Source organism: Schistocerca americana, chromosome 2 (genome assembly GCF_021461395.2).
Source record: "Schistocerca americana isolate TAMUIC-IGC-003095 chromosome 2, iqSchAmer2.1, whole genome shotgun sequence".
NCBI lineage: Eukaryota > Metazoa > Arthropoda > Insecta > Orthoptera > Acrididae > Schistocerca > Schistocerca americana.
The window spans coordinates 956,071,807-956,143,895 of NC_060120.1; the positions used below are offsets into that span (position 1 = coordinate 956,071,807).

Sequence of the window (72,089 nt, forward strand, 5' to 3'; positions counted from 1 at the left end):
TACATCCCTAGCTCTGGCCAGAACACATTCGACTTTTTTGTGCTATGATAGGAACATTTACATTCGGGTTGTAATATGAAAGATCATTTCTTATATAAATGGATATGACTCCGCTTAGTGAAACTATTTGAAAGTATTCTGTTTTTCATAAACTTCTTGTAATGCATGTATAAAGCCTCAACAAATTCCGGAAATGATTGCATTTTCCATTTCTGGCTCTGGTTTTCATTATTTTGCCTTAGTATGTTGCTATATATGCCAACAGCCTTGACGCAGTGGTAACACCAGTTACCATCAGATCACCGAAGTTAAGCACTGTTGTGCTTGGCTAGCACTTGGATGGGTCACTGTCTAGGTCTGCCGAGTGGTGTTGGCAAGTGGGGTGTACTCAGCCCTGTGAGGCCAGTTGAGGAGCTTCTTGGCTGAGAAGTAGCGGCACAGGTCATGAAAACTGACAACGGTGGGAGAGCAGTATGCTGATCACTTGCCCCTCTGTATCCACTTCCTGTGACGCCGAAGGTCTGAGGATGACACGGCGGTAGGTCGGTAGAGTTTTGCCTTCATAGCCTGTTCGGGCAGTGTTTGTTGTTTGTTTTATTTTTATGTTGATATATCAGATAGAATAGCCCTTGATTTTTATAAACATAATGTACAATTCGGCTTCCACATGGACAACAAGATGACAAAAGTAGTCTGCACACCACCCACAAAATAGAACCATTTTCGCAATCCGGAATTTATGAAAACAAATATGATGACTGTGGAAGTTTCTGCATGGGGAAAAAAGGTTGTTGTTTCTGCACCTGATTAAGAGAGCACACAAATATAGGCCAGAATTGTGTGCATCTGCAAAATTACAGTCGTAATACCAGCTGCACTGAGAATTCTTTGAAGGTGCTACATATGTGAAGAAGGGTAACTTAATGACTGCTCTGGAGATGCTTTGATATATATAACGCCTTCAGTGACCAACTGAACCCTATACTGTGTGCCAAATAGACCTCAGAAGTCTAGATTGTTTTGTTCTTCTACTGTACTGCGGTGTAAGTACATATCTTTATCTATACAAACATGCTTCGTCATGTAAATAGTTCACTCAAGATTATTCTAAATAACCTTGCGTACAGAAATCGATTGCATATGGATCAGTTACTCTTTGCTCTAGATGTATCTCACATTACTGTCTCTCCCCAGTGTTGATTGACTTCAACCAGCATTTATGTAACAAAAATCTACATATCACATTACCCCTGTTAATGGTCCCAGCTGTCGACTATATTACCATGCAGGGAGACATGTGAGGTAATGGGCGAACTGTGGCGCCCTGAAAATATATTCCAAGTTCGGAGTTGGAGTGGGCGCATGGGCCGCTCGGCAGGCCGACCACATGGTGCCGCACGTTGGCCGATGCAAGAAGGGTCCAGCCGGATGGCTGGGAATTCCATGGTGATGCTGTGTCGATGAAGGAGACACGCCGGGAGTGCCAAAGATGTGAAACGTTATGGCAGACATTTCACAGTTTGCGTTGGAAATTAATAGTAGCCAGATGAATCACGATATCTTAAAAAGAAACATGTGCATTACTATTATTTGCATTAAGATTCTGATTGTGTAATCAGATTTTCAATATGAAACTTCCTGGCAGATTAAAACTGTGTGCCCGACCGAGACTCGAACTCGGGACCTTTGCCTTTCGCGGGCAAGTGTTCTACCAACCGAGCTACCGATGCACGACTCACGCCCGGTCCTCAAAGCTGTACTTCTGCAAGTATCTCGTTTCCTACCTTCCAACCTTTACAGAAGCTCTCCTGCGAACCCTGCAGAACTAGCACTCCTGAAAGAAAGGATACTGTCGAGACATGGCTTAGCCACAGCCTAGGGGATGTTTCCAGAATGAGATTTTCACTCTGCAGCGGAGTGTGCGCTGATATGAAACTTCCTGGCAGATTAAAACTGTGTGTCCGACCGAGACTCGAACTCGGGACCTTTGCCTTTCGCGGGCAGGTGCTAGTTCTGCAAGGTTCGCAGGAGATCTTCTGTAAAGTCTGGAAGGTAGGAGACGAGATACTGGCAGAAGTACAGCTGTGAGGACCGGGCGTGAGTCATGCTTCGGTAGCTCAGATGGTAGAGCACTTGCCCGCGAAAGGCAAAGATCCCGAGTTCGAGTCTCGGTCGGGCACACAGTTTTAATCTGCCAGGAAGTTTCATATCAGCGCACACTCCGCTGCAGAGTGAAAATCTCATTCTGGAGATTTTCAATATCTTTATTAGCTTAAAGTTTAGTATCTGACAGTAAATTATACAAGTAACACCCAGCAAAGAATTTCCAAAATCTAGCGTCGATCGACGCATCTTTAGAAAGCTATTAGCGTAAACCTAAATTGTTATAAATTACATGCATGTAACTTGAATAGTACATGAGCTATTGGAGGTCAAAATGGCCGATTACTATCGATCGCGTCAGGCCATAAGCACTCCAAAGTTGCACGAAAAAACGGCAGCACCATGCTAGTTTGTATCTGATATATACTTTTCATGAAGAAATTGGTTAAATATTTACTGTGTTTGGAAAGCACAGAAACATTAGGCTACTGGCTTACATATTCCTTTGATATATGTTTCTTTAATTTGTTTATGTATCTAATAATGTGTGTTAGAGCGTGTTTATGGTCTAGCCATGGGAATATTTATTCAATTTCAAGTTATTTAACTGTAAAACCAGTATTTCGAATGTGTTTCATTATGTTTGTGTGGGTGCGATGGCTTGAAGACATGGCGCGAGCCCTCTAGCCAATCACAACACTCATGAAAGGGAAGACTGGATGGAAGCGGGGTAAGAGTTCTTCTTGGACAGTATCGGACAGGACACGGAAAGTGTTGGACGTGAAGGCGCGACGTACAGTCTCGGGAAAGACTTGGAGTAGAGCAGTTCGCGCGTGATCGCGAGAGATAGAAATACTACGGAGTGCCGACTTGTGAACTTGTGAGATTTCCGTGGTTTCTACAGTGAAGACATAGTATGCGTTTAGAAGTGAATATCTCGCGAGCTATGTTGTCGTTCATAACTAATAAGTGCAGTAGGAATCTATTGTTTCCCAACTTATATTTTATTTAATTGCTGGACCATCGACACCAATAAGTGTTTTTCAGAAATATACTGCATTCTCAAAAGTACTTCTACTATTGTACTCATAATTTAAAGACGTTAAGATAGTACCTGCAGATTTTATTTAATTGCAATCTTTCATTTACAATTGTCTATCTTACATTCAAAACTCGCAATCGCCGAGTGATAGGAATCTTCGACTATTCGATTCATGTGTATATTCATATTGTAAACTGTAGACTCAGCAGTATTTGGCTTGTAATGCGGCAACTACGTATCCCAACCCCTAAACAACGAAACATGCCAAAACTTTTAATATTACAATTCTGAGTCGGAGGGTATGTGGTTGGGAGCCCGCAGACACAGCTATAAAAGGACATCATTATTTCTGTGCTGCACTAGGACGTCGAATCTTGTAAGTATGTGATTGTTAACACACTTCAAATTTCTTGTACCTGCAATTGTTGTCTTATTATTTCTTTAGTACGTTGTATTATAGCTTTGTAGATGGTTGATAATGAAAGACAAGCTGAAACTGAAATAAAAAGCACAATAAAAGCGGTTAAAATAAAAACCAGATAACGATGTCAGCTGACGAATGGTTATTTCCGTTATTTATTAAAAGAAGCTAAAGTTTTCGTCTACTGTGTAACATCAGATCCGAAAATTTAATATAAAAAAGGTATTCCATTAGATAAGAAATTCGATTGCAAGACACCACCATTACATGTTCAGTTAAAACAAATTTATAAGGACACAAATTTGTAAAATCTAAATCTGATGAGGTAACATTAATTAATTGGGAAGTTATTTGTTATTAAATTATATTATATTAATAGACCGTAAAGTTCATGAATCAACATTATAAATAAACGTCCAGTTGTGTCAGTGTTTGTTTTGGTTCCACCACTGCCAAGAGTGAACACGAGGTTATAGTGAGTAGCTGTGAGAGGAGTACAGACACAAGTACAGCAAGATGTGAAGGATAGTTACTCGCGTTTTGTAACCACGGTGCACCCAGTATAAACGAAGACAATAAAAGAAATTATAGTGAAAAATTCACAAATGAAGTAACTGTTTTGAACGCCTGTAATCGAAATCTAGAGCTTAAAATCTCTTAGTTAAGGAACTTTGAAAAACGAAGAAGAAGCTCATACAATAAAGTTTGATCTCAATCGAGAAATTAAAATAAAAACAGGGTGTCTCAAACTTTTTTGTCAATCTGGAAGAGACGACAGTGGGTTCGCAACAAATTACGTTGAGACGGGGAACCAATGGTCGGAAACGCATATTTATCGCGTTGCGGAGATACACAACGTATACCGCATAACAACAACATAGCTCATATCAGTCGTTCAATGCGACAACCGCCAACTGATGCATGTATTGCAACAGCGTATGTAGTATTACCGCACCCTCGGAAAGATCCCAGGCGTCTGTTGTACACTGGAACTGATGGAGTACACTCCTGACCACCAAACACACTGTTTGACTGGTCCACGTCACCTGGCGTTCCTGTGAATGCTGTTACAGTCCTTGGAGACTGCACACCACGTTGTCCGCGAAAGGATGTGGTTTCAGGACAACCCAACACACTTCAGTGTTAATGTTGACAACCACCTGAGCAACATTTACCGTCGTCGTTGGGTTGGAGGTGGTGGTCCTGTCCCATGGACAGCACGATTGGCGAATTTCACAGCTCTGGACTTTCTCCTTTGGGATTACATCAAGATATTATTGTATGAAACCCCAGTAGTAATTGATGAAGACCTGATTAGTAGTGTCCAAATTGCCTGTCTCCTTGCACAACACATACCAGAGATATTTAAGAGAATGTAGCAGTACTTCATGCGCCGTTGCCATGCATGCACTGAGGCTGGCGGTCGTCACTTTGAACAATTACTATCAACTACGTTGGTATTATGTGGTGTATGCTGTGTATGTCCGTAACACAATAAATATGTGATTCCAACCACTGGTTCCCTATCTCAGCATAATCGGTTATGGACTCGCCATCACCTCTTTCAATTTGACCCAGAAGGTTTGTGATTCTTTTGCTTCCAGTTCTCAAGTAAATTTTTATGTACAGGTTGAACAAATATATGTAAAAACCGGAAGAAATGCGGGCTTGAACATAGATGAGGATGGTAGATAAAAGCCTGCAGATGGTGTTTTATCTGACCGTGAACGGCACCTGTACAATGTCCTTAATATGTTGCATGGGTCAGTACTGGTCAGAACAGTGTTCTGCGTTGTTGTGAGTGCATTATGTGAGCAATTTGCTGGTACTCATATGGTGGGAGCTTCCGTTACCAAGGTAGCCGAAGCGTTTCGTGTAACAACAGGCACCGTATCGAAGCTTTATACCTCATACACAGAAAACGAAAAAACACCATCCGCAAGCTCACAGCTGAGACGGAAGTGATCGTGGCAGACCATCACTGAAGAGGATTGTGACAAGAGGTAAGGGGACTGAAGCCGGATACGTCACTGCAGAACTGAATGTCACACTCGCGAACCCTGTCACCACATAAAAGTACACGAAGGAATCTCCGTGAAGCGTTGTTGTTGTTGTTGTGGTCTTCAGTTCAGAGACTGGTTAGATGCAGCTCTCCATACTACTCTATCCTGTGCAAGCTCCTTCATCTCCAAGTAACTGCTGCAACCTACATCCTTCTGAATGTGCTTAGTGTATTCACCTCTTGGTCTCCCTCTACGATTGTTTCCCTCCACGCTTCCCTCCTATACTAAATTGGTGATCCCTTGATGTCTCACAACATGTCCTATTCAATTTATGCCACAAAGTCCTCTTCTCTCCAATTCTACTCAGAACCTCCTTATTAGTTACGTGATCTACCCGTTTAATCTTCAGCATTCTTCTGTAGCACCACATTTCGAAAGCTTCTATTCTCTTCTTGTCTAAACTATTTATCGTCCATGTTTCACTTCCATACATGGCTACATTCCATACAAATACTTTCAGAAGGGTTTCCACACACCTAAATCTATACTCGATGTTAACAAACTTCTCTTCTTCAGAAACGCTTTCCTTGCCATCGCCAGTCTACATTTTATATCCTCTCTACTTCGACCATCATCAGTTATTTTGCTCCCCCATTTACTACTTTAAGTGTCTCATTTCCTAATCTAATTCCCTAAGCGTCACCTGATTTAATTCGACTACATTTCATTATCCTCGATTTGATTTTGTTGATGTTCATCTTATATCCTCCTTTCAAGACACTGTCCATTCCGTTCATCTGCTCTTCCAAGTCCTTTGTTGTCTCTCACAGAATTACAATGTCACCGGGAGACCTCAAAGTTTTAATTTCTTCTCCATGGTTTTTAATTCCTACTCCAAATTTTTCTTTTGTTTCCTTTACTGCTTGCTCAGTATACAGATTGAATAACATCGAGGATAGGCTACAACCCTGTCTCACTCCCTTCGCAGACCCTTTGAACAATTATACATGACTGTGCTTAAACTGACACACAATATTTTTAGCGCAACGCAATCTGACTTTCAATAGTCCCTACAAAAGAATGGCCCTGACTAACATTAACCTATACCTTTCAAAAAACCACTTACCTCACAAAAATCTTCGTTACTCGAACTACTGCAATACAGCGAGCGCCACTACTGCCAGCTAAATAAAAGATTCAAACTACGGAAGGCACTAACTACTGATTGGCATAGTTTGCAAATGAAAGATTTTAATAGAGAACAAACAATGTATTTACCTTAATAGTGTTGAAAAATCATAATATACATAGCAGTTCATGACATCCAGTCTTACAAATTTCAAAACTCCGCCATTTCTCTCCCCACATCCACCACTGCTGGCGGCTCACCTCCAATTGCGCAACGCTATGCGCTGTTCACATCCAGCTGCCGCTGCCCAACACTACAATGGCAGACAACAATGCAAACCAGCCACAGACTACACACAGCACAGACAGGGATTTTCATACAGAGCGCTACGTGGCGTTACCAATACAAAAATCTAAACAGCCTACTTACAACACTGCTTCCCTTTCATGCCCCTCTACTCTTTTAATTGCCATCTGGTTTCTGTACAAATTGTAAATAACCTTTCGCTCCCTGTATTTTACCCCTGCCACCTTCAGGATTTGAAAGAAAGTATTCCAGTCAACATTGTCGAAAGCTCCATGAACTAGGAACTGGAATGCCACAACCATTCATAGTGACGCAAATGCCAGTAATAGGAAACCGTGGTGCCAAAGAAATAAAACCTGAACTATGGAGCAATGGAAGAACGTCATTTGGTCCATGCTCCTTCTTTCACACACTCTACCACTTCTGGCGCAGTGTACATGGCAAGAGTGAAACTTGGAGGGGTTTCGGTAATGATTTGGGCAGCTATATCGTGGTAGGCCAATAGTTACTTCGCTAGGTCGTATTACTGTCAGTCATTATGTGACGATTTTGGGTGATCAGATCCATCTCAGATAACGGTATTTGTTCCCCAACGGTAACGCTGTGTTCCAGGCATACAGGGCCCCTGTTCACAAAGCGCACAACGTCTAAGACTGGTTTTGTGAGGTCGAAGAGGAATTGTCGCACGTCTCCTGACCACCGTCACAGTCACCAGGTCTCAGTGTTATTGGAGCGAAGGGTACATGATCGCTATCCACCTGCATGAGCGTTACGTGGACTTGCCACTATTTTGCAGGAAAAATGGTGTAACATTTGTAATATACCCTTTCTGTTGTAAATTTTGAAGGTTACTGGTATGAGGTAAAGTAAATTGACTGAGAAATGGCAGATTACAATTAACTGATGTGTGGGGCGGAAAAATCAGCGTAAATAGCGTTAATCTGTCCGTCATTAATAAGCTGATACATGGCAATGGGAAGACAATTAAAAATTTGAATGCCAGTATTGAAATTATACAAAAACAACCCTCCAAAATAATGTCGGACTTCGCAGTAAAAAGTGAAGGCAGGATCTAGCACTGATCTTGCGATATGCAATTGAAGCTGCTACAATGGCATCACCAAATTAAGACGTCCTACTTGATTCGCACTCTTTAATAACTTTTCTTCTTTATTGTATTTCGGTCCCCCCCCCCCCCCCCGCCCCGCCCCCCTCCCCCGTCCGAGGGAAGACGTCTGGCAGCAGCGTAACACCCCACTCTGCAGCCTACAGATAAAGTTAAAACCATAATGAGGAGATATAACAATAAAATACGTGGTAAAAAGGTGACTGGTTAAAACTGGTACATGGCGAAAAAGTTGTGAAGAAAACATAAAAAAACAGAGAGGTTAGTGATGCTGATTAAAAACGCTTAGGAAATAGACAGGCACAATTGAAAAACATGGCGACAGTCTGGTTTTTGTTGGCAACACTTTAAAAAGGGGACGTACAACACTGAACACTCATGGAAAACACTGCGCTATAGAGTACGAAGGCATAAGGGAATGGGGGGTGGGGAGGACCCGGACAGATGAGGGGGGAAAGGGGAGGAGCCAATGGAAGGAGAGGGCCCAGAAAAAGGGGGGAGCAGGGCGGATGCGAGAAAGTAGGGGTGAAGGCAGCAGAGGGGAAGTAAAAGGATTCCGGGGGAGAGAATAGAGTCAAGGAATGAGTAGGTGGAGAAAAAACAGGATGGAATGGGGGGAGAGAGAGCCCAGGAAAATGGCAGAGGGAGGGAGGGGGAGGTGAGGACCGTAGTTGATAGGAGGGATAAATGGAGAGAGAGAGAGAGAGAGAGAGAGAGAGAGAGAGAGAGAGAGCATCATCCGGTAGGGGTACTTCATGGGAGCTACCTCAGGAAAGGAGATGAAGAGTGTAGAGGTGGAGGGTAGGGGGGTGGGGGACCCAATGGTGAGGACATGGCAGTGGGCGAGGGTTGGAGAGGAGAGGAGCAACCAGAGAATGAGGTGGATCAAGTCAGTGGGAGGTGTAGAGGACGTGGACATGTTCGAGGAAAAGGAGAAGATGGGGGAAAGGAATCAGGTCATACATGATCCGCGTGGGGAGGGGGGGGGTGGATATCCAGGCGGGACTGCTATAACAGAGGATTTTATGGATTAAGGATTTGTAGGTGTGGAGGATGGTAGAGGGGTTAAACCCTCATGTCTGGCCTGTTAGGAGTTTAATGAGAAGGAGGCAGTTGTGGGTTTTGGATTGGATAGAGTGGAGATGAGGGATCCAGGTGAGGTGACGGTCAATGGTGAGTCCAACGTATGTCAGACAATTTTTGCTTCAAAAATACTTATGAAACAAGTTAGGACAAGGAAATGTTTAAGAGCATTATTAATTAGTAGTTGCACCTCAGTAAGTTTATAATGATCATAAAATATACAACAAAGAATGAAACGATCTAGTGCCTAACGTGCAATCAGGAGGAGCTCCAAAAAAGGAAAGACAGCAGCAGATTCTGCGGCTCCAGCGGTTGTTTTTAAAACTAAATACGAATGAAAAGCTAAAAAATGTAGCAGTAGATGGCGCTCTAAGCAGCATAATGCAGAGAGAATACCAAAGGCCCTCTAGACAGCAAAGAATGTGTTCAATTACCGAACTCGATGCACGGCTCACTTCTGTTTCAAACAGTTTTTGGTTTGCAACTTGTTTTTGATAGTATTTCTTAATATGATTTCACTTAATGATTATTGGTGTGTAATAATGTAATACATAAACTATTAAATACACTATTGATAAAATTTTCTCGATTCAAACGTTTTTCAAATGGCTCTGAGCACAATGGGACTTAACATCTGTGGTCATCAGTCCCCTAGAACTTAGAACTACTTAAACCTAACTAACCTACGGACATCACACACATCCATGCCCGAGGCAGGATTCGAACCTGCGACCGTAGCAGTCGCGCGGTTCCGGGCTGAGCGCCTAGAGCCGCTAGACCACCGTGGGCGGCGAAACGTTTTTGAACATGAGTATAATAAACTATTACTCCAGGGTACCTGACCATACAGCACCTTTGGAGAGTTATTTCTCATTTGGAAAAAAACCGTCAAATCTCTGGAGTCACTTTTGTAGTGTCAGAAAGATACTTCTGCATATGTAAAGCAAATGCCATAATTTCATACTGGGATAAGAAAATGTATTAAACTTATTCTTAAAATAGGTCTTAGTCTGCCATCTACCTTTTGTACGAACAGGTTCATATGATTGTTGACCTTTAAACCACTCCACACGCATATTCCGATATATTTAATGGACATGTCTGGCTCCAATGCTTGTTTAACAATCGTGCAATCATAAAATGATGGGTCTCTAGAGCTATTTATATACAATACGTTACACTTGTTTATGTCGAGGGTCAACTATCAGATGCTACGCCATGTTGTAACGATTATTCCTTTTTATAACGTAAGGCACACATGCTGTGCTGTGGGGTGAGCGGTATGGTTGAAAATGGACACACTTCATACGCCGTGATCGCAGTGTAGGCTCTTTTATTGCTCCAAGATGACCGGTTTCGATAGTCTTAAGCTATCATCACCTGATCTACTGGGAATCAAAAACAATAAGGAGGGTGGAGGGAGACCACAATTTATACGATGGACACACAAAAATAAGCAATGTTCCATGTGCCCTCTGGCACGTGCTATAAAATTTCCATGTTACATCACATGAAGTCAAAGCATGAAAGGCACTCTTCAATTATACATGCCTTGATAAAAGTCCAGTCGATAAAATGCACACAATTGGTGAAATGCATTGCTGGCAACCACCGTATGTGATCGCTTAGCATGTACCACACACGCCATGCAGCGGCTAGACAGGTAACTTCGCGGCGGGTCTGCCTCCTCAATGTCAACACTAAGCCGGCAGCGGCGTGCAGGGCGGCAAGCTTGTGAGAATCATGTTCGCCGCCAGTTCGCATGGCCGATGCGAGAATTTTAACTGTGTGTTCTTTTTATGATTTGTGTGCGTACCAAATGCGCGTATTTTATCGACTGGACTTATTTATCAAGGTTTGTGTATGCGAAGAGTGCCTTTTATGCTTTGACTTCATGTGATGTAACATGGAAATTTTATAGCTAGCGCCAGAAGGTACGTGGAATATTGTATATTTTTATATGTCCATCATATGAATTGCAGCCTTCCTTATTATCTTTATATCCCCTTAGATCAAATGATGGCATATTAATATTATCGAAATCTGTCGTTTTGGAGCAATAAAAGTGTCTACTCTGTGATCGCGGCGTATGAAGTGTGTTCATTTGCCTTTTTAGTCAGTCCCATGACGAGTGACTGCGATGGTCTGCAAGCCAGTTGAGGTGAGTTAGGTAGTAGAAGCAAAAGTTTCACTGTGGAGTCTTCGTTTTCACGCTGACTACACCATAGCCGAATTTCGCAGCCCGACCGCAAATATTAACGAACTGAAAAGTTTGCACATTAAATGAACCGATACTAAATCTCAGTATGTTTGTGTTACCACTTGTTGCAGCTTAGAAGTTTATTCAGAACTTTGCCAGTGTAAACATCTCACCACTCTGGAAACATCAGCGATACACAGTCTCTGGTTTCCAGAGGTTGCCGTATTGATTAGGGTGTCGGCAGGGAAGTAGCTAAGAGTCGAGTTGCAGTCGTCTAGTAGTAGTTGCTGAGTTGCGGAAAGAGGGTGTTGTATCAGCTTAGAGAGCTGAGGTGCCGCACTGAGGTTTCTATTTAAAATGTTCCTTGATGTGTAGCCTTAGGATGAACGATTATTTTTAGGATGATTCTATGAAGAGACGACTCTTGAGACATGGGTAACTTATTTTGAGTTCGTTAGCAGCAAGCGTGACTTCAGTAATCACTGCCATGCAAAGAATTCTTTGTGCCCAATAATATCTACATGTTTAATCACGGAGAACTATCAGTCATGTCAGATGAATTCGCAATTTCGAATAATGGCTGCCATCGACTGTAGAATGGACTGACGACAATGAAAATTTGTGCCGGACCGGGACTCTAACACGAATTTCCCACCTTTTCCTTGCCATTTGGCTATCCGTGCACGACTCAAATTTTGCACGGATAGCCAAATGGTAAGACGACCGCTCGCGATAAGTGGGAAATTCGATCCGGCACAAATTTTCATTGTCGTAATTCCATTCTACAGCCGATGGCAGCCATTATTCGAAATTGCGAATTCATCTCATGTGTTTCGTAACGGCTGTGGTCGCCACATTGCATCGTCATCTGGATAACACAGGCACTGCAATATTGTATCAGTCATGTGTTCAGTATTCTAATTAACATTCCCCATTTCGGTTGGTTAAATAGTACTTCATTCGGAATCCAAGAAAACAAATTTTTGTAATAGAAATGTTTTATGGAAGCAGAAATTATGACGTATGACAATGGGGAGAAGAAAGATACAGATTGTTCGTATTAGTTTGAGTTTCTTTATGTGTCATTAAAATGAATGAATATAATTTTAAAGTAGTTCATTTTGTCATGTATAAATGTTTTAGAATTTTTTATGAAAATTTGCTCGCTCACTCCGTGCGTTTTGGCATGGGTAGTAATTAATAATTTTGACAAGATAAATTAGCAATGTAAATAAATAAGAATAAAAAGGCAAACTACCATGCAGTTATTTACTTTAGCTGATCATTCTCTCCGTGCAGCCACAACAAAATCAAGTTATCCGCTGCAAGGTGAGAACGTATTGTAGGACCGAGATGAACGTTTTTCACAGAATATTGGTAACAATCTTCAGTTAGTGAAATTTCATGTAAATTTAACATATACGTTTTTGTAATAGGGCACATTTAAATTGCTAATCTGAGTATTCTCATGAATCATTTTTATGCAATCTAATGTACATACAGTGAGACACAATTCAGATTTTTCAGAATCGTATTCCTGAAAAGTAATTTGCATATATAACTTCATGTTCAAAAGTAGCGTACCTACGCCTATTCTAGATCTTAACCTGTAATCAGAATTTAGAAACCAGAGTTTTCAGATTGTTAGCGAGAAGTTGAGTTACAGGCAGTTCCAGCATACCATCAACAACGTACAGTCAACTTTCACGACTACCACAGCGTTCGGTACAATGTAACAGCTCCTGGACATCATTCGGGCGCTGCCATTAGGAAATAAGCGAATAATTTCCGTATATAAAAGGCAATGCACTGACTGGCTGACTGACTGATCATCGCCCAGCCCAAACAGCTAACAATAGAAACTTGAAATTTCGAGAAGGTGTGGATCCTATACTGTAGGTATCGTTTAAGAAGGGACTGTCCGAAATAAAGGGGTTATATAGGGGATGAAAGGATTTCTGAATGTATGTCGCTATTAACGGAATTTTCAAGCTAGAATTAGGAAAACTGGTATTTCGTTTCTCTGCCAGAAAATCAAAAATACGTGTGTCAGCATTTTTGGAAATTCAGTCACTTAGTGGGTAAAATAGTGGGTGAAAGTTTTTTTGATAATTAAAATTACTAAATAATTTTTAAGGCTACATGGGTGACTACTGGTAGTTGACTTCTGAGTTAAAAATAAAAAAAATGCGTATTTCAGTTTTTCTGGAAATTCAACCTCTAAGGGAGTGCAAAATATGATAAAAGTTTTTTAGAAAATATTTCTTTACATTAAAAAAAATTAATGCTAAATTTATGAAAATTGGTAATACACTTCTTGGTTAGTTACAAAGATGTATTTGTTAGGTGACGGAATTTGCTATGGAAATATCTCCACAAGAACGCAAAAGTCATGATTAAAGATAACTCCGAACTTCAGCTACCAGAATCTCTTTTTGGTTAGAGGTACATTCGGAAAAGAACATGCTTATATGACCTTAATTAGCGTGAAAAACGTAGAAGGTGTTGTAATTTATGAACAACATAAAAATTCAGTTAAATAAAAACAAAAAAGTCTCTGCAGGCCATACACTCTACGTGAGCGAAGCAGAGGCTCTAAGCTCGTTTCAAAATGGCTCTGAGTACTATGGAACTTAACATCAGAGGTCATCAATCCCCTAGAACTTAGAACTACTTGAACCTAACTAACCTAAGAACATCACACACATCCGTGCCCGAGGCAGGATTCGAACCTGCGACCGTAGCAGTCGCGCGGTTCCGGACTGAAGCGCCTAGAACCGCTCGGCCACCGCAGCCGGCTAAGCTAGTTTAATATAAAGTTTCTGTATAATCACGGGAGGCGTTAAACGCACTCGCAGAGTCATTTTTAGTCCCGCAGACACAGCTAGAAGTGATGGTTACGCAGTCGAGAAAATAACAACGCCAGTTTTCCAAGATCCAGTTATCGCCAAATGAACAGCGCCACTCTAGGCCAAATGGTATCTGTACTTCCTCGTTGTGATTCGAGGAACTGTTACGCCCCAAACAAAAAATCGCTCGAAGATAGACATGTTTTAATGCCGTCGATATAGGCACTCTCCTCGTTAAAGGCCAAGGTCCTTTAAAACTGAACGTCGAGGTCATCAGCTCATGTCCATAACAACCAGGAAAGAAATCGACTCTAAATTAGCGGAATTGACAGCAAGAAAATCGTAGAAATCATGTCAGTGAGATTAGTGCTGTTGCATTCGCTCAATTATGAAACTTGTTTGTAACTCTGCATAATACCGGTTTACAGCTCGGAAAATCTCTGCAGTGGACGAAAATTTATTTCCTGTAAGGAGGTTAGGAAATCTCCTTAAAAACACATGGCTATTTCCACAGCTGTGGTAAAATCCCATGCACTTTCGCCATAGCAGTCACTCATAAATGGGCTGGGGCATTCTTCGGTTGAAGAGCCAGATAAAACAAGCGATCAGTGATTCCTATTTTCCACTCTGCAAATGTTCTAATAACCTCACCCAAAGAATCTGTCATTCCTTCACCCTATTCCAAGCAGTAAATAATGATAACGTCTTGCGATGAAAAATCAAAGGTTGTAATCCATTTTTCCATCGATCGGAAGTTTATTTGCTTTTCTTGGTGCACTAACAGATTGACGATTTTGTAATTTTTTTATACTGCTGATTAGTCTCCAGGTTGTAATAGTAGATCCATATTTCTTTCTCGGCCACTAAACAGGTTTAAGACGCAGGATTTCAGTTATTATTAGCGAAAATATGGATCTAGTACAACTTACATCCGTAATGTGTCGACGCCAGAACAAGAAAAAGAAAATCTAGTGACACATATTTCTCAGACACAACAGTTATCGGAGAACAAAGATTGGTATAACGTAAGCCTGTTAAAAATATTGATTTTAGCAATACTTTCCTTGTATGTAGATGCAATTAAAAGAAACAGTTCTTTTCTTTGAATGAAGTTGACGTAAACTCGCGAATATTTTAGATGAAATAATCTTAATAGCTGTCATGTGGCACTTCTCAAGAAGGAATGTCATCTGACATTGTATTGTATTGTATGATAACCGGGGACGTAGAAACGACGGACAGGTTCAGTCCCCGCCGCAGCCGCAGTGGTCCACAACCCTATGACGACTACCGCAGTCCACTTCACCCCTCCGCCCAACCACTCGTTCAGGGTTATTGTGCGGCGCGGCGCCCAGTGGATCCCCCCCCCCCCCCCAAGGAACGTCTCATTATGCCAGACGAGTGTAACCCCTATGTTTGTGTGGTAGAGTAATGGTGGGGTACGCGTACGTGGAGAACTTGCTTGCGCAGCAATCGCCGACATAGTGTAGCTGCGTTAGGCAGCACAGCTAACCAGGCGAGCTTTGATATTGTTACTATTATGTCCCTTCAGCGTAACTTAACTAGGCACAAGAGAACATCCTTCTGTCCTTTTCAAAGGATAAGTTATGAGGCCCGTGCGACGCTGAGAGGTCATTCCAGAATTTCAGGAATCACTGCCACCTTTATTTTTAAGTGGGAGAAATGCATATTTCTTTTTCTATGGCTGTGAGTAATATTAGACAGTAAACGAAACTGGGCTGAACACTCAACTTGCAAGAAGTCAGCATTATGTTTCCAGGAAATACAAAACATTTAATATTTTCTTTCGACGTGAAGTAGAAATCTGCGCAAACACTTGTGTTTCCAAATCTCGACTACAGCAGAAATTTACACACACTGTCCTGCTTAACAATCTGATCGACGTATTTAGTCCATTATATATGTTTGGAACGTTAGCCCTGTAAGGTGTCAAGCAAATCCAACACCTTCCATGAAAACCCTGACATGATAAGCAAATCCAGTAGTATGTCACATAGCTCCGAATAAATCGTGACATTAAATTAACCAAAGTAATACGAGTAACGAGTGAGCAAATGGAATACCACAGACTAACACAAGAATGCCTGAATGCATTTCATACCTTCCCACCGTGGGACAGACGCAGTTCCGAGGGGAGAAACGAGAACAGAAGCCGAGAGCAGAACCGTGTTAAGCTGGAAGGCCCTACGATAAGGGACGGACGGACACCCACGTCGCCAGCTAACCGCTAGGACCACACCACCCGCAAGTTTTAGTGTGAGAATTTTTCGCGTCTCTGTTACGTTAGGACCACCCCCCCCAGCCCATGTTAAAAGATAGAGCCCTCCAAAAGAACAGTAGAGATCTTAAGATAACACTAAAGGACCACACCAGCTGCAAGTTTTAGCGTGAGACTTTTTCGCGTCTCTGTTACGTTGTAAAGTTTAAAAACATTGCCCCACCACGAAAAGTATAACGTTTCTCATTGGATAGACAGAATTTTTGTAGGCGGAGCTTAAGGTTAACATTAAGACCCTGATTGGTCAGATGAAAACACAGCCAGACAGTTTTTTAAACCAACTTCAGTAAATTGTAGTAAGGAGAAGTTAGAGGAGAATTGCTTCCGAGACGGCGAGGTGAGCGGAGCTGTGCTGCCCGCCACACCCTGACGAACACCGACAAGGTAATGAACGCACGTGATGCCGCATTTTTGAGCGCATAAGGCTTCACTCAGAACTGCAGAAGTCTCATCTGTTACATCCCCTTTTTGCGTAATACTAGTGTCGATCGTCAATTAAAGCTCATGGTGTTCACATTTGCCACTTGAAGTAAAAATCTGAAACGCGATGATTTTTCTGTTATATAGTTATTGAGAAGCCACATCAGCCACTGTAATTTACGACAAGTTAGATAAGTAATTAAAGATAATTGAGGGTCACTGTAAACCATTTTGATAGTTTTCTTTTTTGTGAAACTTAATTTAAACCTAGATTATAGATGTGATATGGCATAGGTCATCCTTCGATCCATTGTAGAACTTGGAAACCCATTCAGGGAATATTCGTCAACATTTTTGTTGAACGCAGTCGGTTTTTACCATCCTGTATTGAAACATTTCCTTTTATCAATAGTGCAATTTATAAACAATGTTTTGTGAGTAGAATAAAATTTCCAATGGTAAACTTAAGTGCTTTTTCGACGTTATTTTACCAGCTAACTAAAAATAGGAAAGCCTTGAACCCCTTCCACTAAATTTAGTTAGCATTAAGATTCTTTTACAGGGAGTGCAGTGGAGCTGACGCTGAAATCATTAAGTATTTGGTTATATCATCGCTAGTCTCACTGACCTCTTCTGAATTCTACATGTCATGTGTGGTCTGGCGTCTCCTTACCAGCAACAGGTCCCAGGTTCAAACTAGTCAATTCCCTAAAAACATGCTCAGAGCGTCATTGCGCGAAAGTGGTAGGGAGACACGACTTAGAACAAAGAGACACCACGCAGAATGTTTAGAGCCCTTTCATCTGACAGCATAGCGAAACAGACCTTTCACTCAAAGTAAAATCATTTCTTACTCGCGCCCCCTATCAGCGACCATTATCTGCAGCTTGAACCCGATAAAGAAATTTTCTCCTTCACAGTATCAGAGAACTTACTCATTTCTTTTCTTACAAAAGGTAAATGATCACCTATTTCCTACAACAACTTGTTTCCCGTTGAGTTTGGATACAACCACGGTTCAATATAATTTATCCTTTAACATAAGTTCTCTATGTGCACTAGGCCTTTCCGATATCTCAAAGCCAAAGCAGCCAAATTCATATGTCTTTATCACTTCACATTATCACTCTTGTGCCTTGCCTTGCATGTTCACTAGTTTTTTTATATTACCACTATTTCATTATTATAATTGCAAACACCAAATCACCACGTAGACTAGAGATAGAAGATGGAGAAATCAAACGGACGGAGAAGTTTGATATCTAAGAGGGTGGATAGAGCCAAACTCCTCTGAGAAAGATCCCTTTGGACGATGGACTGACATATCAATTAATCAAAAATTAAAGAACCAACTCGTAAAGGTAACGTCGTAGACCTCCTAACAACAAACAGACCTGAATTACTCCAATCAGTTAACATCCAGGGGGGTACCAGTGATTGTAAGGCTGTAATAGTATGTATGACTACGGTTATTACAGGAAATGTTAGGAAAATATTTTTGTTTACCAAGATTGATAGCATACAAACTGCAGAGTATCTGAGTAGTCAACACCAAATATTCAGTGCTGGGGACGGAGATGTGGAGTACAAATGGAAAAAATTCAAAAGCATCGTTCAGAGAACTTTAGACATGTTCCGAGCAAGGTCTTAAAGGATGGGAAAGATCCACCTTGGTTTTATAGCCGTGTTAGAAAACTGCTACGTAAGCAAAGCGACCTCCATGACAGGTTCTAGAGAAGTCAATTTCAAGCTGACAAAAGCTGAACGAAGCGAAAATGAGGGTAAGGATACCAATGAGAGAGGCGTTCAATAAGTTTGAAAGTAAAACTTTGTCAGCCGATTTGATTAAAAACCCTACGAAGGTTCGAGCTCATCTATTCAGTCACTCCGCAACCATAATGACAACCAAACGGAACATGACAGAGAGAAGGCCGAGATACTTAATTCGGTCTTCTGAATCAGTTTCTCCGCATAAGATCGCAACACTACTCCTACTTTCGCGTGAACCTTGCAGGTGTTGTGATAACTGGTAGTGGAATAGAGAAAGAATTACAATCATTTCTTACTGCAACGCTATCAGGACCATATGAGATACATGTAAGATTTTACAGAGATTATGCGAAAGAAGTGGCTGCCCTTCCAGCAGCAGTTTATCGTACGTCGTTAGGACAACGAGGGGTACTTAGCGACTTGAAAAAAAGAGTAGGTCATTCCCGTTATCAACAACGTTCGTTGGACGGATGCACATATTTATCGTTGACGTCAGCTTGTTGTAAAATTTTGGAACATGTTTTATGCTCAAGTATTAGGATGTTGTTGCAGAGCGAAATCCCCTCTATAAATATCAACTACAATTTCGTAAACCGAGCGAGGTGGCGCAGTGGTTAGGCACTGGACTCGCATTCGGGAGGACGACGGTTCAATCCCGCGTCCGGCCATCCTGATTTAGGTTTTCCGTGATTTCCCTAAATTACTCCAGGCAAATGCCGGGATGGTTCCTCTGAAAGGGCACGGCCAACTTCCTTCCCCATCCTTCCCTAATCTGATGAGACCGATGACCACGCTGTCTGGTCTCCTTCCCCAAACCAACCAACCAACCAACCAACCAATTCCGTAAATGAGAGATCTAGCTAAACTCAGCTCTCTCTGTTCCTCCATGAGATGTGCAGCACTGTAGACATTGGCGCTTAAGTTGAGACCGTGTTCCTCGACTTCAGGAAGGCACGTGACACTGTCTCGCACTGCCGTTTAGTGAAAAAAAAAATAGCTTACCGCCTATCGGACCAATTCTACGACTGGATTCAAGACTTGCTTGCTGATAGAACTGAGAGGGTCGCTCTTAAAGCACAAAAATCGACGGAAGTAAAGGTATTTTCGTAGGTACGCCAGGGAACGTGAGAGGACGAAAAATGGCTCTCAGCACTATGCGACTTAACTTCTGAGGTCATCAGTCGCCTAGAACTTAGAACTAATTGAACCTAACTAACCTAAGGACATCACACACATCCATGCCCGAGGCAGGATTCGAACCTGCGACCGTTTCAGACTGTGTGAGAGGAGCGTCACTGTATATAAATGACCTAGCAGAAGCTCTTTAAGGCTGTTCGCAGATGATGTGGTTATTTGCACGAAGATTGCAACGTGGTAAGACAGTATCGATTTGCACAATGACCGGCAGAGGATTGATGAATGGTGGAGAGTCTAGCAGTTGACCCTGAACGTAAATAAATGTAACATATTGCACATACATACGGAGAGAAATCCAATACTGTTTAACTGCACTATTGATGAAAAATTGCTGGAAACAGTAACCATGGTAAAATGTCTAGTAGCAACTATGCACGCCGACCTTACGTGGAATGACTACATTAAACAAATCCGAAGATGAAGGAACCACTTCGTGGCATTCGCTTCAGAACTATTCCAGAGATTCGACAGGCAGTAGACCGCTCCATTCGCACTATAAACAGAACAGGCTCTAGAATGAGATTTTCACTCTGCAGCGGAGTGTGCGCTGATATGAAACTTCCTGGCAGATTAAAACTGTGTGCCCGACCGAGACTCGAACTCGGGACCTTTGCCTTTCGCGGGCAAGTGCTCTACCAACTGAGCTGCCGAAGCACGACTCACGCCCGGTACTCACAGCTTTACTTCTGCCAGTACCTCGTCTCCTACCTTCCAAACTTTACAGAAGCTCTCCTGCGAACCTTGCAGAACTAGCACTCCTGAAAGAAAGGATATTGCGGAGACATGGCTTAGCCACAGCCTGGGGGATGTTTCCAGATTGAGATTTTCACTCTACAGCGGAGTGTGCGCTGAGAGAGCTTCTGTAAAGTTTGGAAGGTAGGAGACGAGGTACTGGCAGAAGTAAAGCTTTGAGTACCGGGCGTGAGTCGTGCTTCGGTAGCTCAGTTGGTAGAGCACTTGCCCGCGAAAGGCAAAGGTCCCGAGTTCGAGTCTCGGTCGGGCACACAGTTTTAATCTGTCAGGAAGTTTCAGAACAGGCTCTGCTAACGGTATACTACGCCTTCTACATCGGTGGCAACGGGATCTACACAATACTGGAAGAGCAGTAACAGGTGCAAACATATATCACTTTTTTACCTGTTGTGAATAAGTAGTTGCCACTATTTAAGTTCGAACCCTCGTATTTGGCCTTGATTCGTTAGATTTCTTTGGCTTTAAAATTCAGGGCAATGTGTTGTCAGTGACTGCATTCAATGCCAATGGCAGTATAGCTCGCTTGCTGAAGGAATTCCCTGAACTCTTTTCTGAAGGTTTAGGCAAGGCTAACAATTTTGTTGCGTATATTACTCTGAAAGGAAATGCTCAGCCGAAATTTTGCCGGACAAGAACTGTTTCCATTGCATCACGGGACAAAGTCGCTTCTGAACTTAAAGGATTGCAATATAGAGAAGCTATTGCTCCCACACAAGCTAGTCAATGGGCAAGTCCACTGATTTTGCTCCCCAAACCTTCAGGTCGCATTCGCCTCTGTGTTGACTAAGTCTACAGTCAAACCGAAAACTGTGATTGATACTTACCCCTTGCCACGCCCAGAGGATCTCATGAATAGATTAGGCGCTGGTCGCTACTTTTCAAAGATTGATTTGCGGGACACCTATCTCCAAATAGAGCTCGATGGATAATCTCAAAAAATGTGTATGGTGAATACTCATTTGGGCTTGTTTAAGTATTTGCATTTGCCTTTTGTCAGTGCTTCCGCACCCGCCATTTTCCGATGGCATTTGGAACAGCTGACTGTACAAGTGCCAAACTGTTCAAACTATTTGGACGATATTGTCGTAGCAGATCGTACACCTGAAGAACATATTGCAAATTTACATGCTTTGTTTCGTGTGTTATCTGATGCAGGACTAAAACGGTCGTCCAGCGGTCATCCCGCTCCAAGCTCCCTCCGTCGGACAGTTCGTGTGGGTCATCAGCGGTCGGCGAGCACTGGCTGTCGGCGCCTCACCGGCGCTCCGTCCCCGACTTCACTGCTGCTGCGTCCCGACTGCACTGCTGTTCCGTCTCCAACTGACTGCCAGACACACGACGGCCCGGAAATACTATCGGTCGTTCCAGAGATGGTGCGACAGTGCACTTATCGATACGCGCTGCTGCTGCCGCTCACGGGAAAGTAAGGCAGAAAGTTAGTGACGCTAGTAAATGGAATAAGAAAACGAGCGACAGTACCGTAACAGAAGATGAGAAACAATAAATGGCATGAAAATGAGCCGTGCACAACTCAGTCGTTTTTAGCACCCTGGTGTCAGACAATTGTTGCCAGTTTGTGTTGGAGGATTTTGAAGCGCTTGCCACCAAAATGGAAATCAGCAATTACCCACTGCAGTGTTCCATCCCACATCAAGAGCAGAGGTCGAGCAGTTGGTCAGGACATTCAAGTCACAACTAAAGAAAACAGTCCTGGCCGTACCTAGAGTAGCTGTTCAGTCCAGTTTTTTGGCATTTGATTAACTCCAATCAATGTACACAGTCCTGCTGATGTCTTGCACAAGGATCAGACACACGATCTCTTCGATTATAGTTCCCTGTGCCACGCACGTCTCACCCACAGTATCTGCCACAGTATCAGCAAGGTTCCACCTTCTTGGCCCACACCTGGCTGTATATAAAGCCTCATGGTGCGACATAAGGGGTGACAACATGATATAGTTGAGATAGGTCAGCAGACCTGACATGCCCAGGGAATCAACTACGTCTGCGTCAAACCAGACAGCGGGCACCATACACAAGGCACAGTTACATAGAAGCTGTTAACACAGGTGGGAGATAAGAATCAACCCACGCTCTCTGTGCACAAGTGACACATGTGGACTGTTCCACCAATTGTTCGCCACTAGAAATTATACCCTTGCCTGGAGGAACACAACAGAGGGAGGTAATGGTTGTGATAAAGATGGAGTATCATCTTCCATCTTCACTGCAGCTAGCAGAAGGTGCCGCTGGCCCCCAACCCTCAACATTCCATGACTTTCAGTCTTTCGTGGAGTGTAGCACATCACCACACCAAGCGTCCCTCTGACTTCTTGCCACAGAGCACCCATGAAGAAACCCTGGTAGACATACCAGTCGTCCCTCATCCCTTGACACAGTGAATCCGGCACAAGCTATTTTCGGTCCTATGTGCCTGTTCAAGGGGAGAGGGATTTCATATCCCAACCAGACTTCTGAATGTCGGATAAGGGGGTGTCGAGAGTCGAACTGATCCGTTACTCGAACGTAAGTGACGCGAGTGTCGCGTACACTGGAGATATAGCTTTCCTGGGGCATCCACGCGAACTCGGAAGTCTGTCGCGTGTTGACACTAGCCTGGTTCAAATGGCTCTGAGCACTGTGGGACTTAACTTCTAAGGTCATCAGTCCCCTAGAACTTAGAACTACTTAAACCTAACTAACCTAAGGACATCACACACATCCATGCCCGAGGCAGAAATTAAACCTGCGACCGTAGCGGTCGCGCGGTTCCAGACTGTAGCGCCTAGAACCGCTCGGCCACTCCGGCCGGCGACGCTATCGCGAGTGCCACAGGTCGTGGAAGCTCGCGAGCATTCCAGAGAGTTGTCGCGGACGCTACCATCTTGCCACACGAGATATAACAGTGTGATATTCCACACGTCTAGCAAACATCGAGCACTTCCTACAGCAAAAGTTTTGGAGTTACTGTTCAGCTTGTTCGACATCTCCAAGTCTACACGTCGGTAGATTTGAATCTCTTATAATATCTACAAGCAAAGTTACTAGAAAGTTGGAGTGCCTGATTCCTTTCACTACACAGTGTTGTCGTTCACCGGTATCACTGACCTGACAGCACTGTACAGTAACTTACTTTCTCGGCACTCAGTACTATTATACTAGCATCTGAGTATTTGTTTACTTTTTCACGAAAGTAATACAGTCGTGGCAACAACACTGACATCAATGGACAGTAAATGTTAACTGGGCGCTGCAAGGAGCAGTAGAGGGGAAAACTGGAGCGATGAACGAAGATTACAGTATGCATAAGTGTCGCAGACAGAAATGGAAGTAGTGGTTATCTAGGGATGAAAAGTTTAAAAAATACTGTAAGGTATGGAGTTCATCTAGCTAGGTGAAAGTGTACTGACTTAAAAAAAATAGGTACTTATGAGACCAGACAGAAGAGTAATACTGGTCCCAAAGTTGGTGACCTTGTCCTTCAATCGTTGATAGCCAGGAGGAAAAGTAGCTGCTATAGGTCGGACGAAGGTGGCTTCTGCGTTTTATATGGCACAAGGCTATCAGCTATCGGTGTGAAGGTTCAAAGGTGATCGCCACTTCTCCTCGCCGCAGTATACAGCAAGTGTCTGCCGGTGGTGAGGACCAGTCTCACACGATGCGCCTACTGTTGCTGCTGGCCTTTCTCTCTGTCGCTGTGGCAGACGTGTCCGGTGAGTTGTAGTTTTCACTGGCGTATTTGACGGCTTCCTATACTTCGCAATGATGCCTGAGAGGGTCCGCGAACACACTGGGTGTGGTGACAAGGCAGTATATTCCACGTTCTATTCTCTATGTCCCAGTGGACAGTGGAATGGGACCAGAAAAACAAAGAGAAAGCTCAACGGGTAAGATTTCTGCCAAAAAGCCTTCTTCTGAATTAGGCGTCATACACACACACACACATTCACGCAAACGCAACCCAGTCATAGACAATGGTCTTGTGTGTGTGTGTGTGTGTGTGCGTGTGTGTGTGTGAGAGAGAGAGAGAGAGAGAGAGAGAGAGAGCTACATTGAGGTGAAAGTGTTTGTGTGTGTGTGTGTATTGTCTACTGCAGGAGAGACTTTTTGGTCGAAAGCTTACCTTTCTATCAGCCTTCTTGTTGTGGCTGTCTGAATAAACTCCTCATTAGTAATTTTGTCTCATCACATTGGTTTTTGTGCTCTCCTAACCCTCTGTCCTACCCTATCTTTCAGTATGTACCATACTAGGTCACGTGAACAGTGTACGCTTCAGTCAAAATACTGCAGCACAGGACAGCGTAGCATCTACTCTCCAGTGGTTCAATCATACCATTGTTTTTCAGCGTGAAAATATCGCGCCTTCGCCTAACAATCATGCTGTTTATTTAGATCAGTCATTAAAAAATGCGAAACGCATGAGTACGGAATGGTGGACGTACTCTCACCAAACATAATCCAATCTAAGATCACCTTCCGCAGCCGGCATCATTAAGGCTTCCTCGAGTGTGTAACACACGCATTAAGAAATACACATTTATATAGGGTGTATCACAATCATATTATAGTTCTAAGCCCGGTTCCTGGGCTTGCAGAAAAGAATAAAGAACATTAAGGATGGTTCTGCCTTTTTACAAGCAGAGAATTTACTGTCTTGCTTTAACACGTAAACATATTTCACCACGGTTGTGGCATCCTCAGTGGGTTATTTTCTTTAATTCGTCCGAAATACGTATATACAGATGATGTTGCTCCGTATTTTTTGTTATTTAACTTATATATACGTATTTAACCTCCTATTTTATATATTTGTGTACTGTGGTTGTCAACCGAAATCACAGGTCTAAATTAGTACACCAAGTCATCTGGGAATATGTTAGTATATCGTCTACATTGAATTTATTTTAATAATCTGATCTTTCAAATGTATGTTCGGGTAGAAATCGTGGCATACATACCGTTTTTAACCATACCCTTGTAGTATATGGCTAGTCCTGAGTTGTGACAGATTTATATTGTGTGCCACGCGTGCTACTGTGTAGTTGCACTGACCTGTAGACATAGTTAAAAGGTTTGTGAAGCTTAGGTGTGGAGAACTGTTTGAGGTAGTTATTCATGTATCACGTTTCGTATTATGAAAGCATTTCCTCGTGCTCGTTTATGAATACTGTGTTTTGTTATGAATACTGTGTTTCACTACACAAATTTACTTTTCTGATGCGCTTCCAGTTGACGGTTATTTATTGCTTTACTTTGTCGACGTCAAACCAAAACCGTGGCTATAGTTTACACTCCCAAAAAATTCCGCACCTAACTATATACTCTCAAGTTCCAAGTCTTAAAAGGCCACAAAACCAAACTGTTGTGAAACGTGCTTGAGTGTCAAAGGAAAACAGTAATTTTTATACATGCAAGAGGGGCGAACCCATGCGTAGTTCATCATTATTGTACCATATTTCTTATTACAGACTTCTACAGATTGTAGAAGGGACTTCGAAGATAGTTTTCACAAGGATGCTATGTTCGAAAATGTACAATTAGGGTATAAACTGAGTTTGAAGATCAGATCACTTTCAAACAATCCTCGTCTCGGTACTCATACAACGGAGACGATAAGCCTCTGTCCAGTGTGTTGTACAGGAGCCCATTGTGTGAGAAATGTTTCGAGTACTCACCGTTGGGTTCTCTTCTACGTGACGCATGGTGTTCTCCTCAAAACTGAAAGTATGGCATTTCCGTGCAGTACCACAGTACACATTTCTATTTGTGAACGTACCATTTTCTCGTAGCTTCTGTTTTAGTAGAGTAAAATGTTGTGTGACGTCATAATCACAACAGGAACAGATGACAGCGCCGTCCTCACAATTTATGTTTGTATTGTAATACATCAGACCTTAAAGTTATCCGATCTTCTTCTGAACGTGGGTTCCTTATCTAACCCCTATCACCTAAATCCCCTTTACAACCTGCAGACGCCCATGATCTGAATTGTGGAACACCCTGCATGCATATAACTCCCAAATTCCACACATAAATTAAAATGAAATAACATCTGTAGGCTTTAGAACAATAATAAAGAGAAGGTAGCTGCAGTGTAACTAACAATGTAAACAGCGCAACAATAGGTAGATAAAACGGTTGCCATATTTCTTTGGTTAAATTCCAAACCCTTCCCACAACAGCATATCGAAAACGCTTCTCTTCACAAATGCTCGTCACAGTCGTTCATACGTTATAGACGTTTCTTAGGTTATCAGTCTTCTTAAGAGCTTCTTCTGTGTCGACCTTTGGCTCTCAGAGTAGTAGTTGCTGCAAACACTATCAATTGTTTCATTTATTTATTTACACGTCTAGTTCAGTAGGACCAAGTTGACGAGCAAATCTCGAAGGTCATGGAACGTGTCAGTACATGAAATTACAGCAAAAAAGTAATGATAGATAAAACAAAATGTTTATGAACCCACAAAAAGTCAAGCCATAGGCTTAAGTAAACGCAGTCAACAATATAACATACGAATTTGCTTAATTTTTCAAGGAACTTCTGAACAGAATAGAAGGAGTGACTCATGAGGAAACTCTTCAGTTTCGATTTGGAAGCGCGTGGACTACTGTTAAGATTTTTGAATTCTTGTGGTAGCTTATTGAAAATGCACGCAGCAGTATACTGTACACCTTTCTGTGCAAGAGTCAAGGAAGTGCGATCCAAATGCGGATTGGATTCTTGCCTAGTATTAACTGAGTGAAAGCTGATAGTTCTTTGGAATAAGCTGATATTGTTAGCAAGAAACGGCAGTTAAGAAAATATATATTGAGAGGGCAATGTCAAAATACTTAGACTAGTGAACAGGGGCCGACAAGAGGTTCGCGAACTTACACCAACCATTGCGCAACCTGCCCGTTTCTGAACCAAAAATATCCTTTTAGAATAGGAAGAGTTACCCCAAAATAAAATACCATACGACATAAGCGAATGAAAAAAAGTAAAATAGACTAATTTTCTTGTCGATCGATTACTTTCTTCAGATACCGTTCGCATAGTAAAACTGACAGGAATAACTCTTTGAACAAGATCCTGAACGTGGGCTTTCCACGACACTTTACTATCTACCTGAACACCTAGAAATTTGAGCTGTTCATTTTCGCTAATCATATGCCCATTCTGTGAAATTGAAACGTAGAGTTTTGTTGAACTGTGAGTTAGAAACTGTAAAAACTGAGTCTTACTGTGATTTAGTATTAGTTTATTTTATATAAACCATGAACTTATGTCATAAAGTGCACTATTTTAAACAGAGCCAATGTTTCACACAACATCCTTTACTACCAAGCTAGTGTCATCAGCAAACAGAAATATTTCAGAAGTACTCGTAATACTAGAGGGAATATCATTTGCATAAATAAGGAACAGGAGTGGCCTCAACATTGATCCGTGGGGCACCCGCTATTTGACTGTACCCTACTCAGACCCCACATCACAGCCATTCTCAACACTGTGAATAATGACCTTTTGCTGTCTGTTGCTAAAGTAGAGGGGAACCAATTGTGAGCTACTCCCCATATTCCATAATGATCCAACTTCTGGAGCAATATTTTGTGATCAACACAATAGAACGCCTTAGTAAAATCAAAAAAGTTTAGCGTTCGAAACTTTTTGTTTAATCCATCAAATACCTTACAGAGAAAAGTGAATATAGCATTTTCAGTTGTTAAACGACTTATAATGCAGAAATGTACATTTGATAGCAATTTATGTGATATAAAATGATCAATTATTCTTACATATGCAGGCTTTTCAATAACTTCAGCAAACACTGATGGCATAGAAATAGGTCTAAAATTATCTACATTATCCCTTTTCTCATTTTATAAATCGGCTTTACTACTGAGTACTTCAGCTGTTCAGGAAACTGAACATTCCTAAAGGAAAAATTAAAAATATGGCTAAATACAGGGCTAAGAAGTGCAGCACAGTACTTTAATATTCTGTTAGACAATTCATCATATCTATGAGAGTCCTTAGTCTTCAGTGATTTAATTATTGACTCAATCTCCCCCTTGTCTGTTCTGTATCACAGAATAGTATTTCAGGCATCAGTCTCATAAAGGCATTTTCCAAGAGAGTTATATGATTCCCTGTAGAAACTCAATTTTTATTTAATTCACCAGCAATGCTCAGAAAATGATTGTTAAATAGTGTGCATATGTCTGATTTATCAGTAACAGAAATATTGTTACTGCAAACTGACTTTATATTGTCGACATTGTGCTGCTGACCAGACACTTCCTTCACAAATGACCATATCATTTTAATTTTATCCTGTGAATTAGCTATTCTGTTTCCGTACCAAACACTCTTTGCCTTCCTAGTAACATTTTTAAGCACCTTACAATACTGTTTGTATTGGGCTACTGTAGCTTGATTGTCATTGTTTCCAACATTTTGGTATAATGCCCGCTTTGTTCTACATGATATTCTTATTCCATTAGTCAGCCACCCAATTCGCCTTTTATTACTAGTACACCGTTTAAAACGCTCCGTGGAAAGCAACTCTCAAAGAGAATGAGAAGTGTGTTAAGGAAACATTATATTTGTCATCTATGTCATCGGCGGTGTAAACACCCTGCCACTCTTGTTCCTTAACTAGGTTTAAAAAACTCTCTACTGCCATTGGATTAGCCTTCCTACACAGTTTGTAATTATTTGTGGCATTTGTTTGAGTACAAAGGCCTTTTAGTGTTAAAATTTGTGCATCATGGTCTGAAAGGCCATTCACGCTTTTACTAACAGAATACTCACCTAGTAATGAAGAACGAATGAAAATATTGTTCTTGGCTGTGCTACTGTTTCCCTGAAACCTAGTTGGAAAAACGGAGTCTGCAGTAGATAATATGAGTTTAGGAGATCTACCAACATCCTTTTTCTTGCACAATCATATACAAAATTAATTTTGAAGTCACATATATAACTAATTTCTGGTACTTCCTATAAAGTGAGCCAAGAATCCTCTCTAGTTTGAGCAGAAAAGCTCTGAAGTCAGAGTTAGGGGGCCTACAAACAACAACAATTAGAAGTTTAGTTTCACTAAATTTAACTGCAATTCTTGGGGATATTACAGTTGTGATCTGATGAAAGTACAATCATCCGACCACAAGTGTGGGTTCTACAAGTGGTCAGGGAGATGATTCATTGCAACTGTAACAGATGATATGAGTTCGCTTTATTACATAAATTACTTGACTTTGCAACAGGAGTACTGGATAATTTACAACCACCATGGACTAGCAAAGCATTACCTAATGAACTAATTGACAAACTGTCCTCTTGAAGTACAATGTTTAAGCAACGGTGCAAGTTCATGTGACCCTTGACAAGCCATGTTTCTTAACGATGTTGTTTACTGCTATATCTAAGGTCTCGAAATGGGGAAAAGCCGTTGCATGCTCTACAGTACGTCGACCTCGGCGTAAGGATGGTGCTAAAATGACAGGGAAAGCGCGGTCTCCAGGAGCACCTCACATACGTCGTTGCCGATTGCAGCAAACTCTCACTAATACCTGTGGGAGCGATTCGCACTGCCGACTGTAGTGTGGTATCGCGACATGTGTACAATACCGCAATTACAAACTCTATCGTCCCCTACAGCTTTTCTCCTCTACTGCTCCGACTAATACCATGGAATTTATTCCATGGTCTCTCATTTCCTATCATCTAGTCGCTTGCCAGTGGTCTCCACACGTTCCGTTTCACTCCGATTCTACGAAGAATCTTCTCACTTCGTATCTTATCAGTTTATAGAATTTTCAATATTCTTTTATAGCACGATACCTCAAATCCCATGGGTATTTTCGATAGATATCCCACAATTTGGTTCACTACCATACAATGATGTGCTCAAAACGTACACACTAAGAAATTTCTTTCTCAGGTTAGGTCCTACTTTCGGTACTAATAGACTTCTTGGCAGTAAATGCACTCTTTGCATGTGATCTTCAGCATTTTGTCTTCTCTTTGATTTGTCAAGCATATATTATTTTGTTTCCGAGGTAGAAGGATATCTTAACTTCCTCTGCATCATGGACACCAATGGAGATGTTGCGTTTATCACTAATTTCATTTCAGCTCCTCTTCATTACTTTCGTATCAACATGTTTTGGTCTCAGTCCGTATTCTGTACTGAGTAGATTTGCCATTCTATTCAACAGGTCCTGCAAAACCTTCTTCACTTACACTGACGATAGCAATGCATTCAGCGGGTATTAGCACTAACAGCCCTTCACCACGAATTTTAAGCCCAGTCTTGAATCTTTGTTACTTCCGTCGCTGCTGCTTGAACAGTAGTTTTGAAAGACTGCACCACTGTCTTACTATCTTTTTGATGTGACTGCTACGTTCTTGGTCTTCCATTCTTACTGTTTGCTCTTGGTTGTTGTACGTACATATATGTTTCATAGTAAACAAAAAGTCAGAAAAATTCAACGACTAACCACTTCCATTAGGACCCAGGAGAGAAGAGCTGTGAAACATTTATGCGTGGTCTCAAACGCTGACTATTTGAGTACGAGATACTTGAAATATTAAATCAAACATTCAGAAATTTTTTCAAATGTTTCAGACGATGACAATATACCCATCAAGTGCTACGTCTGCGATTCCACAAAGGATTCTCGCTGTGCAGATCCATTCAACCGTCCGGCGGACCTGCTGGTGACCTGTCCGGGAGAGTACAGCTGCGTCAAGAAAAAATTCAGATGTGAGATTCTCACTAATCTCTTTCACTGACACAGTCACAGCAGCAGGTTACATGTTTTATAGCTTAAGGGACCACAAAAAGCTCATTTTTTAGTACTTCGTGTAATTATTGACTGAATTTCAGAATTTATATTGTGTCAAATGTATTCATTAAATGTTATAATCTTACTATGAAGGTGTAACACTGAGACGGACCTGGTTGTTCCGCCCCATTACGTCATTTCAAGGTATCCCGAATTCCTGTATTAGTAATGACAGAATGGTATTTGTAACTATTTGCTCTGGTACTGAGAAGCTCTGGTGAAGAGGTGGACCCCACTAAGTTTATCTGATTATGTATTAATGCACATCCTCTTTCCAGCCATGTTATGTTGCTCATAAACGTCAGAATGAATGTTGGTTTTGGGTGTGATTTGAGAGTACAACAGCTGTAATGCAAAGATGCGTGTTTTGTTTGGTTTGGTGCCAACAAAAGTCTCATAGGTAGACTGGCAAAGATGCACCAAAAGTGCGAAAGTATATGGAGGATGGTAGCAAGTCTTCCCCTCTGCTTCACGGATGAGCAAAGAAACCGGTAGGGGTGCTCCACCATTTGCCGTCAGTCCGGTTCCCGATGGCAGAGAGTATGGACGGAATATGAGCCGGTCTCCGTCAAACTGTTACCTAATACACTACTGGCCATTAAAATTGCTACACCAAGAAGAAATGCAGATGATAAACGGGTATTCATTGGACAAATATATTATACTAGAACTGACATGTGGCTACATTTTCATGCAATTTAGGTGCATAGATCCTGAGTAATCAGTACCCAGAACAAGCACATCTGGCCGTAATAACGGCCTAGATGAGCCTGGGCATTGAGTCAAACAGAACTTGGATAGCGTGTACAGGTACAGCTGCCCATGCAGATTCAACACGATACCACAATTCGTCAAGAGTAGTGACTGGCGTATTGTGACGAGCCAGTTGTTCGGCCACCATTGACCAGGAGTTTTCAATTGGTGAGAGACCTAGAGAATGTGCTGGCCAGGGCAGCAGTCGAACATTTTCTGTATCCAGAAAGGCCCGTACAGGACCTGCAACATGCGGTCGTGCATTATTCTGCTGAAATGTAGGGTTTCGCAGGGATCGAATGAAGGGTAGAGCCACGGGTCGTAACACATCTGAAATGTAACGTCCACTGTTCAAAGTGCCGTCAATGCGAACAAGAGGTGACCGAGACGTATAACCAATGGCACCCCATACCATGACGCTGGGTGATACGCCAGTATGGCGATGACGGATACACGCTTCCAATGTGCGTTCTCCGCGATGTCGCCAAACACGGATGGGACCATCATGATGCTGTAAACCGAACCTGGATTCATCCGAAAAAATGACGTTTTGCCATTCGTGAACCCAGGTTCGTCGTTGAGTACACCATCGCAGGCGCTCCTGTCTGTGATGCAGCGTCAAGGGTAACTGCAGCCATGGTCTCCGAGCTGATAGTCCATGCTGCTGGAAACGTCTTCGAACTGTTCGTGCAGATGGTTGTTGTCTTGCAAACGTCCCCATCTGTTAACTCAGGGATCGTGACGTGGCTGCATGATCCGTTACAGCCATGCGGATAAGATGCCTGTCATGTCGACTGCTAGTGATACGAGGCCGTTGGGGTCCAGCACGGCGTTCCGTATTACCCTCCTGAACCCACCGATTCCATATTCTGCTAACAGTCATTGGATATCGACCAACGCGAGCAGCAGTGTGGCGATACGAAAAACCTCAATCGCGAAAGGCTACAATCCGACCTTTCTCAAAGTCGGAAGCGTGATGGTACGCTTTTCTCCTCCTTACACGAGTCATCACAACAAAGTTTCACCAGGCAACGCCGGTCAACTGCTGTTTCCGTATGAGAAATCGGTTGGAAACTTTCGTCATGTCAGCGCCAAACTCTTTGTGAATGCTCTGAAAAGCTAATCATTTGCATATCACAGCATCTTCTTCCTGTCGGTTAAATTTCGCGTCTGTAGCACGTCATCTTCGTGATGTAGCAGTTTTAATGGTCAGTAGTGTATAACAGAAGTATGACGTATTTCTTAGATTCTGTCAGTAATCCGCTCTTTTCAGCATCATCACAGCTAGGCTCACGTTGTGACCGCTTTTTTAATTGTTTTCCGAGTGTATTGGATGGTTAGAGTTCACAATTCAAACGTGAGCGTGGAGATCTTTGCAATCCAGTTTTAAGTTGATATTTCATTTTATTAAATTCCAGAATTCATATGATTTTTATTGGTAGCGAGAGTTTCTCCCTTTGTGCACCCTTCAACCATATGGCAGTAGTCATGTGACAAAGAGTAATCATCTTCAGTTTAGCTATTGGGCGTGTGGATAGTGTGAAATATTTAAAGAATTTTGGCGCGTCACGTTAGTTTCCCTGATTTATTTATTTCTTTTTGGCCTTTGTCTCCACGGTGCCAAGCGTGCAATACTGTACGGAGAAACGGCCACCAGCTTACTAAATGAAAATCAGTAAGATTTTGCGTGTGAGACTGTAATATAAAATCCAAGAATCATCATAGATGGTGACTGATTTAGAGCCACTGATTTCCAAGATCCCACGTGGGCTTGGCTGCTCAGTCGATGAGCTAACGGACGTTCTTGTGGGAACACAGAACAGACTGGTTGGTTGAACTGGGGAGGGGACCAAACAAAGACGTCATGGGTCCCATCGGATTTGGGACGGATGGGGAAGGAAGTCGGCCTTGCCCTTTCAAAGGAACCATTCCGCCAATTGCCTCAAGCCATAAAGGGAAATCACGAAAAACCTAAATCAGGATGGCCGAACGTGGGTTTGAACCGTTGTCCTCCAGAATGCTAGGTCAGTGTGCTAACCACTGCGCCGCCTCGCTCGGTATGTAGAGTAGGAATTGCGTGTGTTTCATGTGAAGGACTGATACTATCCAACAACGATCAAAGATGGTGAGTAAATTTATTGGCAATGACAAGATGTTAATGAAATGTTGTGGGTGGTTCGTCATTGCATACGAGCATTCTTGTAGAAATTGATTGTAGGTTTTGCGAGTGTTCCTGCCACGGATTTAATAGAATGAATTTCATTTCTGTGTATGAACAATTAATAAATGTGTCTGCTTGCTTATCACGCGAACCTCTGCTATAATGTCGCGTCCTAGCATGCGATGTTGTTCCGCCAAAATCAGAGGGGAACACCGAAATCCGTTTTGAGTAGATTGTATTAAGATAGCAGTTGTTACTCAGTCCACGTGTGGCATGAGTATGAGAGTGTCGTGTGAGAACGGTAATCCCAAGAGTAACGGAACATTTTGCTCTATCACGTGCGTATCATTGAACTAAGAGACCATTTAGATTACACGGAGAACGCATCATGTACTTGTAACTTAGTGAATGTTAGTTTGTGCAGAACTGAGAGTAGAGGCGTGCGGCCCAAGGAAAGTGTATTTAAATGATAATCTTACGTGTACGCAACAAAAATTCCACCCCATATACAGTGCCCAGTAAATGCAATCGTGAAGTGAGCCACCGTGATAACGTGAAATCAGAAATTATTGAAAGTGAAGATTCCATGTAAGAGTATATCGTGTCTGAAAGCGGTGCAGATGCTCTCGGTTAGCTGCGTTCTTTGGTTGGTTGAGCCCCCCCCCCCCTCCCCCTACCTCACCGATTAATTTGCGTTATCCGCAGCGAAATAGATTCATTGAATCATCATTAAATTAATAACCAATTAGAAAATCTGTGCTATCCCTTTAATGACTATTTGCCAAGCACTGAATCAAGAAATGCAGGGAGAGTTATCAGTATCAACGCAAACTTAAATCAACAGAGTCAAGCAATGACCCCTTGACAGACTCGACACAGAGCAAAATTTAGTCACTCAAATTGTGCACAAGTAGGAAAGATATGCAGTACCAACGGTAATCATGCAACACAATGAGTCAAGCATTGAAGTTAGAAACTGTGTATATGTCTCGAGGCGTCGTACCTAATGGCGTGAAGATGATGTTTGCTTTGTGAGGCGCTCAACTGCTCGGTTATCAGCGCCTGTACAAATTCCCAGTCTTTACTCAGTCCAATCTTGGCACTTTCAATGAATGATAATGAAGCGATGAGGACAGCACAAACATCCAGTCCCCGGACGGAGAAAATCCCCAACCCGGCCGGGAATCGAACCCGGGACCCTGAGATACAGAGGCAGCAACGATAGCCACTTTTTTCAAAAATTTTGTGCGGTATTGTTAGGTTAGTTTGGTCTGGGCGGACGTCACATGACGTACGTTCAAGTTGATCGTCGGTTCTTTTACTCAGTTTTTTTATTACAGAGGCCAATCGGCCCTCTTTTTTTAACCTTATTTTGTTAGCTTTCGTTCGTTGCATCTGCTCGGGGCGGACGTTGTAAGTCACCCGTTTAAATTCGTCGTTCATCGATTAACTCAGTTTTTTTATTACAAAGGGCAACTGACCCTCCGACCGAACACGTTGAGCTACTATGCCGGCTCCACTAGAGCACGAGCTGCGGACGGCTAATGTTGTGGAAATCACCCATACTATACTGCGCTCCAGAATTAAAAGATGACTTTTCCGAAACCACGTAAAGTTTCAAATTTATCTCAAAGGTACCTATAACCATGCTACATCTACATCTACATCCATACTCCGCAAGCCACCTGACGGTGTGTGGCGGAGGGTACCTTGAGTAACTCTATCGGTTCTCCCTTCTATTCCATTCTCGTATTGTTCGTGGAAAGAAGGATTGTCGGTATACCTCTGTGTGGGCTCTAATCTCTCTGATTTTATCCTCATGGTCTCTTCGCGAGATATACGTAGGAGGGAGCAATATACTGCTTGACTCTTCGGTGAAGGTATGTTCTCGAAACTTTGACAAAAGCTCGTACCGAGCTACTGAGCGTCTCTCCTGCAGAGTCTTCCACTGGAGTTTATCTATTACTAAATGATCCTGTAACGAAGCGCGCTGCTCTCCGTTGGATCTTCTCTATATCTTCTATCAACCCTATCTGGTACGGATCCCACACTGCTGAGCAGTATTCAAGCAGTGGGCGAACAAGCGTACTGTAACCTACTTCCTTTGTTTTCGGATTGCATTTCCTTAGGATTCTTCCAATGAATCTCAGTCTGGCATCTGCTTTACCGACGATCAACATTATATGATCATTCCATTTTAAATCACTCCTAATGCGTACTCCTAGATAATTTATGGTATTAACTGCTTCCAGTTGCTGACCTGCTATTTTGTAGCTAAATGATAAAGGATCTATCTTTCTGTGTATTCGCAGCACATTACACTTGTCTACATTGAGATTCAATTGCCAATTGCTCTGTAACACTACAAAATCATGGCGCCATGAAACGTCACCTTTGGGCTGGACGACGCTTCAAGCATCAGTGTGTCGACATACGTGAATAAAAAAATGGTTCAAATGGCTCTGAGCACTATGCGACTTAACTTCTGAGGTCATCAGTCGCCTAGAACTTAGAACTAATTAAACCTAACTAACCTAAGGACATCACACACATCCATGCCCGAGGCAGGATTCGAACCTGCGACCGTAGCGGTCACGCGGTTCCAGACTGAAGCGCCTTTAACCGCAAGGCCACACCGGCCGGCCGCGAATAAAAGACCACAGCTCAGAAGTTCAGATGAGCTTTTAGATGGATAATGATGTCACATTGGCACCAAATTTCTACACAATTCTGCCCAACGCCACCACGAAAATGTCACACAATGAGAAGGTCGTCAAAGCCTCTCTTACTCAGCTTTCACCCCTTCTGTTGTCGTGTCTGCGTCTGCGCTGGAGATCAGGACAGCGACACCCAGCGTTGAAGTTACGCAGTTTTGTTATGGTTGTCGGAGGAAAACATTTAAGACACACCACCGCTCAGAATCCACACGAGAACACCTCAGGAGGTGTCATAAATGGTGTCAATGAAACCACCCCTGTCGCCGGAGCGTTGATTCCATTTCGCGGTTGAAAACGACAGTTTGCGGTGCAGTGAGAAACAGGAAGACATTCTTGACAACCTTGGATACTGATGACAACCTCGGACGTTTCTGCCCTTCCATAATGACATTGTGGGACTGCATTCTCTTGACTTGTTCGCAGCCCTTTGGAGCGCAACGCGACCGCTATTTTCGCTTTCGTATAGATGTTAGAAAATCTAGGGACCATTAAAAACAATTCAACGAAATCTGAACGTTATCCGAAGCAACAAAGGGTACTTGCACCTTTTCAGCGCTCCTGTTTTCCGCCTTCCTGTGCCGTGATTACGTGGAAGTGCAACATTAACATGTACGGTGTAACGGGACTTGCTCCTCTAGCATTACTTTCCTCAACTATATTGTCGATACCAGTACTATTTTTCGATTTTTGGACAGGTCAGTATATCAGTTGTTTTTCTGAAAACTTTCATTTAATTTTATAAATAGTATGTTATATTTCAAGCTAAATTTTATAAAAAAGAATTATTTTATAAAATATTTTACTTTCGATGTTATAATCGATAAATACTAGTTCGGAATGTACAGTTAGTCATTTTTTAGACACGTTTGAAATTACGAATTATTTGCACACTTAAAATTTATATTATTAATTACGCAATCCTGTACTGTTTACCATCTTTATTTCTAAATTCATTTACGAAATAATAATCGAAATTAATAATGCAACTAAAACTAGTAGGAATTAATTTGTTAAGAAAAATTTTAAACCCTTAGGAATAGTGTTATTTCCACGTGGAGTGTGAGAGTCGTAAGGTTGCCTCTGACGCGATCAGACATATTTTTGTATACTAGGCGCGAATAATGTAATTTCGGCTTTCAGAATGTAAACAATCAAAATACTGTATGATATACTAAAATGAGAGAAAATCAGTCAAAAATATATTTACGTAACAAATTCTGAACAACAATCTTACAGTCTACTTAATTCAAACCAACCGTGAGGGCCTGATGTCAGATTTTCAGCTTCAAGAATCAGACCCCTGGACTTGAAGTAGTGAAGCCATCTCGACAAGACAAGCTAAGTAAACTTGAACGTTTGATATAATCTCGCTCCTCTCAAATCTTCATAAAAGACTTTGTTTATATATTACTTGGACTGGGCATTGTTTAATGTGGACAATTTATATATTACTTGGACTGGGCATTGTTTAATGTGGACAATAGATGGAAGAACGATGGAGGGGGCAGACTACAACGAGAATAAAACGTCACAGAGTCCCTCTAAGATTCCCCCCATCCAAGTTCGGCAACAACCACACTATCATCCACGCACCTTTGCTGAATGCTTTAGAATTGTACCTTCAGAAATTTCAACATCATATCAACTAGGCCTCTGCTCTAGCGCCTTTGGGTAAGGTAACCTCTTCGACACTCCGTGGGTGCGGTTTGTCTACCTTGAGACGTTACAGCAGCCTCGAGACTGAATTGGTGTCCAAGTTTCTGACAGGTGCATGTGTAACGTGCTCAACGAAGCTGAGCGGAAGGCACGGAGAGATCTGCCGAACTGGGGGGTCTTATAACAACGATTTGCCGTTTTATTCACGCACATGTTATAAGTGCACTTTGGTGCTTCGTGTTAGCGTTTATCCTTTTTATTTGGGTGGGGGGCGGGGGGAGGTTCATACGTTTTGTGACCTGTTTAATATAGCCCACCACGAATTCCTCTCATGTGCTAATCTTTTCATCTCAGAGCAGCGCTTGCATCCATTGTCCTCAACTACATGCCGAATGTATTCCAAAATCTGTCTCCCTCTACAGTTTTTACACTCTGGAGCTCCCTCTAGTACCATGGAAGATACTCCATGATGTCTTAACACATGGTCTATCATCTAGTACCTCCCTCTTGTCAGTTTTTCCCTATATTCCTTTCCTCGCCGATTCTACAGAGAACCTCCTCATTCTTTACCTCATTAGTTCACCTAATTTTCAACATTCTTCTGTACCACCACATCTAAAATCGTTCAATTCTTTTCTCTTCCAGCTTTTACACAGTCCGTATTTCGCAACATACAGTGCTTTGTTCCAAACGTACATTCTCAGAAATTTCTTCTTCAAAGCAGGGCCTACGTCTGACATTATTAGACTTCTCTTGGTCAAGAAGAATGCTCTTTTTTCCAGAGCTAGTCAGCTTCTTATATCCTCCTTGCTCTATCCGTGATGGGTTACTTTGTTGCCGAGAGAGCGAAATTTTGTATCTTCGTCTCATCATGATCCCCAATTCTGATGTTAAGCTTCTGGTTCTGCTCATTTCTGCTACTTCTCATTTCTTTCGCCTTTCTGCGATTTAGCCTCAATGCAGTCCTAAGTGACTTTTTGTACTTCCTTCTTTCGTCGATCAGCTGAAGTATTTATTCTGATATCCATTGTTTCTTCTCGTAGTTACATTCCTGGTACATGTGATTTTCTCTGTAACTTCTGTTACTGCTTATTTCAGTTCTGCTTCTGGTGAACTGCCTACTGAGATTCGTTGCCACAGTTTCTGTAGCTTCAGACAACTTGATTCCTTAGTATTCCTTTGTCTGACTTCATTGCCTGTTGGTTTTCCCTGTCTAGTCTTTTAAATTTAAGCCTGCCTTACATAGCTGCTAAATTATGATCGGAATCTGTGTCTGCTCCTGGGTATACCATACAATCCAATATCTGATTACGGAAACTCCGCCTGATCATGACGCAATTCAACCGAAATCTTCTCATACATCCCGACCTTCACCGAGTTCAACTCCTCCTCTTGTGATTCTTCATCAGAAAATTCGCTATTATGAGCTGAAATTTATTGCAGAACTCAAGTACTCTTTCTCCTCTCTCATTCCCGGTACCCAGCCCATTTTCTCCTGTAAGCCTTTCTTCTACTCCTTTCTCTATAATCAAATCCCAGTCCCCCAGGGCTATTAGATTTTCATCTCCGTTTAGGTGTTGAATTACCCGTTCGTTATCCTCATATACTTTCTCCGTCTCTTTATCTTCAGCTTGCGACGTCGGCATGTGTACCTGAAATGTTATCAGAGTTGGCCTACTGTCGATTCCAATGAGAACCACCCTATCAGTGGACTGTTCACAGTAACTCACTCTCCGCCATACCTTCCTATCCATAAAGTATCCTGCTCCCGTTGTACCATTTTCTGCTGTTGTTGATGTTACCCTGTATTTGTCTGACCAGAAATCCTTGTCTTCTTTCCATTTCACTTCACTGACGCCCACTATATCCAGACTGAGCCTCAGCATTTCCCTTTTCTGATATTTTAGCTTCCTTACCACGTTCAAACTTCTGACATTCCACACCCCGATTGGTAAAATGTTACCATTTCGTTGGTTATTCATTCTTGTTCTTATGGTCACCTCCCCCTTGCAGCCCCGTCCTGGTGACCCGAATGGGAGACTAGTCCGGAATCTTTTGCAAATGGAGAGATGATGACGACACTTTTTCAACAACAGGCCACATGTCCTTTGGATGCTCACTACGTATCTTTAATGCAGCAATCTGCATTGCCTTCTGCATCCTCATGTTGCTGATAATCACTGATTATTCCTGCCTGTAGGGCAGTTTCTCATCCCAAGAGCAAGAGAATACCCTGAACCTATGTCCACTCTTGTGCGCTGCTGGGGTTGATGATGGTCTGTACAGGAAAAAGATTACACCAGATGAGAACGGCATGACCACCATACCTTCAACAGCTGCTTCCAGATTTGGGGAATCCGCTTTGTAGGGAACCTTTCGTACGACTTAACCAAACTTCTTCAGAAATATGATATAAATATTATACATTTGTCCGCTAACAGGGTGGAAAATGAGTGGCTATACATCTGACTTGTCATCACTTTTGCCATGGAGACTGCAGATAATGGCAATTCATTAACACAGTGAATCATAGCCTTGAAGGAAGCGAGTAAGTAACGGAGCGGATGACAGGAGGAAGTATGTATCATGGAATGACTTGTAGTTGGTTTGCGTAAATATGAAACGTGATACTAAGTACAGTAAGTTGTAGCTGAAAATCTACATAATTAAGTACGAAATGTTCATTCATCAATACCTGGACGAATTCCATTTTTGGATTAAGTGTACTAAAGTTTTCTACTAACCCTTTGACCTTTGATGTTTGTCTGTTGAAGAGAACAAAAATGTTGTCGACATATCTACTGTAAAAGAGGACTTGTTTGGAATTCTATTTGTTCTTATTTTAATAGCTACATTCAAGACTATTCACAGAAACATCGACGATGAAACCTGCTACAGACCTACCCACAACCAGGTCTTCGGTTTTTCCATAGTATTTGACACTAAATGAAAAATAATTATGAGCTGTCAACAGCGGTAGCGTGCAGCAGATTTCATTAGTCTCGTCTTGTGTAAGTCGGGTCTTATTCACAAAATTTTCCTGTATGGGGGAAATTGACTCATTTATTGGAACAGTAGTGTCAATATTTTTTGTAACCGAAGATAGGAAAATACTGTTAGCTGAAAAACGCTACTAGTGAGTAAATCAACTAATTCTTTCCTGTTCCGTATTGAGAAGTTCTACTTGAATACAAAGTTCTCTTGCAAAGTTTTAATACGTATTTATAGACTAGTTCCCCCATGTTACTATACGATTAGAATCGTACTATCGGGTGACCTTCAATTTGGGCACATAACAATGAGGTTTTAGGATTCATTATTTTCATTTTTGCCGTCACATCAGGGCAGAATTAAACTCCTTTGCAAATTGTTCTCTTGGTCAGTTTAGTTCTCCTGGTGCTATTCTTATTAAGGAACTGTAACGTTTTGGCGATGCAGTCAATTTTGTATAAGACTGTGGAAGTACTTTCTTTAACCACTGGTAACTTATTGTTTTTAATGATAAGTAATGAACATTTTTCGATTTATTACGAGAGGCCTTCTATATTAGGTCATTAGCTCTATAAGTGATTTTAATCTTCTCATCTCTGGTGCATGGGGAAACGTCAATGACTATTTTCTAATCCACTGTTAGGGACGTCGCTAGTTCCCTATCTGGATTAGGCTGAATGCCGTGTTTCAGACTCTTACTTAACAATTGCATTCCTTGTTGGTCAAAGCGTATCCCAGAGAGATTAAACACTCCCTCAGCAAACAAGAAAGACCCTCCACGTTAGCACGCTCTTTTTTTAGGTGTAGGGCAGTAACTATATCTTTAATTATTTAACTTGCGAGAGTAGGTGCGAGCGATCGGTTGGACAGTATTCCAAACAACTTGGTTGGCAACTTTCATTCAAACATTCATTTAGTCGTAACACCGAAGTTAAACCGCTGAGACATAAACATCGTGGGAAAGTAGATTAAGATTATCTTTTTCCTTGTATAAACACCTAATGTGGCCTGAAATGAGGAATCTAGTACACTTAAGGAAGTCTTTATTCGGGTGTTAGTTCTTAGATTTGCCTGCAGGTAGACGGGAATCAGATTATGTTGAAGACAATGTTTCTTCAAAATTATGTTCGCCGTAGTCTTTATTACCTTTAACTTATATTTCATTCTCATGATTCACCAAGTTAGTGAACTGCCATTATCTATATCTTGACCAGTATTAGATATATCACCACATGTAATGGCTGTTGGCGATCCACACAGGAACAAGACTACGCCAGATAAGAACAACATCTGCCCCACGCCATAAGTAATTATTTCTGAATTTTTGAGAGTCACTTTTGTGGGGAATCTTTCGTATGACTTAGTCAAACTCCTTCAAAAATACGGAATAAGCACTGCATATGTTGCACCCGTGGTCCAGGGTAGCGTATTTCGTTAGTAATCAAAACGTCATCGGTCCCAGTTTCGAATCCCACCACCGCTTAACTTTTGATTACTAATCAGCATTGGCGGTCAAAGACTTCCGACATAATAAGTCACCCTCATTCTGATAGCGGCCTTGTCAAAGAGGGCGGAGGAGCGGACAGAGGTTCAGGACACTTCTTGTCCTAGGGTTGGGAAACTGCCCCTAAAGGCGGAAGAATTAGCAATGATCAACGGCATGTGGATGCAGAAGGCGATGGAAACCACTGCATTAAAGACACGTAAAGTGTATCCACAGGACACACGGCCTGTAACTCAAAAAGTGTCATCACAAAAGATTACGTAACAGTCCCTCATTCTGATCTCTGAGAGGGGACTGCCAAGGGGGATGTGACCATGAGACAAATATTGAAAAACCAACGAAAGGATAACATTCTAGGTGTCGGGGCGTGTAATATCAGAAGCTTGAAGTTGGTAGGGAAACTAGAAATCTGAAAAGGGAAATGCAAATGCTCAATCTAGATATATTAGGGGTCAGTGAAGTGAAATGGAAAGAAGATAAGAATTTCTGGTCAGATGAGTATCGGGTAATATCAACAGTAGCGGAGCAGAAAATGGTATAATGGGAATAGGACTCGTTATAAACAGGAAGGTAGGGCAGAGAGTATGTTACTGTGAACAGCTCAGTGATAGGGTTGATCTTATCAGAATGGACAGCAAACAAACACCGACAACGATAGTTTAGGTATACATGTTGACGTCGCAAGCTGAAGATGAAGAGATAAAGAAAGTATATGACGATATTGAAAGGGTAATACAGTACGTAAAAGGAGATCAAAATCCAATAGTCATGGGAGACTGGAATGCCACTGTGAGGGAAGGAGTAGGAGAAAAGATTACAGAAGAATATGGGCTTGGGACAAGGAATGGGAGAAGAGAAAGAGTTTTGTAGTAAATTTCAGCTAGTAGTAGCGAATACTCTGTTCAAGCATCGCAAGAGGAACTATACTTGAAAAAGACCGGGTGATACGAGGGGATTTCAGTTAGATTACATCATGGTCAGACAGAGATTACGGTATCAGATACTGGATTGTAAGGTGTACCCAGGAACAGATATAGACTCAGATCACAATACAGTAGTGAGAAAGAGTAGGCTGAAGTTTAAGAGATTAGTCATGAAGAATCAATACGCATAGAAGTGCGATACGGAAGTGCTAAGGAATGACAAGATGCGTTTGAAGTTCTCCAAGGCTATAGATATAGCAATAAGGAATAGCTCACTAGGCAGTACGGCTGAAGTTGAATGGAAATCTCTAAAAAGAGCCATCACAGATGTTGGAAAGAAAAACATAGGTACACAGAAGGAACGGCGAAGAAACCATGGGTAACAGAAGAAATACTTCAGTCAATAGATGAAAGGAGGAAGTACAAAAATGTCCCGGGAAACTGAGGAGTGCAGAAATACAAGTCACTGAGGAATTAAATTAACAGGATGTGTAGGGAAGCTAAGGCGAAATGTCTGCATGAAAAATATGAAGAAATTGGAAAGGAAATGATTGTCACAACGGCAGACTGAGCATACAGGAAAGCCAAAACAACCTTCGCTGTCATTAAAATCAAGCGTGGAGCATTAAGAGTGCAGCCGGAATTCCGCTGTTAAATGCAGATGAGAGAGCGGGTAGGTGGAAGCAATACATTGAAAGCCTCTATGAGGGGAAACATTTGTCTGATGTGATAGAAGAAGAAACAGGAGTCGATTTAGAAGAAATTGGGGATCCAGTATTAGAATCAGAATTTAAAAGACCTTTGGAGAACTTAAGATCAAATAAGGCAGAAGGGATAGATAACATTCCATCAGAGTTTTTAAAATCATTGGGGGAAGTGGCTACAAAACTTCTATTCACGACGGTGAGTAGAGTCGATGAGTCTGGCGGTAACCATTTGACTTTCGGAAAAATGTCATCCACACAATTCCGAAGACGGCAAGAGCTGACAAGTGCGAGAATTATCGCACAATCAGCTTAACAGCTCATGCATCAAAGATGCTGACAAGAATAATATACAGAAGAATGGAAAAGAAAATTGAGGATGCGCTAGATGACGATCAGTTCGGCTTTAGGAAAGGTAAAGGCACCAGAGAGGCAATTATTACGTTGCGGTTGATAATGGAAGCAAGACTAATCATGACAAGTTCATAGCATCTGTCGACATGGAAAATGCGTTCGACAATGTAAAGTGGTACAAGATGTTCGAAATTCGGAGAAAAATAGGGGTTAGCTATAGGGAGAGACGGATGATATACAATATGTACAAGAGCCATTAATAAAGTTGGAGACCAAGAACGAAGTGCTCAGATTAAAAAGGGTGTGAGACAAGGAAGTAGTCTTTCGACCCTACTGTTCAATCTGTACATTGAAGAAGCAATGATGGAAATAAAAGCAAGGTTCAGGAGAGGTATTAAAAATCAACGTGAAAGGATAACAATTATACGATTTACTGATGAGATTACTGTCCTGAGTGAAAGTGAAGAAGAATTACAGGATCTGCTGAATGGAATGGATAATCTAATGAGTACAGATTATGAATTGAGAGTGAATCGAAGAAAGACGAAAGTAATGAGAAGTAACAGAAATGAGAACAGCGAGGAACTTAACATCAGGACTGATTGTCACGAAGTAGATGAAGTTAAGGAATTCTGCTACCGAGGCAGTAGAATAACTAATGACGGACGGAGCAAGGAGGACAACAATAGCAGATTAGCAATGGCAAAAAGGGCATCCCTGGTCAAGAGAAGTCTACTAATATCAAATATCGATCTTAATTTGAGGAAGAAATTTCTGGGTATGGACGTCTGGACAACAGCATTGTGTGGTAGTGAAACATGGACTGTGGGAAAACTGGAACAGAAGAGAATCGAAGCATTTGAGATGTAATACTATAGACGAATGTTGGAAATTAGGTGGCCTGATCAGATAAGGAGTCAGTAGGTTCTGCGCAGAATCGGAGAGGAAAGGAATATGTGGAAAACACTGATAAGGAGAAGGGACAGGATGATAGGACATCTGTTAACACATGAGAGAATGACTTCCATGGTATCAGAGGAAACTGTAGAGGCCAAAAACTGTAGAGGAAGACAGAGTTTGGAATACATGCAGCAGATAATTGAGGACATAGGTTGGAAGTGCTACTCTGAGACGAAGAGGTTACCACAGTCAGTAGACTGATGACCAAAAAAAGCACTGTATAGTCGGCTAACAACGTGCACAGCTGTTATATTCATGACGAACAGGCACACACTTACAAATTTAATGATTCTGGGATATATAGGAGTGACTGCACTGAATATGATGCTGAATACATTGTACAAACAGGTAGGATGTTTAAGACGAGATTCTGCAAACATTTATTGAACAAAACTGGTAAGGTCATAAACCACTTGGCTTTTGCTGAAGATTTGAAAGCTAGCCACCACCAACCGTCTACCTTAAATAATTCGAAATTTACAAGAAATGGTCACAAGCGAAAATTCAAACTTTGCGACAAACTAAAATTGCTATATTACGGAGGACTTCAAACACAAGTCACACATGATATTACTGTCATAATTCAGTTATTATAAAATATTTTTAAAAGAAAAAGTAGCCTACATACTGGCACTATTGATAAAACCAGTGGGTTAAGCAGCAGTTATTAAGTTCGCAACTGTATTCCTTTCGCTTTTGCCTCATTAAAGTAACCATTTCAGAGAGAGGGGAATATCATTTTGGAATCAAAAAGACGGTGCCAGTCACTAGGTATGTCAGCTACTGGAGGAGGTGTCATGTACAAGGGAACGTAGTCTTCCATTCATTCCATCTGAAATATATTGGCATAAAACCAGAGAGAAAGCATATCAGGGGAAAATGGTAATAATGCAAGATAGTCTGAAACTGTCATGGTTCCCTACTGCCTGAAGTGCTGATATCAGAGTAAAAATCAAACTATCTAATGTGGAAAGTGCTAGCTCATGAGGAACCGGTCAGATATTTATCAAACTTCGTGGAGGTGTTCATCACGCAGTGGGTATTACTTGACTAAATTTCAATGCGAATCTGTTGCTGTCTGCGTTTGTCAGTTCAGAGTCGCAGATAACATGCAGCTAAATAGCTATATAAATTTTGGTAGTTGATGGGCAAGCTAATACGTATCACAGTAGCTAACAACAAATTACACTCCTGGAAATTGAAATAAGAACACCGTGAATTCATTGTCCCAGGAAGGGGAAACTTTATTGACACATTCCTGGGGTCAGATACATCACATGATCACACTGACAGAACCACAGGCACATAGACACAGGCAACAGAGCATGCACAATGTCGGCACTAGTACAGTGTATATCCACCTTTCGCAGCAATGCAGGCTGCTATTCTCCCATGGAGACGATCGTAGAGATGCTGGATGTAGTCCTGTGGAACGGCTTGCCATGCCATTTCCACCTGGCGCCTCAGTTGGACCAGCGTTCGTGCTGGACGTGCAGACCGCGTGAGACGACGCTTCATCCAGTCCCAAACATGCTCAATGGGGGACAGATCCGGAGATCTTGCTGGCCAGGGTAGTTGACTTACACCTTCTAGAGCACGTTGGGTGGCACGGGATACATGCGGACGTGCATTGTCCTGTTGGAACAGCAAGTTTCCTTCCCGGTCTAGGAATGGTAGAACGATGGGTTCGATGACGGTTTGGATGTACCGTGCACTATTCAGTGTCCCCTCGACGATCACCAGTGGTGTACGGCCAGTGTAGGAGATCGCTCCCCACACCATGATGCCGGGTGTTGGCCCTGTGTGCCTCGGTCGTATGCAGTCCTGATTGTGGCGCTCACCTGCACGGCGCCAAACACGCATACGACCATCATTGGCACCAAGGCAGAAGCGACTCTCATCGCTGAAGACGACACGTCTCCATTCGTCCCGCCATTCACGCCTGTCGCGACACCACTGGAGGCGGGCTGCACGATGTTGGGGCGTGAGCGGAAGACGGCCTAACGGTGTGCGGGACCGTAGCCCAGCTTCATGGAGACGGTTGCGAATGGTCCTCGCCGATACCCCAGGAGCAACAGTGTCCCTAATTTGCTGGGAAGTGGCGGCGCGGTCTCCTACGGCACTGCGTAGGATCCTACGGTCTTGGCGTGCATCCGTGCGTCGCTGCGGTCCGGTCCCAGGTCGACGGGCACGTGCACCTTCCGCCGACCACTGGCGACAACATCGATGTACTGTGGAGACCTCACGCCCCACGTGTTGAGCAATTCGGCGGTACGTCCACCCGGCCTCCCGCATGCCCACTATACGCCCTTGCTCAAAGTCCGTCAACTGCACATACGGTTCACGTCCACGCTGTCGCGGCATGCTACCAGTGTTAAAGACTGCGATGGAGCTCCGTATGCCACGGCAAACTGGCTGACACTGACGGCGGCGGTGCACAAATGCTGCGCAGCTAGCGCCGTTCGACGGCCAACACCGCGGTTCCTGGTGTGTCCGCTGTGCCGTGCGTGTGATCATTGCTTATACAGCCCTCTCGCAGTGTCCGGAGCAAGTATGGTGGGTCTGACACACCGTTGTCAATGTGTTCTTTTTTCCATTTCCAGGAGTGTATTTTTGTTAATATCACTGTGTATCATGCAAAAGAAAATGGTCACACGTTTCTATCTACATATTCATGGTATGTAAGGTAAGCTTAAATGGTCTCTGTTTCTCAAGTATTATTGTACAACAGCACCAAGTGCACTCAGTAAAAGACAACGTTTGTAGACTACGTCGAGATTATCCATAGAACGTAGCCACAACTGTAATGATACAAGTCCTGAGCGCTGAAGCTCAAAATAAATCAAACTATGTTAAACCACAAAATAAATGAAATTTCCGAGCATGTATAACTCACGATAAACAGTACACGTTCTCACAACAGCACATGAGGAAGCTGATAAAGTTCGAGAAACCACGGAAGTTCGAGTTGCAACTGAACGCCTGAAAAATGTCTCAGGTGCCTAGAGCATCCACACATTAAACTCTAAATTAAAACGGGTACTCGAGGCCAAACAGGTGAGTAGACTGACATACCTCCTACCTCATTCATGGTCCCAAATTCGAGTATTCCACTCCAGTTTCTGATCGTCTTTATATAGCCGTAAATTGCACTCCCTCTCATGGTTGGTCATTAGGCTCAGACTATTCACCAGTACAGTTATTCTACAATCGTAAAAGTTAGGAGATACAGGTACAAATGCACAATTCTGTGGTGATTAAAATAGAGTATTGTCGGGGGTTGTACGGTTAATAGTTCACTCACAGTTTACAAAAAGGTTATCACGATGGTAGCACACGTTCATCAAGTGATTATCAGTGTTTAATACTTTAAAAGAAACGTGACATCTCATCTTTTTGTAAAATGAACCGTTCGTTCCGTGAGTGCAAATACTTTTATCGTAGATTCTATACTATTTGGATTAAGGGTGACTTTGGTAGCGTGTATAATCGCTGGCTGGAATTAACGTAATAAATTACGGAAAACTTACATTGTAAATACTGTGATTGATATGTTAGAAGGTCTAGTTACTAGTAACTATAGCAGTCTTCTATGTTAAATTAATTTATTTTTACACCGATTCTGCATGTACCCGACATATCTCAATGAGTTATTTAGTTGGTGAAAAAGATTCTTGTACCTTGTAATCTTACCCTTCCACACATCACAATTAAAATTCTCTGTCGCTGCACAAGTTCTGAAAGCTTAGAGAGGCGTAAGATATGCAAAAGAAAACCTTTTTACTTACCTTCATTTTCTGTTGCTGTTGGCCCCAGTCTTACGTCTAGGGGTACATTCTTGTGGCTGAAATTTTGACTTACTGGGTTGTAGATGACTAAATAACTGATAAAGTACTATTTGTTGTTATGATTTTATTTTATTTTATGCCATTCTTCTACATCGCACCGACTATACAATTTCCGATTCGGAACATAAATTCACATTGTTGCTGACAAGATTAGAAATTCGTCTGCATCCATCAGAGCCATGTCCAATGCTCCTACATTCTGCGGTACTCACAATATTCCAAAGAGTTTACAAAGCAAAAGAGTTCACAAACTTTCTTGACAAAAGAAGAATCATCACTAAGATATAACATTATTTTATAAGTGAATCGAGGAATAAATTTAATAATTAGCGTCAGATTGTGCAATTAATACTATGAATTTTAAGTATGCCAGATATTTCGTAGTTTCAACTATTTTTTGAAAGAAGAGTAGTTTTAACGGTTAGGACCCATACATATCGACTATTACAAATTAATTTATTTTTATTCATTTTAGCCTGAAATATAATACATCGTATACAAAATCATATGAAATTCATTTAGTTAAACAGCTTGGAATGTCCAGCTGTAGAAGAATCGATAGTATAAATGGTATCGGTTATTACTACAAAAAAAGGTAATGCTAGAGAAAAGTGTCCCATTACAACCTCCACATGTGTTTTGATGAGCTCCTTAAGCTGACATTTTGATTAATGTTGTACCATTTTTTCGTCAACTGTAATCAGTTTGAACGATTTCTGTGTTATATCTTTATTCGACTTCCTGTACCTTTGGTGATTTGTATGAGACCTATATAAATGTCCGCTTAATTGAGTAGCACGTCACGCTTTTTAGTATGAGATGTCATGTAACACTGTAAATTTTTTGGTGCCGTGAACGCGAACATACGTTGAAAATACATTAGCCCGTCTACTACCTTCCTTGGCGGTAGCTCCCCAAGGGTGTGACCCACGACTTCTGCGACTAAATCTGTTTGACAGACCCACAAGCGCTGACAGTTGCCCACCTGGAGTTTGGCAGAATACTGGATGTGTCATACTTAACGTGAGAACATTCCGTATGCAATATTACACCCTGTATGTTGCGCAGTATCGATTATCATTCTTTTTGCTGTTTCCTCTAGTGCAGATAAATTTCAACATACCAGTGGAAGATCTCATAAGAATATGACTGGGAATGAAGGGCTTCAAATGTGTCCTAATAGCACAAGATCAATGTGTTAAGAAAATATGGAAAGAAATTTGTAGAAAGTAACGCTGACTTCATAAAACTAGCTCGGAGTCTATCGATTATTTAAAGACAAGGCCTCATGCAAAAGGGAATAAGCAAACAGAAGTGTCCCAATAATCTGAAGTACTTCTTTCAAAATGCATAAGACTGAAACAACACACTTCTGATATTTGTGAAAACTGAAGTTCCCTTTCAGTGTATTTATTGCCAACTTTGATTTATAGCAGTGGGAGATGGACTTTAAATGACAAAAGATTAGAAAAACTATGGTGATCGAGTGAACAATACACAGTTGCATGGGAGAAGAGTGGATATTAGGAGGCAGAAATGGGGTTGTGGACCAGGTGACGCAAGCGGACATGGTATGAAGTAAAAATGAAAAAAAAAATTGGTATTTAGAGGAGAAACTCTTGTGGGGCGGCGGGTAATAATCTAATAATCTCCGTTATTCGTTATGAAAAAACTCTTAAATTGTCTGTGCGTGATTTTAACTTACTTTCGCCTTTAACAAGAGTCTTAAAACTATTTTTGCGGTCAGCCAGAAAGCGATGGAGAACATACTGACCTTAATTTCCAGTTTGGATGTCCACATTTTTCTTTGTGCTCACTGAAAGAAAATATTCTTACTTGCTGTTTACTCAGCAGGATCGGGAACCATGACTATAAATAAAAGTTTTGAGTTTGAACAGGCTGATATATTCTGTGAAATTTCACATGCACAAAATGTCTTAGTTGGTTGGTTGGTTTGGGGAAGGAGGCCAGACAGCGTGGTCATCGGTCTCATCGGATTAGGGAAGTATGGGGAAGGAAGTCGGCCGTGCCCTTTCAGAGGAACCATCCCGGCATTTGCCAGGAGTGATTTAGGGAAATCACGGAAAACCTAAATCAGGATGGCCGGAAGCGGGATTGAACCGTCGTCCTTCCGAATGCGAGTCCAGTGTCTAACCACTGCGCCACCTCGCTCGGTAAATGTCTTAGTGTTCTATCTTATGTACCTATCGGATACAGCACTGTTAACAGTTCAGAGGCGACCTCTACGGAAGGTTCCAAGTAAAATGGTCTGTCGCCCTGACTTATAATCAGCAAACGTTAACTTCTCGCCTTAAAAGTGGAAAATAATCTTGCTACTGGCCACGAGGGTTTGGCAACACTGTGGGAGGGAGGCACACAAACAGTTACGTCCGTGAAAGCTAAATGATCCAGGAGGGCGTACAGTCCTCACGAGCTCACCTTCTACTTTTATCGAAAACTCATTCAAGTCGGCCCAATCCTGACGTCTCCGGGGAACAATGCACTCAGGTGTTTGACTGACGTGAACAGACTGATATCTCTGTGCGAAGTGTCTCTTCCCATTGTCTCTTTGCTTGCAGTTTTATAGCGGCGCAGCGGACCGCCAAACGAAACATCTGCCATCAACGGCCCTAGGCACAGCAGGCAGTAATTAAATGGCCTCTTCATCGACCATTTATTAATTAATATCTCCATGGATTAACAAATAACAATACTCTTAACTTCTATACAAACAGAGTTAAGTTTGCATATGTTACTGACAAAGTTTTACCTGGACTGCATTGAAACTTTATCAGTTAGTATTTTTAGAATGGAACCGACAGTAGAACGTGACCTCTGAACTGCCTCTTTAGGATTACTTGTAATTATTATTACTTACGATACAGTCTTGAAACTTGGTACAGTTGTATTATTGCATGAATATGATCGAGTGCTACAAGTAGAACTTTCTGTTACAAGTACAAATGATACTTTATGTATCATGAATAACGACATTTTCATTCTGTCTGGTTTTTAGTAAATAACTTGAAAAGGAGTATGCTTATTGGTGTCACATATATAATGTTTTCACATGTAACTTAGATCACATACGAAATTTTGCCTTTCTGAGTCTAATATTTAGCGGCATCCATTTTTCTTAAAATGCCAATTTTGGCCGAAATATTGATCTGATCAAGTTGAGGCATGTAGCTTTTAGGTGATGACAACCATTTACATATTCTGAACAATTTTTAGCTTTGTAGTCTTATTATTCAGTGCTATTTATTTTTTTCCTTAAGATAATATATTTTGCCTAACATATTCATTTGATTATTCTGAGATCTTACAGTGTTAACATTAATATACTTAAGTCTACAATGGCGAAGTTTGGAAAAGTTATTTTAACTTTTAATTTCAGCCGGCCGCTGTGGACGAGCGGTTCTAGGCGCGTCGGTATGGAACCGCGCGACCGCTACGGCCGCAGGTTCGAATCCTGCCTCAGGCATGGATGTGTGTGATGTCCTTAGGTTAGTTAGGTTTAAGTAGTTCTAAGTTCTAGGGAACTGATGACCCCAGATGTTATGTTCCATGGTGCTCAGAGCCATTTGAACCATTTTTAAGTTCATTCTTAGATTAAAATTCAGTCGTTTGTATGTTAAGCACTGGCGCATTATGATCATGTGGTGCTGGTTGTAATCAACTAGGGTAAGCACCGGTACACTCACTCGCCTCTGCACCTCTTACAATGATACAGCGTCTGTTTAGCCTCACCCTCATAGGGAATAGCATAGGGAGGAAAGAGGTAGAGTTGACAGTATGGATAAATACTGACGCTGATCCGTTTGTCTAGGGGAAGGAGTGAATTGCAGTTTCGTTGGTAGAGTTTACAGAGTGTATATATGAGGTTAAGAAAAAAAGTATACCTGGGGTCCATTTTTCATTGTTAATAGAATAGTTTAAGTGCACTTTCTTTTTAACGGTATGTGAGCCACAGGGATTATGTAATGAAACTTTGTAATGCTCTTATGTCTGTGACTATATTGGTTCCAGATGTCAACAGTAATCTTGTACACGCAGGGACGGCACCTCCACTTTGGAGGGTTGTCTTCCACATGGAGCAGGGCGACAAGGGTTATATAAAGAACCTTACTAACGCTGTTTAATTTGTGTTTGTGTTGCTTTCAGATGGTAACCGGTAATACTGCACACACAGTAACAACGTGTCCCCCTTCAGTGTTGTGACTTGCGTGATACAGGGTAGGAGAGAGTGCATAATGAACATTTGTAATGATGAAGTGTTTTTGTTTGTGTTGGCTGCAGATGACAGGCAATGCACAGTGAACTTCCGCGCCTTGCTGCACAGAATTGTTGCATAATGAGCCTTTTTAATGGTGTTCTTGTGTTTGTTTTAGATCCAGATAGCATAGAGCGATGTTGCTCATGTAACGTCACCGACACCAGACTGGGATGCTGTGCCAAGCATGATCGGTTAGCGTACAAAAACAGCTATTGCTTTGCAGATGGCTGCAATGGCTCCAACTTAGAGTTTTAAAGAGAAAATGATGCTGATGACATTTAAAGTACGCCAGGACGTCACTTCTGTTATCTATCACGTCTTCTGTCAACACACGTATGCTTACTAAACTCAAATATATTGCAGCATGCCACACATATGTTTAAAACATTTAATATATACTAAATAAACTGCAGAATCAAATTTACCTGGATTTAATTTCATATATATTTACAGCCTTTATTTAATCATCATCCCTGTCCTCTGCAGATTCAGTATCAACTGTGGGACATTTCTGTGTCATAATTATAGGAGAGCAAAGGAGACCTGTTCAGGAAGGACACTCATTCTGTAAATTTTTACAAATAACTGGTAGAGCCAGAATATGACAAATCTCTTTTCAATACTGTTAATGCCAATAACAGAACGGGCATCTGAAGCTGTTTGTTACGTATTACATTCTGCAACAGTTTCAAAACTCTTAGTGTCAGACAGTAACTATGTACTAAAGAATAAATGAAATGTCTCTCTGGATCATTAATATTTGAGCTATTCAGGTCTACCTTATTGAATGAACAGTTTATTTCCATATATATATTCCACTGATTAAATACGTTTGCATAACTAAAGATGATTATTTTTAATCAAAACCTGGAATGTAGAAATACGAAACTGTCATCGAAACCAACTATAAATTTATTCGAAAAATGTGAATAAATGATTACTGTAGTCTCAGAGAGATAATGTCAATATATACTCAACGGAAAATTGCTTCAGTAATTTACTGAATTTTATCTCAGTGACAGTCTTCAATTGAGATCGATCTGAAGAATTATCGACTTTATTCGCCACATGTACAGAGGTAATGTATCTTTGATCATTTTTGAGTACATCTTGTTCACAAAACAATAAACAACCCAGATTCGCTTCCTTGCCAAATATACCTTTGTCTGATGCTTTGACAGTCACGTAGTAAGACAGTTATCGCAGTGAAACTGAGTGATCCACAGACCTTTAGCTAAATGTTGTCGATACTGCTAAACTGAGAAGAAAGGTAAGGACATTATTTCATATTAAATAAGAGCTTTAGACACGGCCAGGCCATCACATATTTTGTAGGGACGTTCCAAATTCTATTGACAAACTAACAAAGATTTATTAACTGACTTTTCCTTCTTTGCTTGGCAGACCATCAAAACGTATTAAAAAACAAAAAAGCTTCCTGATGTTCTGCAAAAATGTATGAACTGGCTTTCGGGTTCGTAGGCCATGTTTAGTATATTTATTTGGTCATGAGCTGACTTTTGGCTTCTTTGGGCATAATTTAATGTCGCAAGCACTGTAATAATGATGTGCAACTTTCGCAGACATCAACTGCACAGAAGATACAAAAAATGATGTACAATGCTTACATATGAACATATTGTTTCTTCGTCACATAGAGATAATAGCATTAACTAAAAAGGGGAGGGGAACAAAGTTTCTTGTGTGGAGATTCATTTAACAACTGATGAGAAACAAAATGATTTTACGGTTTGAATGTAGTATTTGTAATTAAAATATACCTTAACAAAGGGGAAAAAGGAAATTGAGTCTGATCCTTTAATACTAAGCTGTCAATTTGTGTCATGAGTTTGTTGATTTCCAGTGTTTCCAGTAGGACCACATTTCTGCTAGTCATATGTTAAACTTCACATTCTACAGCATACAAAAGGTTTTTTGTTAAAATAATGTACGGCAAGACTGGAATTTTCTTCCTTAATCTCCAGCTTCTCTCATGTTTAGATAACCTAACTTCCACAGCACTGTCTGACTGACCAATATATACTGTATCAAACTGCTTCTGTATGTTTTTATACAATTTATCTTTACAATTGAATCAAAATCTTTACTATTACATAACAACTGTTGGTTACGAACAGGTGTTGTCGATGGTTTATCTGTTGTTAACTGCCACAGTTTTTCTTTTTGACGCAATACATTTGATGGAGAGCTGCATTTACGCCTTTACAACATCTATTCACATGCAGGTTTAAGAGGAAAGCAATCTCTAACAATGTCACTCAGCTGTTTTGAACATAGGCGATTGCATTGTCAGAGTGAACCAATTCCTTCTTAGTTCTGTCTTTGAACATCTACCAAACGTTTTGATGGCAGATTTCGTTGAACAAATACAATTCACCATCAGATCAATAAACCATTATATATTAAACCAATAGCTGTTGTTGTTATTGTTGTTGTGGTCTTCAGTCCAGAGACTCGCTTCATGCAGCTCTCCATGCTACTCTATCTTATGGAAGCCTCTTCGTCTCCGAATAACTACTGCAACGTACACCATTCTGAATCTGCTTAGTGTATTCATCTCTTGGTCTCCCTCTAGGATTTTTACCCTCCACTCTTCCCTCCAATACTAAACTGGTGATCCCTTGATGCCTCAGACCGTGACCTACCAACCGATCACTCCTCCTAGTCAAATTGTCACAAATTCCTCTTCTCCCCAGTTCTGTTCAGTACCTTCTCATTAGTTATCTGATCTACCCATCTAATCTTCAGCATTCTTCTGTAGCACCACATTTCGAAAGCTTCTATTCTCTTCTTGTCTTTACTGCTTATTATCTTTGTTTTACTTCCATACATGGCTACACTCCATAGAAATATTTTCGTAAAAGACTTCCTGTCCCTTAAATCTATGCTTGATGTTAACAAATTTCTCTTCTTCAGAAACACTTTCCTTGCCATAGCCAGTATACATTTTATATCGTCTCTACTTCGACCATCATCAGCTACTTTTCTCCCCAAATAGAAAAACTCATTTTCTACTTTAATTGTCTCATTTCCTAATCTGATTCCCTCAGCATCACCCGACTTAATTCGACTACATTCCATTATCCTTGTTTTGCTTTTCTTTATGTTCATCTTATATCGTCCTTTCAAGACATTGTCCATTCCGTTCAACTGCTCTTCCAAGTCCTTTGCTGTCTCTGACAGAATTACAATATCAACAGCGAACCTTAAATTTTTTATTTGTTCTCCATGGATTTTAATACCTACTCCGAATTTTTATTTTGTTTCGTTTACTGCTTGCTGAATATACAGATTTAATAGCATTGGGGATAGGCTACAACCCTGTCTCACTCCCTTCCCAACCACTGCTTCCCTTTCCTGCCCCTTGACTCTTATAACTTCCATCTGGTTTCTGTACACATTGTAAATAGCCTTTCGCTCCCTCTATTTTATACCTACTCTCTTCAGAATCTGAAGGAGAGTCTTTCAGTCAACATGGTTGAAAGCTTTTTCTAAGTTTACACATGCTCGAAACGTAGGTTTGCCTTTCCTTAATCTACTCAGATAAGTCGTAGGGGCAGTATTGTCTCTCGTGTTCCAACATTACTACGGAATCCAAACTGATCTTCCCCGAGGTTTGTCTGTACCAATTTTTCCAATTGTTTGTAAAGAATTAGTGATAGTATTTTGCAATCATGACTTATTAAACTGATAGTTCGTTGATTTTCACACCTGTCAACATATGCTTTCTTTGGTATTGGAATTATTATATTCTTCTTGAAGTCTGAGGGTATTTTGCCTGTCTCACACATCTTGCTTACCAGAAGGAAGAGTTTTGTCATGGCCAACTCTCTCAAGGCTATATACAGGGTTATTACAAATGATTGAAGCGATTTCACAGCTCTACAACAACTTTATTATTTGAGATATTTTACAATGCTTTGCACACACATGCAAAAACTAAAAAAGTTTTTTTAGGCATTCACAAATGTTCGATATGTGCCCCTTTAGTGATTCGGCAGACATCAAGCCGATAATCAAGTTCCTCCCACACTCGGCGCAGCATGTCCCCATCAATGAGTTCGAAAGCATCGTTGATGCGAGCTCGCAGTTATGGCACGTTTCTTGGTAGAGGAGGTTTAAACACTGAATCTTTCACATAACCACGCAGAAAGAAATCGCATGGGGTTAAGTCGGGAGAGTGTGGAGGCCATGACATGAATTGTTGATCATGATCTCCACCACGACCGATCCATCGGTTTTCCAATCTCCTGTTTAAGAAATGCTTCTGATTTAGCCTTTTCCGTAAGATTTTCCAAACCGTCGGCTGTGGTACGTTTAGCTCCCTGCTTGCTTTATTCTTCGACTTCCGCGGCTACGCGTGGAATTTGCCTGCACGCGTTCAACCGTTTCTTCGCTCACTGCAGGCCGACCCGTTGATTTCCCCTTACAGAGGCATCCAGAAGCTTTAAACTGCGCATACCATCGCCGAATGGAGTTAGCAGTTGGTGGATCTTTGTTGAACTTCGTCCTGAAGTGTCGTTGCACTGTTATGACTGACTGATGTGAGTGCATTTCAAGCACGACATACGCTTTCTCGGCTCCTGTCGCCATTTTGTCTCACTGCGCTCTCGAGCGCTCTGGCGGCAGAAACCTGAAGTGCGGCTTCAGCCTAACAAAACTTTATGAGTTTTTCTGCGTATCTGTAGTGTGTCGTGACCATATGTCAATGAATGGAGCTACAGTGAATTTATGAAATCGCTTCAATCATTTGAAATAGCCCTGTACTTTTTAATGTGAATCTTGTGGCTCCTGCATTATACAGATTACTTAAATTATATAAAGATGGTATTCCATTATGCCCATTAGTGTAATTAATTTCTGAACCTTGTTGTTTACTAGGGAAAGGGTTACATAATATCACTTAATAGAAAACAAGTTTAATACCTAATTTTAGTAGCAAGAAATAGATGGCTGTTACTGATAAAAGTAAAGATGTGTAAATCCATTACAATTCTAAAGAAGTATCGTTTGATGTTACTAGCTAATTTTGAAATGTTCCTACTGATGAGTTTACAAACATATTAACAGATCTGTTACAGTTTTACAGAGATCAGTGTAATAGTCAGTCTGAGATCTGGGTGTGGGTTCACCTCTCAGTCCTATACCATCTGAATTTTTCATGGACAATTTGGAACAAACTTTCGTAGAAAAACAGCCACAGAACTGGGTTTTAATGTAATGAGTCGGATATGTGGACCAGAACCACTAGACAATGAAATACATTAAACTCATTTAAACAGAAAATTCAATTCAAAATGGCATTGGGAGATTCTACAATAAATTTATTTGACCTTAGTATAGATATTACCCTAAAGAGACACGTATTCAGCATTTAATAAAGAAGTCCACGCAAGCTCCCAGCACCCATACTGTCACAAATATGCAAGTTTCCATTTTATGGAGCATCACCTAATATCTGTTCTGTTATCCAAACAGGCTTCCAGATAGGACTGTAGACCGCCAAAATTTCACTTCCAGCAATGACAATAGGTCTACCCTGAGCGATAATATACTAAGCAAAAAAAAAGAAAAAAAAAGCCTAAAAATACACCACTTCTGTATTCTGACTAAAAGCAGTCCCTCAATAGCTGTAAAGCCTGGTGCATAATCCCATATACTGACAACGTTTCTGATGATCTCGAACAAAATTTAAAGTCTCGCAACTACAGACATGCATTTTCTAATACTTACGTTATATAAAAATTTTTATTCAATAGTAAAGACAAATTACAAACCTTGGCTCAGAGTTGTTTGTATAAAATCGTATGCAAGCAATGTGACTTCATGTATAATGGTCAGTCAGACAAAGCTGTGGCAATAATCAGGCTAAAGCTATTTTTTCCCCTTTTATTAGATTACGTTTTAGTTGCTGTTTTAGTTAACGCAACTACTCCTACGTCACAAAAAATATAGTTGTTTCCTACATATACACTGCATGTCACTTTCGTATCTTCATTACAAATAAAATACGATTATTATCTACGTTTGTGACATTCCGTTGTCACATGAACATGGCATAAGATGCCGATATCCAGTTTGCAACGAAATAAAAATAATTTTGCAGAACATTAGGAAGTGTTTTCCTATTTAATTTTTCAGAAATTCATCAGATTTGTTGGCTGCTTGGTTTAACAAACCCTTGAGCCTCCCTGTTTGTATGCCGAGTAATTTGTTTTGTGTATTACCTAAAATACTTTAAGGCTATATTACACTAAGTACACCACATACCCGCACAAATACGTGTACTACGAAATGTATAAGACGTTTTGTGATGAAACATTTCCATCGACATATTGTTCGCAAAACAGTCACACAGGTTGTTTTGCTTTTTGTGATAACAACACAAGAGCATTTCAGACTGCTCTAACTGATTTCGACTTTCTAGTGGTCACCTTCTGAGCAAGAGCACTTGCTGCAGGCGGCAGCCTTATGTTCCCGTAATGGAAATACTTCGTGATCATTTAGAAGTGAAGACAAAGAAACAGAACTGCCACTGCAACTGTTTACTGACTTGAATAATTCCTTACAGATCATTAACTACCTACAAAAGAGTGATTTGCAATGACTGATATTAGTAATTAGCACCAACTGTTTGTTGTGGTGAAGTTGCAGGTTAGCGTAGAGCAAAGTAAGGTACTTTTTATATGTTCTTATTTAAGCTAATATGCGTTTTGGCCTTTCACACATCTTGGAGTAGCGTCACGCGTCTCTGGGTCTTCAGTAGGTACATCGTTAAAACATCGAGAGCAAATTGCATGTTGCAACTAACTTTCTATTCTGCTTCTTAGTATTCCAATTTTAGCGTTTGTAGAATGGCACAAACACTTTCCTCTTCCGTACTGCACAAAAACAGCCCAGAAAGCGCCATGTCGCCGACACCACATGGCGGAATGGTGAGCTGGCAACATGGCGGGATACTAAGCTGGTTTTGTACAATATAGAAGTGGAAAAGTGTCACATCTATAAAGGCGAAAATTGGAATACCAACAAGCAGAGTAGAAAGGCAGCTGCAGCAACCATCGTTGTTTTAACGATATACCTATTGAAGATCCAGCTATACACTACGATAAATGAGGACTGGGTGAAAGCCTAAAATGCATATTAGCTTAAATAAAAATACAAAAAAAGTGGCTGGGTGCTCTTTTTCTTAAAACAATCCACAAGCCACAGAGCTTAACAACCAAGACAAAGAATAGGTTATTAATAAAATAAATAGTATAGTAATCATTGTAATATGGTACTTAAAATTACTAAACGGTATTAGCCAAGTACTGGGATGTGTTATTCAGTTATAAACATTCTGTGAACTTAGGAAATATAAATAACACAGTCAAATTAGACCATTGAACCCATTTTAAGAGTACCTCTTGTACCTGAAAATAGCCAGGAAATTGTAATACAAGACTACAATACTTCGAGTATGCGCAATATACATCTATGGTATTACATCTCTTTGGTATATATATAAAAGGACTTGTAAGCTATTACAGTGCACAATACTTCTACTTGACAGAAGACAGAAGAGAGGCTTACACGTGGAACTTATATATACTAATAACTGGACTTGTAACAAAATCAAAACATGAAAATCTGTGTATTAAAATTCTACTCAATCTACTGACTCCAGGTGCTAGGAATCAGACAGTCCGCAGCTCGTGGTCTTGCGGTAGCGTTCTCGCTTCCCGCGCACGGGGTCCTGGGTTCGATTCCCAGCGGGATCACGGATTTTCTCTGCCTCGTGATGACTGGGTGTTGTGTGTTCTTCATCATCATTTCATCATCATTAACATACGCAAGTCGCTGAAGTGGCGTCAACTAAAAAGGACTTGCAATACGGCGGCCGAACTTCCCCGCATGGGGCCTCCCGACAAACAATGCCGTACGATCATTATCATCAGTAATCAGACAAAAGAAAATTTTGTAAATCCGTATGTCATGAACATACACCAAAGGTCGCTGCTACTAAAGGCATTTACATATCCTTCTGTATGTAGCGATTTCTTAAGTGCAATAAAGGGATCACACTCTACCTGATTCTGTAACACTGCCTCCTCCACCATCTGCTGTTGGCACGACACATGATGGGAGATAACGTCTTCCAGGTATTCGCCAAAGCAAACCCTTCCGTTGGTTGCTGCAGGGCACAGCGTGGCTCATCACTGGTTTCCAGCCATCAGCATTCCAATGGCGACGATGTTTACACCACCTCAAGCGTCGTTTGCACTGACGACAGAAATGTGTAGCTCATGAGGAGCTGCTCGACCATTGCAACCCTAGATTATTGACTCCCTACGCACAGTTATTGAGCTAGATGGACTACTGGTAGCAGTTTGTAACTCAAAAGTGATTACTTCCGCTGAATTTGTTCAACTTTTTACGACCACCTTCCGTAATGCCTGGTCTTGATTTACGTGGTTTTTCCTTCGCTTGTCCATTTCACTATGACGTCAGCAATAGTCAGCTTGGACGGCTTTAGAATGGTTGATGTGTCCCTGGTGGGATCGTTGCTAAGGTGACATCCAATGACGGGTCCATGTTCGAAGCCACTGACGCTCCTGACCGAGCTGTTCTGCTGATACTACTTCTGTGATGACATGACGATACTCCCACACCTCCTTTTATATCGGCGGATCGGCTTTTCGTGACATCTAGGGTTCAATCTTGCGTTACATGAGGGTGTCTGGATGTTTCTGATCAGAGAGTTTGAAATATAGGTGGGTATTACAAATAGCCAGGCAGATAGACGGAAATGCCCAAAGGAAGTTTTTCGCTGGATATTACGAAATCAGAATGCACCGAGATGACATCATCATAGAAAGTGAGTAGGCGACATTAGGAAACATCAAGGAACAAATGGATGCACTTATTGACTGCAATGTAGTGAGTAGTCCACACAGTCCTTTACCCAACAATGGATGTCAAATGGCTGCTGCTCCAGCTGGTGATGATGTTCTCCTCTAATAAACTTCAGTCTACCGAAATGGTGGTTATTATGTAAACCGTAATATACAGTGGTCGTTAAATGAAAACACATAAAAAAAATTATTTACGTTATCTCTTGTTATGTAATAGCTTATTTACACTAACTGCTTATCGAAATTCAAGTTTTTCCAGTCACATGCAATTTTGTGACGTTCTGGTCTCGTTGCTAACGAGAAAATTAACAAAGTATATCTAAATCGAAAGAAAAATACATTAATTTCACTCTACCGATAAGGTTTTAATGAAATGTAACCACGTAAACATCACTTTATTACATCAGAATGAACTCTCCATTGGCATATGTTTCCGTTCTCTCTTCTCCTCAAAAGGTCTAATAAAGGTTTCTCACTCATGAATTGCCTCTTGTACGCCCTAGCGGTACAATAGTTTCTCACCATGTGGATATTCCAGCTGCTCTACTGTTGTGACTCTATCACTTTAATGATCTCGTGTGACTGCTCATGTTATTCCTGACCCATCATAGAGATTTTCGGGGAAATAATCACGGTAACTGTTCAAGAGGTCAAATTTGAGGATCATCAGACGAGAATACCGCACTGAACTTTTCTAACAGAATAAAAAGTGAATAACTTCTACTGTCCCGGAACTTGGTAACAACCTCCATGAATGATACCCAAAGATCCCTGTCATTCAGTCACTTTTCAGTTAAAATTGTAGTGTGTAATGTGATGGTCTGGGCTAATATATCAAGATATTCTAATTTAAATATCTCCGTAGCTGTCAGGTACGTCAAAAAGCTTGTTTCCTTCTTTTACATCCTTAACTCTGGCCAGGACATATTCGCCATTTTTGTGCCATGACCGGAGCGTTTTCACTCTGATTCTAATATGAACGAATATTTCTTACATAAATGGGTACGACTCTATTTAGTGAAACTATTTGTAAGTATTGTTTTTTCATAAACTTCTTGTAATGTGGGTAAAAAGCTTTAACAAATTCTTGAAATGTTGACATTTTCCGCTTTTGCCTCTGTTTCTCATTGTTTTGTCTTAGTATGTTGATATATAAACTAGAATAGCCCCTGATTTGTATGAAGCTAAGGTACGAATTAGATTCCACAAGGACAACAAGATAACAAAGACAGTCAGCACTCCACCTACAAAACGGAAATCAAATCTGATGACTGTGAAAGTTTTTGCATCTGATTAAGAGGGCAAACAGATACAGGCCAGATTCTAATTTAGTGCACATCTTCCCAAATTACAGCCATAAGGCCAGTAGCACTGAGATTCTTTGAAGGGCCTACATATGTGAATAAGCGTAAATTAATGAATGCTCTGGAGATGCTCTGACATATATAGCGCCTTCAGTGACAACTTAAACCTATACTGAGTGATAAATAGGCCTCAGAAGCAAGGGGTTTCTAGACTGTTTTAGCCTTTTACTGTATTGCGGTGTAAGTACCCACGTTTAACTATTAAAATCTCCGCTGTGATGTATACGGTCCACTCAGTATTATACTAAATAAATTAGTGTACCAAGATCTATTACATACTGATCAGTTACTCTTTGTTGTGCATACATATTACATAGTTGTCTTTGCCCAACGTTGAATGACTTGAGCCAGCATGTATGTAACAGAAACTTACATATCATGTTACGCGTTTTGGTAATTTCCATGAATGTTTGCCTATTGAAGCCGCAGGCTCCAAACGATAGATATTGAACGTGAGATTTTAAATCGATCACGCGACTGTGGTGGCTGGCGTTATGATAAATTATTTGTGAGTTGCTAGGGAAACCCGAACGTTTTACGTCAGTGGTGAGTGGGATGACTGGTATTGTAGACGTTTCTTCGGTCGATTGCCTCATGTGTAAGAATCTAATTCCATGCATATGCAATGTAGAAAATTGATTGAATTTTTGTCAGAAATATGGACTAATACCGAATCACCAAAAGGAGGGACTGTGCAAACAGCGGTTGCGCGATGTCTATAAAAGTTCGTAAGACGAGTTCTGATAGTGAAATGCCTTTAAAGTTTCGTTGTGGAAACTGTAGTAAACGAACGACCATCAGGAATAATATATGGTTTGACTGTTCCAAATTATCGATCCAGACCAGCATAATTCATGTATCTTGCTGGATTAGGGACTACAGCCTGCAAGCAACAGCATCGGAAACTGACTTATCTACCAATACCGTATACCGTGTGAGACTGTTTCGGGTTTTGCAGAGAAGTTTATTATTTCCCAGTGACGAACGACAGTGCACCGATCGGTGGACCAAACAAAGTTGTTGAAATGGAAGAATCACACATAGCAAGAAGGAAAAACCAGAGAGGACGACCTTTAAAGAATGAAATGAAACATATTTGGGTATTTGGTGGTATAGAACGAGAGTTCCGGAAGTGCTTTGTGGTAAGAATGTTCTCCAGAGACAAGGTCAATTTCGTCGGTGTGATAAAGCGCTTTATACTGCCCGGTAGCAAAGTGATTACAGTCCTACAAGACACTGAAAGCAGAAGGATTCAGTCACGACTTCGTCAATCTCTCTGTAAGGTTCATGTCTTCCGGTGACCCCAGTGCGGCGCAGAACATCGAGCGGTTGTGGAAATCAGTGAAATCTTCCATTAAAAGAGAAGGGCGTCCAGAAGAAATGGACCAACTCTACTTGTTTCAGTAACTGTACTTCCATAATTTGCGGTTGCAAGGAAAAGTTGACGCATGTGACACTCTACCCATTTTTCTGCGTGACATACACAGAGTGTACCCAGGTTACAGCAAAAAGGGAATGCTTCCGTAGCATGCACATCAAACAGACTTTCTCATAATGACAATGTCGACGACAAGTGAGGTAAATCGTTTCCATTGTAATTACAAGTATTTTAGTAACGCTCTTCTTTTGTCGTTGCTGTAATGACCACTATAAACAAGCTCAGTACGCCCGCCACCATAGTCGTGTGATCTATTTAGAATCGCACTCTCGATATCTATCCTTTGGACCCCGCAGCTTCGATAAGCAAACGTTCTTGGAAATTACGCTCGCTTTATTGGTCATAGCTGTCCACTATATTGCTACGCAAGGAGACAGAGCCATACAGAGGCATCGTTATCTCTAATCTGTTTCTGCGCTGTACTAGGACATCGATTCTTGTAAGTATGTGATTGTTAACAGACTGGAAACCTGTTGTATTTACAGTTGTTTTCCTATTTCATTTTTCTTAGTACATTATATTATAGTTTTATAGATGCTTGATAATGGCAAATAAACAGAAATTAAAATGAAAAGCATAAGAAAAGCAGTTACAATGAAAACCAGAAAATGATGTTATTTGACGAAATGTTATTTTCGTCATTTGTTCATAGAAACAAATGCTTTATTCTGTTTTGTTACTTCAGACCTGAAAAATCAAATGTAATAAAGTTATTACCTTCAAACGAGAAATTCTAATGCAAGGCACCATCATGGCAATGTGTTTGGTTAAAACAAATTTAAAAATACATAAATTTGTAACATCTGAAACTGGTGAAGTAATATTAATTAAATGGATAATTATTTGTTAGTTAATTAATTTATATGAAGATACTGTAATGTTCATGAATCAATATTGTAGTTAAACATCCAGTTGTTCCAATTTTTGTTTTAGTTCCATCATTGTCAATAGTGAACACTTAAGGTCATAGTGAGTGGCTGTTAGAAAAACATGGGCAGACGTACAGCAATGTGTATCGGACTTCCTTGTAAAAATCTAAGTAACGACAGGTTCTAGCAATGATCTTGCGATATGCAATTTAAGCTGCTACAATGCCATCACCATACTAAGACATCCGACTTGATTCACGCTGTTTAACAACATTTGCCTAAAAAATAATTATAAAACAAGTTAGGACAGGGAAATGAATAAAGTAATAAATAATTAGTAGTTGCATCTCAATAAGATTATATTATCATAAAACATACAACAAAGAATTAAACCACCTTGTGCCTAACGTGCAGTTAGGAGGAGGGCCAGGAACGAAAAGCCAGCAGCAGATGCTGCAACTCCAACGTTTGTTTTTTAGACAAAATACGAATGAAAAGATAACATAGAGTACTGTTACACTACATGTATGTACAATTACGTTATCTCTGAGTTTGTAAAACTGACAGTAGTAGTCTGTAACGTTTTCTTACACATTCCCTTAAAAATAATACAGGACCTGTATTTATTCATTTCGAGACGACTGGAATTTGTTTTGAATGTCAACGGTTTTCCTACACCGTTTCAGGCATGGTAACATCTTGCATTTTTGGTGTTTCATTTTTTGTCCACCCCTGTATAATGTTCATTAAACCGATGCAAGTTCGGATTATGAACTACTTATCTATTGACGCATTTAGACGATATAGAAGTTAGAACTGCATTATAATTCTTCGGGTGTCGGGTCCAATAAACACACTATATTTCAAGTTCTCTTCCAACAGAAGGGAAAAAATTTCTCAGAGGTACTCGAAATATTTGGCATCTTTGGGTAAATTCTCTAAAAAACTATCTTAGTAACATCAGCTAAATGTTGGAGATGGTAATCGAAACTTTCTTGGTTGCACTAGGTACTTACACAAGAAGTTCTCTTCCATACACTTTAAAGATTTCCATGCAGGCGATTTTACAAAGACCAATGTTTATGTGCTCTAGCATCTCACTCACGATTTTATTAACTGAAATAACATTGCTAACATGTACAGAGTGACCATAAAATCTTTGCCCAATTAAAAAAAATTGTTTGTAATGAACTATGCTACATACAGCAATGAGGTTCGTCGCAAGTGGTAACTTAACTCATAACCATCTTTTTAGGCAACTATCTACAGCATGAACATATTTTAAGAATGGATGTTAACTTTGTTGTATTGAATTTTACATATTTATTCTTACCAGTTTATGTTTCCAACTATCATCCATGGACTATACCAAAAAGACAGAAAGGAGCAATACATGCTACTGACGAAAAATACAGAATCCATAGTCACTCAGTTGTGAAACATCATACATAAAGATAATCCCTACAAGCTACTTTCAAAGCAAAAAACAATACAACTTTTAAATTTCAAGTCTCATGCTACAGACGACTGTCATACTGCAGGGCATGTTATGACACACGTCAGCAGCTACCAGCGAAATATTGTGACTCATTCAACTGATATACAGAGACTGAGAATAAAAGATACTTGTAGAACCACAGCACAGAACGTACCATTCAAAGATATTACAGAACTAGAAACAATCAGGATTTTCAAACAACCATTATGAAAATATCCAATGTATAAATAACGTTTTTTATAATACAAAATATTCACAAATTCACATCTTTATATTACCGGGATATCAAAACAATATCAATAACATGAGCTTAATATATGCTCCCAAGCGCAGAATTACCCACATACATGTGATAAACTTCACTGTACTGAGTTCAACACTGAAGTAAAAATCTGAAGATTGCAATGTTATGCAAAAAAGTTCACAAGTTTGGTATGATACCAAAATTTTTTTTCCTGTATATGGTGCAATGTCTAAAATTAATGAACAAAGAAATCTTCCAAAGTCATATGAATAAAATTATTGGTGATAAATTAAAATTACAAAAAATCACATATCACATAAAATCCATTCATGTGTATGTTGAAGGAGGATTACAACATAAATAAAGTGGCATAGAAACAAGAAGTGTTGTTCAGTACATGACAGACTAAAATGGAATGCCTGGGTAAATCATCAGTACAAAAAACTTTAAAAAAAGTTTTGGAATAATGAACGATATTCATATATAAATATACCAGCAACTTCATAATTACACCAGTTCTCTAGCATTATAACATCTAAACCTCATATTCTCATAAGAGGATAGGTCGCATGAAGTGAATACCCAGGTGGGAAATGTGTAACAATGTGAGGTACCTAGACATTGATGAATTCTTCTCAGCTGATAATGCGAGAAGAATTCATCAGTTGAATACGCTGAGAAAGACTAAAATCGCATGTACCTAGACATATTTCTGGAAGTGACTATCATATAGAATAATCCATTCATAAGTCAAATAAGTGCAGAACACCAGCGAAAACAGTAATATTCTTTCTTACTAGGAATTGACAACAGAGAAAAATAATACAGCTGATAAACTTCTAATAGAATCAGGCTAAAGTATAAGAACTGTTCCTATGGTGTGACATAGTTCTTATTCCTAATTAACATAGATGCTTCATGTTGTTGTTGTTGTGGTCTTCAGTCCTGAGACTGGTTTGATGCAGCTCTCCATGCTACTCTATCCTGTGCAAGCTTTTTCATCTCCCAGTACCTACTGCAACCTACATCCTTCTGAATCTGCTTAGTGTATTCATCTCTTGGTCTCCCTCTACGATTTTTACCCTCCACGCTGCCCTCCAATACTAAATTGGTGATCCCTTGATGCCTCAGGACATGTCCTACCAACCGATCCCTTCTTCTGGTCAAGTTGTGCCACAAACTTCTCTTCTCCCCAATCCTATTCAATACTTCCTCATTAGTTATGTGATCTACCCATCTAATCTTTAGCATTCTTCTGTAGCACCACATTTCGAAAGCTTCTATTCTCTTCTTATCCAAACTATTTATCGTTCATGTTTCACTTCCATACATGGCTACACTCCATACGAATACTTTCAGAAATGACTTCCTGACACTTAAATCAATACTGGATGTTAACAAATTTCTCTTCTTCAGAAACGCTTTCCTTGCCATTGCCAGCCTACACTTTATATCCTCTCTACTTCGACCATCATCAGTTATTTTGCTCCCCAAATAGCAAAACTCCTTTACTACTTTAAGTGCCTCATTTCCTAATCTAATTCCCTCAGCATCACCCGACTTAATTAGACTACATTCCATTATCCTTGTTTTGCTTTTGTTGATGTTCATCTTATATCCTCCTTTCAAGACACTGTCCATTCCATTCAACTGCTCTTCCAAGTCCTTTGCTGTCTCTGACAGAATTACAATATCATCAGCGAACCTCAAAGTTTTTATTTCTTCTCCATGAATTTTAATACCTACTCCGAATTTTTCTTTTGTTTCCTTTACTGCTTGCTCAATATACAGATTGAACAACATCGGGGAGAGGCTACAACCCTGTCTTACTCCCTTCCCAACCACTGCTTCCCTTTCATGCCCCTCGACTCTTACAACCGCCATCTGGTTTCTGTACAAATTGTAAATAGCCCTTCGCTCCCTGTATTTTACCCCTGCAACCCTTAGAATTTGAAAGAGAGTATTCCAGTCAACATTGTCAAAAGCTTTCTCTAAGTCTACAAATGCTAGAAACGTAGGTTTGCCTTTCCTTAATCTTTCTTCTAAGGTAAGTCGTAAGGTCAGTATTGCCTCATAGCTTATGCATACAGCATCATCTGGACTGCCTATGTCGTGTAAGGCCATACTTTATTTTTTATTTTTATTTTGATACTGATGTTTCCCCAGTGTTTGACCACATGTGGCTACAAATACTGTAGCAAGTAGATTTCTAATTCTGGTTTTCACTAATTTTTCTACTTTTCATAACAGTAAATGTCTTGTTAATACTGTTCAGTTACTGTACTGGCTCGTCAAATATTGATGTCTTCACTGAATCTATGATTTGTTTATTTTACATCTGCAATGTATATGAGATGACAGTTACAGATCCATGTGGCTCATGTTACGTAATTACAGATCCAATTCAGTTATGGTTTGTCTCACAGTAACACTTCCCTTCTTTGGTGTAAGAGAATTTACCGTACTACAGAATTGTTATAATGTTATAATGTATGGTATTCACTTTCTTATATAAAGTATGTCCCAGTAAAGAAATGATTTACTATTTTCCTTGGTGTTATGCAGTGCCTTGGGAATGGATTATCTCCTATATGATAATCACTCCCAGAAATATGTCTAGGTACCTGATATTGTTGCACATTTTTCCCCTGGAAATTCGTATCGTGCTACCTACTCTCTTATGAGAATATGGGTTTAAGATGTTATATTGTCAGGGGACTGGTCTACTTACAAAGTTGCTGGTATATTTATGTATGAATGTCTTTCATTATTCCAAAACTTTTTTGAAAGATTTTTGCACTGGTGATTTACCCAGGAATTCCATCTTTGTCTGCGTGTGCTGTCAGGGGACTGGTCTACTTACAAAGTTGCTGGTATATTTATGTATGAATGACTTTCATTAGTCCAAAAATTTGTGGAAAGATTTTTGTACTGGTGACTTACCCAGGAATTCCATCTTCGTCTGTCGTGTACTCAACTACACTTCTTATTTCTGTGTAATTTCGTTTACGTTGTAATGCTTCTCCAACATATACGTGTATGGATTTTATGTGATATGTAATTTTTCGCACTTTTTATTTCTCAACGATAATTTTCTTTATATGAATTTAGAAGATTTCATTGTTCATTGAATGTAAGCATTGCACTTGGTTTCATACCAAGCTGATGTACCTTGTTCTTATGTGTAACTCTTATTTCATTTTTATACTAAATACAATAAGGTTTTTCACATATGTATGGGGTGATTCCGCGGCGAGGAGCAGCTAATATAAGCCTGACGTTAGTGATGTTAATTTGATATCCTGGTAATATGCAGACGTGAATTTTGAATATATTGTACTATAAAAAATGTATATAATACATCTTAGATGTTTTCA

The 72,089-nt window shown here is 40.8% G+C and overlaps 1 protein-coding gene and 1 pseudogene across 1 annotated transcript; both read left to right on the top strand.

Moving 5' to 3' along the window:
- The first annotated feature begins 257 nt into the window (after positions 1-257).
- LOC124597237 lies at positions 258-376 on the top strand (annotated as a pseudogene).
- Positions 377-24,263: 23,887 nt separating this feature from the next.
- LOC124596134 lies at positions 24,264-54,805 on the top strand. Its single transcript, XM_047135154.1, has 3 exons — positions 24,264-24,414; positions 31,315-31,452; positions 54,497-54,805. The coding sequence occupies exons 1-3, from the start codon at positions 24,360-24,362 to the stop codon at positions 54,634-54,636; spliced, it is 333 nt and encodes a 110-aa protein (XP_046991110.1). The 5' UTR covers positions 24,264-24,359; the 3' UTR covers positions 54,637-54,805.
- The last annotated feature ends 17,284 nt before the right edge of the window (positions 54,806-72,089 follow it).

Excerpts from the sequence above, each read along its gene's own strand:
- LOC124596134 (XM_047135154.1), top strand. The coding sequence starts at position 24,360 with ATGCGCCTACTGTTGCTGCTGGCCTTTCTCTCTGTCGCTGTGGCAGAC. Across the intron at positions 24,415-31,314 it reads CGCTGTGGCAGACGTGTCCG|ACGATGACAATATACCCATC; the intron begins GTGAGTTGTAGT and ends CAAATGTTTCAG. Across the intron at positions 31,453-54,496 it reads CGTCAAGAAAAAATTCAGAT|ATCCAGATAGCATAGAGCGA; the intron begins GTGAGATTCTCA and ends TGTTTGTTTTAG.